The 72,089-nt window shown below is 35.7% G+C and overlaps 2 protein-coding genes and 1 pseudogene across 2 annotated transcripts; all 3 read right to left on the bottom strand.

Annotated features, from left to right (window-relative positions):
* Nucleotides 1–5,737: 5,737 nt before the first annotated feature.
* On the bottom strand, nucleotides 5,738–6,673 carry LOC101726035 (olfactory receptor 8G50). The gene has a single exon (XM_004870864.4). The coding sequence runs from the start codon at nucleotides 6,671–6,673 to the stop codon at nucleotides 5,738–5,740; it is 936 nt and encodes a 311-aa protein (XP_004870921.1).
* Nucleotides 6,674–23,528: 16,855 nt separating this feature from the next.
* LOC101726406 (olfactory receptor 8G50-like) lies at nucleotides 23,529–24,473 on the bottom strand. The gene has a single exon (XM_013067834.3). It carries the CDS (start codon nucleotides 24,471–24,473, stop codon nucleotides 23,529–23,531), a length of 945 nt encoding a protein of 314 aa, XP_012923288.2.
* Nucleotides 24,474–36,540: 12,067 nt separating this feature from the next.
* On the bottom strand, nucleotides 36,541–37,467 carry LOC101721958 (olfactory receptor 8G3-like; annotated as a pseudogene).
* Nucleotides 37,468–72,089: the final 34,622 nt, after the last annotated feature.

Below are 72,089 nucleotides of genomic sequence, written 5' to 3'. Positions count from 1 at the left end.
GTGAGTCTGTTATTTGTGTACAAGAAGGCTATTGTTTTTTGAGTGTTGACCTTGTATCCAGCTACTCTACTGAATCTGTCAATTAAGTCTAGAAATCTTTTGGTCAAGTTTTTTGGGTCTTCTATGTAAAGTATCATATCGTCAGCAAATAATGACAGTTTAACTTCTTCCTTTGCTATCTTTATTCCTTTTATTTCTTTCTCTTTTCTAATTACTGTGGCTAATGTTTCCAGAACTATATTGAATAGGAGTGGTGATAGTGGGCATCCTTGTCTTGTTCCTGGTTTTAGCATAAAAGTTTTCAGCTTTTGACCATTTAGTATGATATTGGCTGTTGGTTTTTCATAAATAGCCTTAATCGGATTGAGATAAAGACATTCTATTCCAATTTTCTGTAGCATTTTTATCATGAATGGGTGTTGGATTTTGTCGAATGTCTTTTCTGCATCTATTGAAATGATCATACGGTTTTTGTCATGACTCTGTTAATATAGTGTATTACATTTATTGATTTAGGAATGTTGAACCATCCTTGCATCCCTGGGATAAATCTGACTTGGTCAGGGAGTATGATCTTCTTGATGACCCTCTGTATTCCATTTGCCAGTATCTTGTTGAGAATTTTTGCATCTATGTTCATTAGGGAAATTGGCCCGTAGTTCTCCTTTTGGGTTGGGTCTTTCCCTGGTTTGGGGATCAAAGTAACACTTGCTTCCAGGAATGAATTTGGAAGCCTTGCTTTCAATTTCCTTGATGAGTTTAAAGAGTAATGGTGATAGTTCTTCTTTAAATGTCTTGTAGAATTCAGCAGTGAAGCCATCAGGACCTGGGCTTTTCTTTGTTTGTAAATATTTTATTACATTTTCAATTTCACTCATTGTAATTGGGGTGTTTAGAATTTCTATATCTTCTTCATTTAACTTTGGCAATTCATATGTATCTAGGAATCTGTCCATTTCTTCTGTGTTTTCCATTTTATTAAACTGCAGGTTCTAGAAGTAGGTATTGATGATCCTCTGGATTTCTGTTGGATCTGTTGTCACTTTACCTTTTTCATTCTTAATTACATGGATTTGTGCCTTTTCTTTCCTTTTTTTGATAAGGTTGGCTAAAGGTTTATTGATTTTATTTATTCTTTTGAAAAACCAACTCTTTAATTAATTAATTTTTTGTATCATTCACTTAGTCTCCATTGCATTGATTTCTGCTCTGATCTTTATAATTTCCTATCTTGTGTGAGCCTTGGATTTGTTATGCTCTTCTTTTTCTAGGAGCTGGAGTTTCTGCATTAGATTAGCTACTTGAGTTCTCTCTGTTTCCCTTATATGGGCATTCACTGCTACGAATTTCCCAAGTGGAACTGCTTTCATTGATCCCATAGATTCCTAAATGTTGTCCTGGCATTATCATTTACTTGTAGAAACTGTTTAATTTCTCCTTTAATTTCCTCTGTGACCCATAGGTTGTTCAGGAGGTTCTTATTCAATTTCCATGTATTTGTGGGGTTTTTGTGGTTTCTTATGTTATTGATCTCCAATTTTATTGCACTATGGTCTGATAATATACAGGGGGTAACTTCAACTTTTTTACATTTACTTAGACATATCCTATGAGCTAGCATGTGGTCTATTCTGGAGAATGACCCATGTGCAGCTGAAAAAATGTGTACTCTGTTTTTGTGAGGTGGAACACTCTGTAAATATCTAATAAGTCCATTTGTTCAGTAACTTGGTTCAGTTCTAGAACTTCCTTGTTAACTTTTTGTCTATATGATCTGTCTATTTGTGATAGTGGCATACTGAGGTCCCCCACTACAATTGTGTTAGTGCTTTTTTGGTTTCTTGTGTCCATTAATATTTGTTTTGTGTAGTTGCAGGCATCTGTATTTGGTGCATATATATATTTATGATTGTCATGTCTTACTCTTGGATTGTTCCCTTCACAAGGATGTAGTGACCATCATTGTCTCTCTTAATTAGTTTGGTTTGAAATCTACTTTGTCTGCAAATAATATTGCTACCCTTGCCTTTTTCTGGGTTCCTGTGGCATGGAGGACTGTTTTCCATCCTTTTACTTTCAGTCTATGAATTTCTTTTTGAGTTAGGTGTGTTTCCTGTATACAACATATTGTTGAATTTTGCTTCTTAATCCATTCATTCTGTCAGTCTATTTCTTTTCATTGGTGAATTGAGGCCATTATCATTGATAGTTATAATTGATATTGACTCATCCTTGTCATGATGTTTTACTGTTGCTGGCTCTTTTATTTATTTTTCCCCCTTTCCCTTTAGGTTTTCACCTTGCCTGGTAGCTTCCCTCTGTTGGTCCTCGTGGAGTTGTGACCTTCATTGTTTTTTTCTAGGATATTGTTTAGAATTGCTTGTAGTGATGGTTTAGTGTTCATGAAATTTCTCAGGTGTTCTTTGTCGTGGAATTATCTAATTTCCCCATCCATTTTGAAAGATAATTTTGTTGGCTTTCAACTTTCAAATCTTCCTTCTAAGAATGGAAAGCTTCAAATATTACCCTAAACTATAAAGAAAGTTTGGGGATGTAGCTTAGAAATAGAGGTATTTCTTGAGATATCTAAGGTCTTGGGCTCAATTCCCAGTACCATATAAAAAGAAAATGGTGAATAGGCAAATGCAATGTAGAGATTTCTTAAATCGGGCATGCTGTAACATCAAATCAGAAATCCTTAGTGTGCAGTCTTTGTAACCTGGCTTTTATATCATTACTCTGGAAAACCTAGGAGGAATATTACAGAATTTAGAAAATAGGATGAAGACAAGAAGGTATTTCAGATAAGGAAGCATGGAGAATGAGGACCACATAAATGAACCTAGAATTGAGGAGATGTTATAGGAATGGCTCCATCCAGTACAACACATAACTGTCTAGAAGCTCTTAATAGTTATTAAAATATCACATATTTCCTTTCTGCATCACACTCATTTTAATCACATGTAACACTATTATTATCCTTAAATACAATGCTATATCCAAATGTTAAATTCTAGAAGTAATAACATAGAGTCATCTATAACTTAATAGAATGTTTTAAAATGTGGAAGAAACTATTACTTATTTCTGGTATTCATTCATACTCCCTTCTTCCTCAGTCAAAGTTGTTCTGTGTCTCAGTTTGATACACTGCCATATAGGGTCACTATGTCATTTCTCAAATTATCATGTAGTTAGCCTTATCTATGTGGCAAAAGTCCTTCTAAAAGGGACACAAATAGAAGTGTCTCTCATCAAGGGACACTTTATTCTCCATCCTTATATTTTTGCCTGATATGCAGGTAGTGGAGATAAGGGATGAATCTGGAGCCATTTCTTGAGAATAAAGATGAAAGCTATATGTAGCCCCCTTCTAGACTGTAAAATCTAAGGAGTGGAGATTCTACATCATTTATTTCTTTATTTTGAACACTCATAGTAAACATTTTGCTTGTTGTCACTATTAAATTTGTTGCAATCATATGTTTATATATAATTTAACATATTTTATATATTTAAATATTATTTTCTTATCTAGGGCACTTGCACAGCTGAGAGTATGTCCTTGATGCAAGTATTTTCATTTCTTATTGATAATTTATGTATCTCAAACATGAGAATGTTTATTCAGATACTGGGCCATTTATAGACTGGGCTATTTATCCTTTAAATTATTAAGTTGTAAGAAATTTTAAAATGCATTCTGAATACAAGTTTTTCTTCAGTTAAATTATTTGAAAAAATTTTTTTTTTGCTTTGTATGTTTCTTTAAAAAAAGGATGTGAGCAATATCAGAACTCCAATGAGTTTTATGCCCAGATCTTAAAAATTCAAAATTTCAGAAAATTTTTAAGAATTTAAAGAAATTCTCTAAAGTAGTATCTCAAACGGGAAAACACTAAATCAGAGGAATGAACTGAGGTCATTAAAGTTTATGTTTTTATTCATTCTACTCATTTTTCTTAGATTAATAGGATATATTCTTAAAGCAGTACTTCTTGGAACATTTTGATTTATGCATTGAAAAAAAGCAGCTTTCATTAATCTCCCAAGTGAATCTCTTTTTTATATGACTGGAGACCTGTGGGGACTGCCAGAGAAGACTAAGGAGGAGAGATAAAAATTATTTCTCTTCTAAAAATAAATAAGATATTTTAAGGAATAGTGAAAACATGTGTGTCATTGAAATAATTTTTATACCAAACTGGTTGTGAGTAAAGTTTTTGATTGTTTTTATTTCATTAAATATTATAAAATTTTGAGACAATGTTACAAGAAATTTTCTTAAGTTTGCATTTCAATAGTTTAAATTTTTGTTAAATGTGGAGTTTTAATCTGTTTTGTAAAGTTATTTTTGCAATTAGCTAAAGACATCCCTTTAAGTTTTCTATGATCATACGTGTCAACACATATTAATTGTATTGTTTAAGAGGTTTCACTGTGGTATTTTATACTAGGACTTATGCAGCTTTGATCAACTTCCTCAACCCTTTTCTTATATTTTCCAGGTTTCCTTTCCCAAACGTCCCCCTTACTCCCTTTTTCAGACAATAAGAGTCCCTCTTCTACTTTCATCTTTTTTTCTATATGACAGAAAACATGTAACACTTGTCTTCCTTATGTCAGGAAAGAGATGGTGACCTAGTTTGAAGCTTCTGCATGTGAATCTCCAGTTTCCCCAGCACTGTTTCATCAAGCACCTGACCTTTCTCCATTTAGCAGCTTTGTTGAGATTCAGGTGGCTGAAAATGTGGAGATTTAGTACTAGGTCTTGTATTCTGCTCCATTTGTCTATAAGCCTAATTTTATGCTAATGCCTGAGGTTTTAGTTACTGTGGCTTTATAGTATGTGTTGGTATCACATATTGTGATGCTTCTACAATTGTTCTTTTTGGAAAATGTAGGTGATAGCATCATCACAAAACTGAAGAGCAAAGAAGGTTTCCTAGTTGTAATTAAAAATGCATCTAACATATCCATATGTGTTGATTATACTCAGTATCTTCCAATATACTGCTATTGCCTTGTGGCTGGGAACTGTTTTATCATGCATCATAGAACTTCATAATACCTAATACAGTTAGTTTCACACACTTAGTAATTTCAGGGGTTGTATTTTATGTATTCAAAAGGAGAATATTATTTGTTTTACAAATCACAATTTCAGATATGTTTGTAAATATACTTAGTATAAAAAGCTAGATATATAAAATATTGAGAAGGTAAGATGCTAAGCAAATATATTTATTTAGTGAATAAAGATAGAAAAGTATTGCATTAAAGGAGCCATGTTCAATAAATATAAAGCATAATCATATGGGGACATTTAAAAGGCTTGATTGTGTATTAATAAAAAATAAAAAGAAGAGATATATAATTAAAGAAGGGATTATAACCTGCTTTTAAATATGTGTGCAAAGTTGTGGATGATTATATGATAGGATTGCACTATGATTATTTTTAAAACACAGAAGAAATAAAAAATTATAGTGAAAAAAGCTGCATAAAGGTAATGGAAATAACTTTTGGATAGAAAGATTGTAGGCCATCTCACAACTGTCTTTTCTTTATGTGCTGGTTCTCTCAGGCCAGTCCTACGTTTGTACCTTCAGATCTTTTGTCCAAATGAGCACTAGCAGTAAAATCATGACTTGTGAACACACATTGCTGTTTCACATTGTTTTCATATCAAAACTACAGAAATTATAGATTATCACTAAAGGAAAAATTGTTTTCACAAGAATTTTCTTTTTTCAAAGAACTTCATTAAGGCAATTTTCACATCCTTATTCTTCAGACTGTAGATCAGGGGATTCAGCATTGGAACAACAGTGGTATAAAACACAGAGGACACTTTCCCTTGGTTCATGGAGCTGACTGCTGAAGGCTGCAGGTACATGAATGCAGCAGAACCAAAGAACACAGAAACAGCCAGGATATGGGAGCTACAAGTGCTGAAGGCTTTGTACCTGCCCTCAGTAGAGCGAATGTGGAGAATACTGGCTATGATGAAGGTATATGAGCTAAGAATAGCCAGGGCTGGGAGAAGAATATTAAATGCACTTAAACACAGAACTACTACCTCATTGATAAAAGTACCAGAGCAGGAGAGCTCTAGTAGTGGAAAAAGGTCACAGAAGTAATGGTTTACTATATCAGCCTTGCAGAAAAGCACTCTTAACATGCAGACTGTGTGAGACATGGCACCAAGCAAGCCCATGCTGTACACCCCACCAATCATCCAGCAACACACTTGAGAAGACATGGTAATATTGTAAAGCAAGGGGTTACAGATGGCAACGTAGCGGTCATAAGCCATTGCAGCCAACATATGACACTCTGCAATAGCAAAAACAAGGAAGAAGTAAAGTTGAGTCATGCATTCAGGGTAGGAGATGACATTCTTCTCCACCACAAAGTTCACCAGCATTTTGGGGGTAATGACAGTGGAATGGCATAGGTCAATGAAGGACAGACTGCTGAGGAGATAGTACATGGGGGTGTGCAGGTGACAACTTAGCCTGATCAGGGTGATCATGCCCAGGTTCCCCACCACTGTGAACACATAGATTCCCAGGAAGAGAAGGAAGAGGGGCAGCTGGAGCTCTGGTTTCTCTGTTAACCCAGCAAGGACAAACTCAGTCACTGTGGAATAATTTCCTTCTGTCATTTCCTTCTGGGATTTCTATATAGGAAAATAACAAAAATTTTGTTATGGGTATTTTTGCACCAACAATGAAGTATAAAACAGAATTTTAGCTTTTTCACACTTGTATCTCCAGTTTTATTCCAGCTTTTCATCTATGTTATATCAATGAACTTGAAATCCCAGATATATGGGAAATGCAAAAAAAAATCTTGGAGAAAATGTCTCTATTGTTTGTGGCATGCTATAAGTGTGGTAATTAGTAGTATTCAGTCCATGAGCATCCAAAGAAGAATTTTGATCATTTATTTTAGGTTTTAATGTGCCATATCCGATTAATTGTAATTCTTTTGTATTAAAGTTGTCTAAAATAAGAGAAATGATGTAAAATTACATGTGATTACACAAAGAGATTCATTAGGCTTACAATGTCAACCCCAGAAGAGCACAAATGATGATCTGCCTGAGGATCTGTTAGGATTTGAAGGCTGAAGTCTAGGAAGCTCACTGGATTCATCTGTGACAGCCCATGTTAGAAGGCTGAAGGGTCTACTGTAGAAGGTTGAAGAAACTGGAGGCAAATGTCCAGAGGCAGCAGCAAAGATTGGAGCTCTTCCAAAAGGAAACAAGCAGTTCTTTCCATTTTCATTCTGTCCAAGCTACGAAACTAATTATTGGTGCCACCAACATCCTGGTGGGTCTTCTCCCCTTGGTTTTCTGGCCTACATGTCAATGGTCCACAAACACACCAAGAACTTTATCTACTAGGTGGTTCTCAAGTCAAGTTGACATACCACAATTACAATCACCTTCCTCAACTTCTCTGCAAAGGAAATACTTTCTCATATTAAAATAACAAGAGAATCCAAAAAATCCCCATAGTCAATACCACACTTAATTATGGACTAAGCTTCTTCCCCTTTGATACTGAGCAACACAAGTTGTCCACTTCCTGACTTTCATTCAGCAATAACTAGAGGGTCTCACTAGGGCAATCAGACATCAAAATGAAATTAAAGGCATCCATATTGGAAAGCAAAAATTAATTATTCTTTCGTCTATTTGCACATAGCATGTTCTTATATAGACAAAATCTGAAAGAATCTATGAAGAAGACTAGTAGAACTAAAGTTAAGCAAGGTGATAGAATTGAAGATCAACATATGAACTCAGTTTTATTTCTACACACTTGTAATAAAAAATAAAAATAATTTAGTTAGAGCATGAATGGATGAAATGCTTAATAATAAATAAGACCCAATCAAAAGATAGGCATGTGAAATGAATAGATTCTTCACAGAAGAAGAACTAATGGCCCAAAAATTCAGAAAGATATGTTCCAGATCACAGTCCATTAGAGAACTGGAAATTAATTTAGCAAAGAGATTGCATCCTATTCCAGAAAACAATGTCTATCATGCAGAAATCAAATTATAACAAGTGCTGGTGATGCTGTGGGGGAAAAAAAAGGAAAGCTTGTACACTATAGAAGTCAGTATGGAGATTTCTCAAAAAACTAAAGTAGAAATTCCATTTGACTCAGCTAGTCCTCTTCTAAGTATCTTGCTCAAAGAATTAAAGACAACATATTACAGTGGTACATATATAGACATGTTTATAGCAGTATAATTTATAATACCTAAACCTTGGAAGCAGCTTGTATGTCCATCAACAGATGAAGAAAGAAAATGTAGTATTTATTCACAATGGTATACTGTTCTACAATAAAGAAAGAGTACTACTCTGGCAAACTTGAGTCATTTGTAGGAAAATGAATACACTTTGAGACTGTAATATTAAGTGAAGTAAATCATACATATAAGCTTAACTGCAGCATGATGTCTCTTATATACTACTCATACATAAAGAATGAGAAATTAGAGACATTTATAGCTAAATGGATACACATTGAGGCCATATTCTTAAGTGAAATAAATAGGACACATGTGTAAATACTGAATAGTTTCTCTGGTGTGAGAAACTGAAAGTGTAACTAAGGACTAAAAGGTATAATAGATAATGTGAAATAGGAAGAAGAGGGACAAAAGGGAAGGGGAAGTGGGAGGGGTAGGGGAAAGGAAAGAAAGGAATGGAATCAATATGAGAAAATGAAAAAATGGAAACAAAGTCTTTGTAAATAGGGAGGAATGGAGGGGTTGAAGGGAATGCAGGCGAATGGGGAAAAAATAAGAACCAAGATAGATTATATAAAGGTACAAATTTTCAATGAAGAATGTCATTATATTGTATACCTAAAATATACCAATAAAATTAATTTTAGAAAAGAAATCCAAAATATAAATAAAGAACAAAATTAAAGTTAGGTAATAAGAAGTATGGAGATGGTATTTCTCAGTGGAAGAGGGGAAGGAAAGGACATGAAAAAAGAAATTAAGATGTGTTATGTATATATATCAACTCCACAGAAGAAATATAAACATTAGGTACTGCAAATATGTGTTAATTTTTTAAAATGCATGATATCACACTTAAAATGAGAAAGAAGCATTGTTAAATGGTACTAAGATCCTTCATACATGGAAAGGCATCTCTTGTTGATAAATCACAAGAATCAGCATTGTGAAAGTGACAATACTTTCCAAATTGATCTATAAATTCAATGATATACCTATCAAAATCCCTACTCTATTATTTAGAGATATAGTCAAAATCCCATAGAAAGACTGGAAAGCTAGAATAATTAAAGCAAAGTTAAAAGATAAATATCAAGTTTGAGGTGTCATATTTCCTCATTTGAAAACTTACTACAAGAGTGATCAAGACAGTGCGGCAGTTTTAAATATAGACATACAGATTAATGAAATAGAGTGGACAGACCAGAAGTAAACTCACGCTTATGATAAATTGAGTTATAGAGTCTAATGACAATTCAAAGAGGAAATAATAAGTTTTTTAAACAGATGGTTCCGGGACCATTAGATAGGTACACGTAAAAGAATTAGCTTGGAACTCTTTCTCATACGACCTACAATAATTTCCTCAAAATTTGTCATAAGACTAAATGAAAGAGCCAGTGCTATTAAAAAATACCATGGGCCTAAGTGTTAGTGACCTTGGGCTTGATGATAGTTTCTTAGATAAGATACCAAAACCAGAGGCTGCTATAGAAAAAATATTAAATTGTGCATCATAATTATTTAAAATTAAACTTGAAAGAACACAATCCAAAAAGTTAAAAGACAACATATGCAATGGAAAAAATATTTTCAAGTGATATAGCTGTAGAAAAACTTATATTTACTAGCATTTTAAAAGCTTAAAGAATAAATATCCCTGTTTAAATATGGTCAGAGGATCTGAACAAACATTCCCATGATTGAGACACATAAATTACCAATAATGCCTGAAAATATATTCATCAAAAACACACTCTTGGGATATGCTTGTTCACTGGATAATAAAACAATATTTAAATTCAGAAAATATATTAAATTTTATATATATATGTGTGTCAAATATCTTAAAATAAATTTAACAGTGATAGCACTAGCAAACACATTTGCTATGAGCATTCAGAATACAGATGTAGTAATATAGAATCCCTACTCTTTAGACTGTTGCAGTCCAAATAGGACAAAGAGGTGGACAAAAAGATAAGGCAATAAATACCAAGTTGACCCAGGCCCTACAAAAACAAAGCTCTTACGGTGTTAGTGCAGAATGGGAATCAATGAAACATGTTGAAGAGTAACAAAATTTAATGCTTATTTTTTCTTTATTTTACAACACGTATTATACGACATGCTTGTTACACAAAAGCACATTTATTAGACAGTGACTTTTAACTCATAATATTCATTTAATTTTTCTTTCCTATTGGCTTATAGTATAAAAACCTATGCAATAAAGTCCCTTAAGGTCTTTAACAGTGAAAATTGTGTTAATTTTGTTTTCTATCTGCATATAAACATGTTCCTTAAGCTCACATGTGGCACATACTTAATCTTGTACCTTACAAGTCACTTACTAGCTTTTCTCCTACACTAAGTTATAAACTCAATGTAGTGCTGGGCACAGTACCTTGCATACAGCAAGTCTCCACAGTACATTTGATGACAATGTTGCAAGAAGTTTACAGATTCAAAACAATTGAATAAAGACTTCACACTTTCTGAGATAAAACAGGTAAACAAAAAAGTGTTTGCTATAATTTTGTACCATAGGAGACAAAGAGAGGAACCTGTACTCATCAGGGAGTGTGGGTCTTAGAAGGAGAAGCAGTAGAGAAAGATCAATTGTCATCTGTATCTCTCATAACACTGGGGAAGACACTGCAGGTAAAGAATCTAAAAATTTAAAAAGCAAGGACAGGGATGCAGACATACCCCTTCTGCTTCCCAGAGAGTTCGGTGCTCTGTATTTTTCTTCTTTACTCCTCTGAAAACAAAAAAGAAAAACAGAGATATGGATAACCTATGTTGTGATAGCCCCAAGGTATGTTTTGAGTCACTAATCCTAACATCTGATGAAGGTGATGCCCAAAGCCACTTGGCCTTCTGCAAAGGTTGGTTGAAATGACAATTTTATATACTGGGTACAAGAGTCTGATTAGGAGCAAACAATGAGAATGACCTCCCAATAGAATCTTATCCCATGAGTATCAACTCTGGGGAAAAGAAACAATTCAAATTTTCCTTTATCCCCATTGATTCTCAAGTGTTTAATGTTATCACATATGTGTAATTCTATGTCCTTGTGAGATTTGGGGTTAGGGCAAAGTTGTGAGAAGTATTGTTAGAGTCCTAATGAGTTTCATACCCAGAAATTGAAAAATTCAAAATTTCAGAAACTTTTTAAGACATGCACTAAAGGAATTACTTAAAGTGATTTCTCAAAAGAGAAAAAAACCAAACCAGGGGAAATAACCAAAATCTTTAAAATTTTAAAGGCTTGTATTTTCATTCATTCTACTAATTATATTTAGGTTAGTATGATATACTCATAAAGCAGTAATGCTTGGAGCATTTCAATTTGGGCACTGAATAAATGGGACATTCAAGTGCTCTTAAATGAATCTTTTTTAGATATTACCAAAGACCTGTGAACAGTCCCTAAGAAGACTAAGGAGGAAAGAAGTGATAGATATATTACTAGAAACAAAAGAGAAATGTTGAAGAAGAATGAAAACATATATGTCATAATAATTATTTTCATAACAAACTACTCATGAGTAAAAATTTTTATTCAATACACAAAAAGTATTGTATAATTTTTGAAGGAATAGTTCCAATGACTGTCATTGGTGTTTTGATAGTGATTGCATTGAATCTATATATTACTTTTTGTAGTGTGGTCATTTTAGCAATCTTAATTTTTCCAGTCTATGAAAATGGGAGGTCTTTCCACCTACTAGTGTTTTCTTCAGTTTCTTTTTGTAATTTTCATTGTATAGATTTTTATATGTATATTTACAATTATTCCGTGGTATTTTATTTCATTTTATGATTATAATCAATGCAGTTGCTTTCTTGATATCTTTATCAGTGAGCTCATTTTTGTTGTATAAAAAGTATTCCTTTTATGTTCATTTTATATTCTGCTACTTTATGGAAGATGTTTATCAGTTGTAACTATGTCTTGGTGGAGTGAATATTTCTTGGTGGATTTGCTAGGTCTAGGTCTATTATCTGCAAACAGGACAATATGACTTTCTCCATTGCTATTTTTTTCATTGCTAATTTTACGCATTTTATTTCTTTTTTTTTTTTTTTTTTTTTTGGTACTGGGGATTGAACTCAGGTCTTTGCGCTTGCGCAGCAGGCAATGAAACCACTGAGCTAAATCCCCAGCCCTGCATTTTATTTCTTTTTTTTCTCTGGTCACTCTGGCTAGGATATCCAGTATCATATTAATCATGCTTGGCAAGAGTGGAAACACTTGTCTTGTTCCTGAATTTAGAGGAAATGCTTTTAGTTTTTCTCCAATCAGTATATTGGCTACAGGTTTGTCATACATAGTATTTATTGTGGTGTAGGCTGATCTTTTCACACCTAATTTACTTAGGGATTTACCATAAGCAATGTTAAATTTTGTCAAAGCCTTTTTTTCTGCATCTATTGAGATGATCCTGGATTTTTATGTTGGATTCTATTTATGTGCTATATGATGTTTATTGATTTGTGTACATTGAGCATTCCTTGCAACACTGGAATGAAAGCAAATTGATCATAGTGTATGATCTTGCATTGTGTTGCTGAATTTGATCTGTGAGTATTTGGTGGTGGTATTGACATGACAGTAGCATCTATGGTCAGCAGTTGTATTGGTCTGTGTGTGTGTGTGTGTGTGTGTGTGTGTGTGTGTGTGTAGATTCCCTTATCAGGCTTCCATATCATGGTACTTCTGGCTTTATAGAATGAGTTTGGAAGGGAACTTTCTACTGATATTTTATGCAATAATTTGAGGAGCATTGATACTAATTCATCTTTAAAATCTGGTAACTCTCAGTTATGAATCCACTCCGTTGTACACTGTGCTTTGTGAAAATTTTTCATTATTTCTTTAAATTCATTACTTATTATTGATCTATTAAGTTTTCTTATATATTCCCCATTTAATTTCAGTATGTCCTATACGTCCATTTTATATAGATTTTCCATTTTACTGGCATACAGCTTTTCAAACCATTCCCTAAGGAGTATTTGAATTTAAATTGTATTTTTAGTATCTTTTATCACCTCTAATTTTATTTGAGTGTTGTCTATTTTTCTCTTGGTTAGTTTACTAAAGGATTGCTAATTTGACTGTTTTTTCAAAGAAAAAATTGTTTCACTTTCTGTGTCCCCATGAACATGATCAATATATTCACATCTGACACACCCTTAATTCCATATTAGTTATTAAGAGTAATTGACTAGCTTTTCTTCCAAAACAAATTGTAAACTCAATAAAGTGTGGGATATAGTAACTGGCATACACTAAATCTTGACAAAAATATGTCTGAAGAAGCTTAGACATAAGTTAACACATTCAAACTAATTGAATTAAGCTTTCACACTGCATGAGTTAAAATAAGTAAGCAAAGACATATTTGTCATAATTTTAGACTGCTATTTCAGAGAGGTAATAAGAGAACTTGTGCCCATAAGAGAGTGTGGTATTTATAAAGAGGATGAGAGAGAAACAAAAATAGCTGTGTACATTTCTATTAACTCTGGAAGGAGACTACATCCAATGATTTTAAGATTTTAAAACTCATGATCTATGACATGACCTCCTTATTCCAAGAGTTCAGTGTTGCATATTTTTCTTCTCTATTCCTCTGGAATAAGAAATGAAGATGTGAGTAAGTGATAGCCAGTAGGTATCCTTTGAGTAACTAATCCAGATCTCAGATGAAATTAATGTGCCCTGAAAAGGTTGGTTGAAAGTTGGAGTTAATGTGTGGGTGAGACAATAAGTGAATGAGTATGAGTAAACAGTTATTATGACCTTCAAGAAGTCTTACTCCACCAGTATCAATGCTTCTCAGCATTTTGACTAAGATCAAGTATTATCCCAAAAGTATCAGATCGAGAGAAAAATCAACAATTAAATATTTTACCTTTTACCCAGTGGTTATCCAGTGTTTGGTGTTGTGATTCAGTATTCTTGTTTGATTATGGATTATAAGAATGTAAGAAATGATGCTAGATCTCTAGTGAGTTTCATGTGAATGAAGAGACAACACATAATGTGGGAAAAAAATTTCACCAGCAGTCCCACAGACAAAGGTCTACTATCTAGAATCAATAAAGAACTTAAAAAAGTCAGACCCCTCAAATTTAAAGACCCAGTCCAAAAATCGGCATCTAAAATGAATAGACATTTCTCACACAAAGAAGTAGAAATGGCAAATAAGCATATGAAAAAATGTTCAACATCACTGGTCATTTGAGAGATGCAAATGAAAACAACATGAGATTCCACCTCATCCCAGAAAGAATGGCTGCTATCAAGAAGTCAACCAATAATAAATGCTGGCAGGGCTGTGGGGAAAGAGGAACACTGCTCCACTGCTGGTGGGAGTGTCAACTGGCACCACCACTGTGGAAATCAGTATGGAGATATCTCAAAGAACTAGAACTGGAAGTACCATTGGACCCAGCTATTCCCCTGTGTTTATCTTCCTCCAAGAATTGAAAGAATCATACCATAGTGATATATATGTACCCATGTTCATAGCAGCACAGTTTGTAAAAGCTAAAACTTAGAAACACCCCCAAATGCCCATCAACTGGAGACTGCATAAAGAAAATGTGGTTTTTTAATAAAATGGAGCACTACTCAGCCATAAAAAATGAGAAATTAGAAACATTTATAGCTAAATGGATGCACATTGAGGTGATACTCTTAAATGAAATGAATAGGACACATGTATAAATACTGAATAGTTTCTCTACCATGAGAAACTGAAAGTGTAAATAAGGACTAAAAGGTATAATAGATAATGTGAAATAGGAAGAAAAGGGGCAAAGGGGAAGGGGAAGTTAAAGGGGTAGGGGAAAGGAAAGAAGTGAATGGAATTATTATGAGAAAATGAAAAAATGGAAAGAAAGTCTTTGTAAATAGGGAGGGGTTGAGGGGGTGAAGGGAGGGCAGAGGAAGGGGGAAAAATAAGAATCAAAGGAGGTTATGTAAAGGTGCAAATTTCCAATGATGAATGTCATTATATTATATACCTGAAATGTACCAATAAAATTAAATTTAAAAAAAATTGAATAAGCTTTTAAGACATGCACTAAAGGAATTGTTTAAAGTGATTTATTGAAAGAGGAAAAATAGAAAAGCAAAAAAAAAAAAAATCAATGTCTATCATTATAGCAATATGTTGAATGAAGCAGTAGAGTACCTTATAAGAACCCAGAATGGGGATAAATGTGGAAGAATGAACATTTCTGTTAGTCATTAAAATTAGAAAGATAGAATGGAGGATATGGAGACAAAAGTCATTTAAGAATAAAGAACCATAAGGTCCGGGCACTTAGCTCAGTGGTTCTGCCACACATCTCACAAGCACAAGGTCCTGAGTTTGATCCCCAGTACCAACAAAATAAAGAATAAGGAAGAATCAAGAATGATAGCAAGATGACATTCACCTGCCTGGCACATCTTAACAGTTAATATTACACACTTTCTTTGTGCATTACACATTTTATTTTAAACATATTGAACAAAATCAAATTTCCTAGATGCAATGCTAAATTCAAATGTTAAACTCAATTAATATTAGAAAATATTTAAATTAGTCATTTAAATTTAAAACTGGAGACAGCTCCCAGTGCAGAGTAGGGTTCCAAGTCAACATGCCACAGCTCCCAGTGCAGAGTAGGAGGCTTCCAGGCTAACCTATCTCCACTCCCAGCCCAGAGGAGGTGAGCCACGTGGGTGCCAGAAGCACCCCCCCTCTGCGTCAAAATGAGAAGACAAGTAAATAGGCCTCAGAGCAGACTTCCACATCACCTACAGCATCCCCAAAGGGAAAGGAGATGGAACACACTGACACTCAACCACCTGGACTCCCTGAACTAGCAACAAAAGAGGATCTGGAAAAAATGAAATCAGAAATAATTTCTCACATAACAGCAGGGATTGTGCACATAGTGCAGGACAAGATTAATAAATCTAGAGATGACACAGATAAAAAAATAGAGGAGCTGAGGAACATGATGGAATCTCAGCATAGGAAACAAATGGAATCCATAAAACAGATTTCCAGGAGATGAAAATCACCATTGAAAGTCTACACAGCAGAATGAGCCAATGTCAGGACAGAATTTCAGATATAGAAGATAAGATTGCAATTAGTGAGCAGGAAAAGAAAAATTGCTTCAAAATCGTAAGGGACCATGAAAAATCAATCCAGTAGCTGCTAGAAGATGCAAAAAAGAATAAAATAAGACTGACTGGAGTCAGTGAAGAAACAGGAGAGAGTGCAGATGACATAAAAAACTATTCACAGAAGTAATGGCAGAAAACTTCCCAAGAAGGGGAGAAGAACTTGACATACAGATAAGTGAGGCACATATGACTCCAGCTGGCCTTGATTAAAAAAAACCCAAAATCTACACATAGGCATATAATTGTTAAGATTACAGAAACCCAACAGAAGAACAAAATTCTACAAGCAGTTAGAGAAATGAAACAGATCACATACAAAGGAAAGCCCATCAGAATCACAGCAGACTTCTCAACACAAACCATCAAGGCAAGAAGAGCTTGGAGTGATGTATTTCAAGCCCTAAAGGAAAACAACCTTCAACCCAGGTTGATGTACCCTGCAAAACTATCTTTCAAAATTGATGGTGAAATAAGATACTTTCATTACAAAGAGCACCTTAGGAACTTCATGAATACCAAACCTGCACTCTGAAAAATTTTAGACAAAATCCTAGGAAAAGGCAACAATGATCACAACCCCAGGAAGCAAAGCAGAATGAACCCACCTGGCATCACAAGAAAAGCAAAGGGGGATGAAAAAGTCATGACAATGATAACTCAATATTTATCAGTTATAACCATCAATGTTAGGTCTCAACTCACCAATCAAGAGAAATAGACTGGCAGAATGGGTCAAGAAGCAAAATCTAACAATATGCTGCATACAAGAAACACACTTAATTAAAAAAGAAACTCATAGACTGAAAGTTAAAGGCTGGAAAGCAATACTCCATGTGACAGGAACCCAGAAAAAATCAGGAGTAGCTATCCTTTTTGCAGAACAAGTGGATTTCAAACCCACACTGATTAAGAGAGACAAAGAAGGATACTACATCCTTGTAAAGGGAACAATCCAAGAGGAAGAGACTACAACCATAAATATCTATGCACCAAATACTAGTGCACCCAACTATATAAAACAAATATTAACAGATACCAAAAATCATATAAGCACTAAGACAATAATAGTGGGGGACCTCAATACCCCATTGTCACAAATAGAACAACTAGATAAAAAACAAGCAACGAAATACTAGAACTCAATCAAACTCTTCAACAAATGAACTTAACAGATGTTTACAGAGTGTTTTACCCCCACAAAGTAAGAATACACATTCTTTTCAGCTGCACATGGGTTGTTCTACAAAATACCACATACTTGTTCAAAGAACATATTTAGGTAAGTGCAACGGAATTGAAGTTATCCCTTATATATTATCAGACCATAGTGCAATGAAATTGGAGACCCATAGCAAAAGAAACTGCAAAAATTTCACAAACACATGGAAACTGAACAACACACTTCTGAATAACCAGTGGGTCACAGAGGAAATAAAAGAAGAACTCAGTTCCTTCAATTAAATGACAATGGCAAGAAAACATATTGCAATCTATGGGACACAATGAAAGCATTCTTACAAGGGAAATACATAGAGGTGAATACTCATGTTAGGAAAACAGAGTGAGCCCAATTAAATAACCTGATGCTGAATCTCAAGCTTCTAGAAAAAGAACAGCAGGGCAAAGCCAAAGCCCATAGAAAGGAGGAAATTATAAAGATTAGAGCAGAAATCAATGCAATGGAGACTAAGAGAACAATACAAAAAATCAATGAAGCCAAGAGTTGGTTCTTCAAAAGAATAAACAAAATTGACAAACCCTTAGCCAACCTTATTAGAAAAAGGAAAGAAAAGGCCCAAATCCATGCAATTAGGAATGAAATTACAACAGAACAAGGAGAAATCCAGAGGATCATCAATACCTACTTTGAGAACCTGTACACCAGTAAGATGGAAAACACAGAAGAAATGGACAGATTCCTAATTATGTATGAATTACAAAAGTTGAATGAAGAAGACTCAAAAATTATAAACAACCCAATATCAATCAATGAAATTGAAAACATAATTAAAAACTTACTAAGAAAAGCCCAGGTCCTGATGGCTTCACCGCTGAATTCTACACGACACTTAGAGAAGAATTACTGCCACTACTGTTTAAACTCTTCAACAAAATTGAAAAGGAAGCAATAATCCTGAATTGATTCCTGGAAGCAAGCATCACCTTGATGCCCAAAGCAGAGAAAGACCCAACTGAAAAAGAGAACTATAGGCCAATCTCACTAATGAACATAGATGCAAAAATCCTTGATAAGACACTTGCAAATAGAATGCAGAAGATCATCAAGAAGATCATACAGCCTGACCAACTGGGATTCATCTCAGGGATGCAGGGGTGGCTCAACATACACAAATCAATAAATGTAATATACTATATCAATAGAGCCAAGGACAAAAATCATTTGATCATCTCAATAGAGGCATAAAAATCATTTGACAAAATTCAACATGCATTTATGATAAAACCCTACAAAAAATTAGAGTAGATGGTCTACATCTCAATCTGATAAAAACCATCTATGAAAAACCAACAGCCAATATCATATTAAATTGTCAAAAACTGAAATCATTCACACTAAAATCAGGAACAAGACAAGGATGTCCACTATCACCAATCTTTTTCAATATAGTTTCAAAAACATTAGCCTCAGCAATTATATAAGAGAAAGAAATAAAAGGAATAAAAATAGGAAATGAAGAAGTCAAATTGTCATTATTTGCAGATAACATGATACTCTATACAGAAGACCCCAAGAACTCCACCAAAAGTTTTCTAGATTTAATAACCAAATTCAGTTAAGTAGCTGGATACCAAGTCAATATACAAAAATCCATAGCTTTCCTCTACACAGACTCACTGAGAGAGAAACAGGGCAAACAATTCCTTTCACAGTAGCAACCAGAAAACTGAAATACCTAGGAATCAACCTAACAAAAGAAATCAAAGACCTTTTCCCTGAATACTATAGCAGTCTGAAAAGAGAGATTGAAGATGATATCAGAAAATGGAAAGACATCCCTTGCTCCTGGGTAGGAAGGATCAACATAATGAAAATGGCCATACTTCCAAAACTGCTATATAGATTCAATGCAATTCCAATTGAAATCCCAGCAGCATACTTCCTAGACCTTGAGAAAACAATCCAAAAATTCATTTGGAACAACAAGAGACCCAGAATAGCAAAAACAATTCTATGTGATAGAGACGTGGCAGGGGGTATTACAATTCCCAACTTGAAACTATACTACAAAGCCTCTGTGATAAAAACAGCATGGTACTGGCAAAGAAACAGACCTGAGCACCAGTGGAACAGATTAGAAGATGCAGAAACAACTCCTGACACACTCAGCCACCTCATCTTTGACAACGGAGCCAAACACCCTTACTGTAGGAAAGACAGCCTCTTTAATAAATCATGCTGGAGAAATTGGGTTTCAAATTGCCAAGTACTAAAATTAGACCTATATCTCTCACCATGCACTAAACTAAAATTGAAATGGTTTAAAGATCTAAATATTAAAACAGAAACACTGACCCTACTGGAACAGAGGTTAGGTAGACCTCTTGAAGACATTGGTGTAGGAAAAGATTTAATGAAAAAAATGTCAGTTGCCTGTGAACTAGCACAAACAATCAACAAGTGGGATCTCTTCTTATTACAAAGGTGCACTGCTAGAGAAACCACCAACAGTGTAAAGAGATAACCCAGGATGTGGGAAAAAATTTTCACCAGGGGTCCCTCAGACAAAGGTCTGCTATCTAGAATCTATAAAGAACTTAAGAAAATCAGACTTCCCAAATTTAAAGACCCAATCCAAAAATCGACATCTGAAATGAACATACACTTCTCACACAAAGAAGTAGAAATGGCAAATAAGCATATGAAAAAATGTTCAACATCACTAGTCATTTGAGAGTTGCAAATGAAAACAACACTAGATTCCACCTCACCCCAGAAAGAATGGCTGCTATCAAGAACTCAACCAATAACAAATACTGGCAGGGCTGTGGGGAAAGAGGAACCCTTCTTCACTGCTGGTGGGAGTATAGACTGGTGCAACCACTGTGGAAATCAGTACAGAGATACCTCAAAGAACTAGGACTGGAAGTCCCATTTGACCCCGCTATTCCACTGCTGGGTATCTTCCCCAAAGAATTGAAAGAATCATAACATAGTGATATATGTGCACCCGTGTTCATAGCAGCACAGTTTGTAATAGCTAAAACTTGGAAACACACCAAATGGCCATCAACTGGAGACTGGATAAAGAAAATGTGGGTTTTTTATAAAATGGAGTACTATTCGGCCATGAAAAATGAGAAATTAGAGACATTTATTGCTAAATGGATGCACATTCAGGTGATACTCTTAAATGAAATAAATAGGACACACGTATAAATACTGCATAGTTTCTCTAGTGTGAGAAACTGAAAGTGTAAATAAAGACTAAAAGGTATAGTAGATGATGTGAAATAGCAAGAAAAGGGGCAAAGGGGAAGGGGAAGTTAAAGGGATAGGGGAAAGGAAAGAAGGGAATGGAATCAATATGAGAAAACAAAAAAAGTAAGCAAAGTCTTTGTAAATACAGAGGGATGAAGAGGTTGAAGCGAGGGAAGGAGAAGGGGGAAAAATAAGAACCAAGAGAGATTATGTAAAGGTGCAAATTTCCAATGATGAATGTCACTATATTGTATACATAAAATATACCAATAAAAGGGTATACAGTTAAAAAATAAGCAAATAAAAAATTCATTACCATTAAAAAAATTAAATTTAAAACTGGAAAATATTTAAACATATAAACATTGTAAAAATGCATAAGAAACTGTTAGTTATTCCCAGTATTCATTTTCTCTTTAATACTCAATGAAAAAAATGTCCTGAGTCTTAGTTTGACCCAAGATCACTGCAGAATTTGTCAACTCCTCTTGCCTCTGGGTTTGTCCATGTGGTGAGGTCCTTACGAGGGGATGGAGATAGAGGTGAGGTCAGTCACGGTCAGGCAATATTCTTCAAGTTAGCAGGCATTCCCTTTTCCTTCCTTATGCTTCCAACTCTTGGCGAAGTGAATGAGATGAAGGATGGATCCAGAGCCAGGTTTAATAACAAACATGTAAAGACTTAAAACAATAATGTAAAAGAAACGTATATATGATGAGTCAAGAACCACTTCCAAATCATCTTCTGGTTTAAGGCAATATGTGTGTGTGTGTGTGTGTGCATGTGTGTGTACTAACGAACCTAATTGTAACTAATACAGAAGGTAAAAAATGTTTCTTCCTGAAGTCTGCTCTTGTGAAATCCTAATTAAAATCCTAAAATTATATAAACATGAACTTTGTAAATCAAATACGAGCAATATAACTTCAATACCCACATATACAAATGTGTTATATATTAGAATATAAACATATTTCTAAAACACAAATATATGCTAATAAATGGACAAGCACACATAGAAATGAATAAATTTGCAGGATAATAAAGTGGATGTGAAGAGAAGAACAGGTTAGGACACAGAAAATCAAGATTTCTTCTAATTATCAAAGAAGGAAACAGGCTCTTCTCTGTACTAGTTTTGGTTGTATGTGGTGAGAGAAAAGGGACTATGCATGGAGGTGTTCATGTCACATATTTAAAGACCAGCTGTGGACAAAATAATCATTATTTTGTGCTTTTGGGGTGAGAAATATGATTTTAAATGCATCTAAAGGAAATTTAAATACTTATACTGAGTTAAAGAAGAAGAAATAGCTCTGTACTTTGCCTCTGGACCCAGTGTAACAGAAAGATGCAGGGAAGAACATGATGCCATTTGGAGATGCCCATGCTTGTCTTCTTAATGCAACTCTTTGTGAAAGTTTCAAAGCTTAGAGGCATTGGAAAAAACAAAATTATTTCCTACTATGTATAAATGACCTTAAAATAAAAATGGACATATCTGGATGCTGAGTCTAAAAGGCTGTTATAAGGAGAGATTAGAAAAATCCTCTAGGTGCTTCTCCCACTACAAAATGAAGGTTTGAGAGCTGAGCACATGACAGAGGGCACCAAAACCTTTGGAGATTTAGTACTGAGGAGGAATTGTGCCTCCTGGGAAGACTACCTCAAGCTTTCCAGCTGCAGTTTCCAACAATACCAATGGGATCTTAATTGGATAAAAGGTAGAGAAGGAAATTTACCATTAGAAATCTGCTTCTCAGGAAGGACAAGGAGTTTTGTATGGAAGAGGTGTTTGTCATTAGTTAGGTCACAGTTTGTTGACTTTAACTTTTCTGGCTGAACAAAGAACCCATAAGAATGCAATAGTAAAAGAACACCAGTTCTAAATCTGAGAGTCTATACTTGGGTGGAATAAAAGAAAGCATTATCTCATTAGGAATAGAGGAAGATTGTGGACACAAAGGTGGTGATATCATCCCAAAACTGTGGAGGAAAGAAAGTTGCATAGATGTATATGAAAATACATACCCATATATGTTTATTATTTTAAATATTTTCTGATACATTGCTATCACCTTGTGAGTAAAATCTCTCAAATCATTCACTATATGACCTAATGAAGCTTTACGCAAAATGAGGGATTATATTTTCTCTATTCCAAAAGGTAAAAATTATTTATTTTGCAAACCTCAATTTCAGATGTTTGTCAATATATTTAATTAAAAGGCCAGGGACACAAAATATCAACAAGATAAGATGCTAAACAAATATTTTTATTTCCTCAATTTTGATAGATAAGATATGGATTAAAACAGCCTGTTTAATATTTATAAATCATAATAAATCATGTAGAGGCATTTAAGGAGCTTACAAAATTGTGTAGAGATAAGCAGATGACACTTGGTAGACAGACTCTTGGTCACTCCAGAGGGGCGATGTCCTCTATCTGTCTAAATGCACTAAGTCAGCCCTATCTTGCTACTTTTTGTTCAAATAAGTACCCACAATGATCTCATGATTTTGGGGCAGTTTCTGTCTTGTTTCCTTACTAAAATGATAGAAATAGTAAATTTTTACTAAAGATAAAGCTTTTCTTTATAGGAACTTTCTTTTTTCAAAAAAATTCTTTAAGGCAACTTTTACATCCTTATTCTTCAGGCTGTAGATCAGAGGATTTAGCATAGGCACAACAGTTGTATAAAACACAGAGGCCACTTTCCCTTGGTCCATGGAGCTGACTGATGAGGGCTGCAGATACATGAATGATAGAGAACCAAAGAATATAGCAACAGCAGAGATGTGGGAGCTGCAAGTGTTGAAGGCTTTGTACCTGCCCTCAGTGGACCGAATGTGGAGGATGCTGGCTATGATGAAGACGTAGGAGCTAAGTATAGTTAGAGTTGGAAGAAAAATATTAAACACACTAAAACACAGAACCACTACCTCATTGATGAAAATATTAGAGCAGGAGAGTTCCAGTAGTGGGAAAAGGTCACAGAAGTAATGGTTTACTAGATCAGTCTTGCAAAAATCCACTGTTAGCATGCAGACTGTGTGAGCTGTGGCACCAACCAAGCCCATGCTGTACACCCCAGTGACCATCCAGCAACACACTTGAGAAGACATGGTAACATGGTAAAGCAAGGGGCTACAGATGGCAACATAGCGATCATAAGCCATTGCAGCCAACATATGACACTCTGAAATAGCAAAAACAACAAAGAAGTAAAGTTGAGTTATGCACTCAGGGTAGGAGATGGTGTTTTTTTCTGTCACAAAGTTCATCAGCATTTTGGGGGTAACAACAGTGGAATGGCAGAGATCAATGAAGGACAGACTGCTGAGGAGATAGTACATGGGGGTGTGCAGGTGGGAACTGAGTCCAATCAGAGTGATCATGCCCAGGTTCCCCACCACTGTGAATGTGTAGATTGCTAGAAAAAGGAGGAAGAGAGGAATCTGGAGCTCTGGTCTCTCTGTTAACCCAGCAAGAATAAATTCAGTCACTGTGGAATGATTTCCTTTTGTCATTTGCTTCATGGAATCTATGTAGGAATAGAAGAAAAAATTTTAGATAGGTATTTATTATTCAACAATTAAGTGGGAAATAATTTTAGCTTTTTCATCCATGTATCTCCACTTCTCTCTGAGATCTTCATTTATGTTATGTCACTGATCTTGAGATCCCAGAGATAAATAAATGTCATGTAGAACTATCTCTATCTTTTGTTCCATCCTGTAAGTGTCATTATTAGTAATACTCATTCTATGAACACTTAAAAGATAATTATAACTTATTTAAGTGTTTGATGAGTCATACAATACTAATTATAATCTTTTCATATTAGGGCTTTCCTGAAGGGACAGATTCAAATAAATATACATACATGTAATTATACAAAGGCATTTTTACAAACTTAGAATTACAAAATGCAAAGCAGAAGCATTGAAAATGATATTCTGAACATTGGAGAGCCAGAGGATCTGGTAGCAGCCCAAGGTTGAATCCTACATGTTTACTGTAGTCACATGTGTGAGTCTGTATAGGAAGGCTGAAGAGTCTCCACTAGGAGGCTGAAGAAAGTGGAGACAAGCATCCAAAGTTAACGGTAAAGACCAGAACTCCCCCAATATGGGGGCAGTATCTTCTTCTCCCTCTTTTATTCCTTCCACACTGCAAACCTAGTGGTTGGTTCCACCCGCATCCTGGGGGGGATCTTCCTCCCTCCTTATCTGGCCTACATGTGAATGAGCCAGACACAGCCTGAACTTAATCTGCTAGATGGCTCTTGCTCAAGTCAAGTTGACATATCACAATTAACTGTCACACTTCTCAATTTCTCTGCAGAGAAAATGCTTTTTTATGTTAAAACAACAACATCCAGAAGAATTCACAGTCAATACCACACTTAACTATGAAACACTAAATATTTTCCCCTACAAAACTAAAAAACACAAATCATCCACTTCTGGATTTTTACTCACATGGCAACTAGAGTGCCTAGCTACTGCATTCAGGCAACAAAATGAAATTAAAATGTACACAAATTTTAAATTGAGAATTAATTCTTCTTTGATTCTATGGGTAAATGGCATATTTTTACATAGAGAAAATGTGAAGGAATCTAAAAAAAGATTATTAGAAGAAAAGTCTGGCAAGGTGATAGAATTGAAGGTCTGCATATAAACTCAATTTTATTTCTACACACTTACATTGAATAAGAAAAATCCTTTAGCAATAGTCTGCAAAGATGAAATGCTGAAGAATAAATTAAAGAAATGTGTGAGATGACACTTAAAAAAATAAAGTGCTGTTGAATGGTACTAAAGTCCTTCAAACATGGAAACAAGCTGTTGTTGATGAATCAAGAGACTCTGCATTGTGAAAAGGCAATACTTTTCAAATTGACCTACCAACTCAGTGCAATCCTTATCAAAAATTTTGTAGATATTGACAGGTTGATCCCAAGACTCCTATAAAAATGCAAGAAATCCAGAATAATCAAAGCCAGCTTGAAAGTTATATATCAAGTTTGAAATGTCATTTTCTTATTTCAAAACCTACTACAAACTTACAGTGCACAGGTTGGTATGGTATTAATATAAATATAGACATACAGATCAATGAAATAGAGTTGAGAGAGCAGAAGTAAACTCAGATGTGCAATGGATTGAATTGTTTAATGGTTCTATGACAATTCAATGGGGAAACATTAATTTTAATAACTAATGGTCATTGAACCATTAGGTAACTACATGCAAAAGAGTTTATTTGAAATTCTTTCTCACACCATCCTCAAAATGGGTCATAGGGCTAAGTGAAAGACCTAACACTGTAAAGAAAAACAAAAACATTAAACAAATAACAATCCTAAGTATTGGTGAACTTGGGTGTGATGATCTTTCTTCGATAAGGTACCAAAACCAGAAGCTACCACAGAAAAAGTAGTCAACTGTGCAACATGAAAATTTTTAAAATTCTATTTTTAATTAACACCATCCAAAAAGTTAAAAGCCAACACATAGGAAACCAAAAGATAAAAACAATTTTAAAATTTCTTACATTTTAACAGTTTAAGGATGGATATCCTAATTTAAATTGTCAGAACATCTAAATAAGGATTCTCAAATTTGAGATACATAAATTAGCAATAATTCCTGAAATATGTTAATCAAGAACAGACTCTCAGGCTGTGTGTGTGCACTGAATAAGAAAACAATATTTCAATGTATAAAATATATCAAATTATGCATATAAATGTTATTAAAGCAAACATAATAGTGACAACATAAGCAAACTATTTGTTATGCACATTCAGGATAGAAGAGGGAATAATGTAAAATGATTACTCTTTAGAATCTTATAGTCTAGAAGGGGACAGAGAAGCAGACTGGACAGTGAGATAAATACCATGGTGAGGCAGGTCCTACATGAACAAAGCTATTATGGTATTGTGCAGAACAGGGGTCAATGAAGCCTGCTGAAAACAAATAAAATGATATTTTCTTTATGTTGCAACTTGTATCACATGATGTGGCTGTTGCACAATAGCACATTTGTTGGACAGAGAGTTTTAACTCAACATTCCTGTAGTTTCTATAATTTTCTATTAGCTTATTATGTAGGGTCCTAAGTAATAAAAGTCCCTCCATTAAGATCATTAATAGTGAAATTCTAGTTAATAGAACTACTTTTTGTCTGTACATGAACATATTCTTTATGTGGGACATACTCAATTTTGTATTTATGAGTGTCTTACCAGCTTTTTTTCTACACTAATTTGTAAACTCAATGAAGTGCTGGGCACAGTGCCTTGTATAAAACAATTATCAAAAATATACTTGGCAACATTTTTACAAGAAGTTTACAGATGAGTTAATACAGGTTTGAAGTAACTGGATAAAGACTTCACACTCTAAGATGATAAACAAAGAAGTGTTTTCTATAATTTTATACTATATGGGACATAGAGATTAGGGAGCATCTCCTCATCAGAGAATTTGCCTCATAGAAGGAGAACCAGTAGAGATAGACCAATTGTCCTCTGCATCTCTATTAACACTGGGGAAGACACTGCAGATAAAGACTCTAGAAATATAAAAGTCAAGGACAGGTCACAGACACACCCCTTCTTCCTAGAGAGTTCAGTGTTGTGTATTTTTCTCTACTACTCCTGTGAAAGGAAGAAAGACTGATAATGTGAGGTAGTGTTTGCCTCAAATTACCTTTAAAGTCACAAATCCTGATGTCTGATGAAGCTGATGCCCAGATATTTGGCCTTCTGCAATGGTAGCCTGATGTGATAATTTCATATGCTGAGTGTAACAGCCTGATTAGGAACAAACAATGATAATGACCTCCCACCAGAATCTTATCCCACAAGTAGCAACTCTAGGGAAAAGAAATAATTAGAATTTCCTTTTATCTACATTGGTTCCCAAGTGTTTAATATCTTCACATATTAATATGTAATTAAGATTAATATTTAATTATCAATATTAATGTTCTCACATAAAAAGTGTTCTGTGAAAATATGAATTAAACAAACATTATAAGAGTTATTGTCAGAGCTGCACTGAGTTTCAATCTCAGGCATTTAAAAATTCAAAATTTTAGGAAAATTTTAAAACATGAACTAAAGAATTACCTAAAGTTATTTCTTAATCAGAAAAATACCAAATCAGGGACAAAAGCAAACATCATTGATTCTCTTAATTTTACTTAGATTAATATGATATACTGTACTCATAACAACAGTTCTTCTTGGAACACTGTAATTTGGCCACTGAATTAAACCAACTTTTATTGAGCTTCATAATGAAGACCTGTGAGAAGTGGCTAAGAAGACTGAGGAGGAGAGATGAGGATTGTTTTCCTTCTAGAAATAAAAAAAAATGTTGAGGAACATTGAAAACTCACCTGTCATAGAAATTATTTTCATACTAAAAAGGTGTACATAAATTTTTAATGATTTTATTCAGTATTCATTAAGTGCTGTATAAATTTTGAGACAATACTTGCAATAAATTATCTTAAATTTGCTGTGGAATAGTTTACATTTTTGTTAGATGTGTGGAGCTTTCATCTGTTTTATAAAGTTATTTTTGTAATTTGCTAAAGTATTTTTTAAGTTTCATTACTGTCATTAATATCAACACTTAGTATAGCAATTGTACACATTAATGAGTTTGCCTGCAGTATTTCATAACAGCATATATGCAGTCTTGATCACTTTCCTCTCCATTTCTCCACTCTTCCGACCATCCCCCCCAACCCTTCCCCTTACTGCTTTTCCAGTCACAATACTCTCTATTGCATTTTCAGCTTTTTGTTGTTGCTGTTTTAAGTTTCCATATATGACAGAATATTTGTAAATTTTGTTTTCCATATACAAGGAGAGAGATGGTGATCTAGTTTCAATCTTCTACATGTGAAAATCCAGTTTTCTCAGCATAGTTGTTCAGGGGACTGCCCTTTCTCCTGTTGGCACCTGGGCTGAGAAACAGTTGGGTTAAAATGTAGGGATTTATTTTTAGGTCTTGCATTTTGCTCTATTGGTCTTCAGGTCTAATTTTAGGATAATACCATAATACTTTGCTGTTTTAATTGCTATGGCTTTGTAGTATGTTTTGAAATTACATATTGTGATGCTTCCAGCATTATTCATTTTGCTGGGAATTGCTTTGGTTATTCAAGTTGTTTTGTGTTTCTACAAGATTTTAGGAATTTATTTCTAGTTCTGTCATTAGTATTTGTGCCATGGTTACTTTTAAACTGTAGATTGTTGTGTATTATGTGCATTTTAACAATCTTACTTCTTTCAATCTGTGAAAATAGGAGAAGATTGGTACTCTTAAATCTGTTGATGCTCGGCTGGGAATCTACTCAGTCCTGTGCTTTGTTTTGTTGAAAGTCTTTTTATTAGTTCTTCAACCTCATTACTTAATATTTATCTATTTAAGTTTCTGAAAACTTCTTGGTTTAGTTTCAGTACATCATATATGGCCAAAAAGTTGTCTATTTCTTCTACATTTTTCATGTTACTGGCATAGTTTTTCAAAGTATCTCATGATGATTCTTTGAAATTAAGCAGTAGTGTTTCCTTTTTCAACTTGAATTTTACTTGAGTGTTGTCTTTTTCTCTTGAATAGTAAGCTAGTTTTGTCAATATTGCTATTGTTTTCAAAGAACCAACTCAATTTCCTTGACTATTTACAGGGGAATCTTAGTCTCCATTTAATATGTCTGTTCTGATATTCATTATTTATTTTCTTGTAGTGATTTTGGCATGGAGGTTGTTCTTGTTCTTCTAAGACATGAGATGCATTTTTAGGATATTTATGTGAAATCAATTTGTATTTTAGGCACTCATCGATATAAATTTTCCTTTTAATACCCTTTTGGGTGTATCCCAAGGACTTTGGTATGTGTGTTATGGTGTGTTTCTTCAACTTAATTAATTTTTTTCAATTTCCCTTCTGATTTCTTTAAGGACCCATTATTTGTTCAAAAGTGTGTTGTCCATTTTTCATGTATTTATGTATGTTCTACTACTTCCCTTGCTGTTGATTTCTAATTTCATTATGTTGTGGTCTGATAAGATGCAAGAAATTATTTCAATATTTTTAATTTACTAAGATTGCTTCGTAGCCTATGATATAGTCTATTTTGGAAAATATTCCAAGTACTGATGAAAAGAGAATTTATACTCTGCAGCTGTTGAATAGGATATTCTGTAGATGTCTGTTAAGTCCATTTTTCCCTCTGTAACTTAAGTGTGATTTCTCTTTGTTGATTCTGTCTGGATGGTCTATCTATTGGTGAGAGTGGATTATCCATTATCCTATTGGTACACATATACATGAAATTTTTATGATTTCTTCATGTGTTGTTCTTTTGATCAATCTATAGTGGCTTTTTTGTCTCTATTAATTTTGTGTTAAAGTTAGTTTTGTTCTATATGAATTTAGCTACTCTTGCTTGATTTTAGATTCCATTTGCTTGAGACATCATTTGCTGTATTTTCAGTTTCATGTTGTTTATGTCTTTGCAGTTGAGGTAAATTTCTTGTATGCAGGATAGGCTTACTGGGTATAGTATACTTTACTAGTAAATATTTTCTTTCACAACTATATCATTTTAGCCATGTGAGTTCCTGATGAGAAATCTTCTGTTAGTCTAATTTGTTTTCATTTACAGGTCAATTAGTGCAACTTTCTTGCAACTTCCAAATTTTTTCTTTGTTCTGTACTTTTGTAAATTTAAGTATCGTATGTCTTGGAGAGGCTCTTTTCTAGTCATGTCAATTTTGAATTCTAAATGCCTCTTGTACATGGATGTTCATATATTTCCCAAGATTTAGGAGATTCTGCTCTTATTTCACTGAGTATAGTTTCTATGCTCTTAGCGTGTAGCTCTTTTCCCTCCATTGTGTTTCTTATATGGATCATTGATCTTTTAATGGTGTCCCAGAGATCTTGTGCACTCACTTCAGTCTTTCTTATTATTCTCATTATTGCTGTCTGAGTGTAATATTTTGCCAGAGTTATCCTCACACCCCAAAGTTCTTTATTCTGCTGGAAGTAGTCTGTTGTTGGAATTTTCAATTGAGATTTTTATCTAATTTATTGAAATTTACATTTTTAAAATATATGTTTGGGTTCTTTTCAGAAACTATCAAATTTCTCATTCACATTCTGCGTTTTATTCTTTAATTCATTTAATATTTATTTGTATTCTCCTAGATTTCATTGAGATTTTAAAAATCATTCTTTTGAATTCTTTATCTGGTACTCCATTCATTTTTATATCTTTGAAATCTCTTACTATGGAATTAGCTTAGGGTGATTACAGATCACCTTGTTTTACATTTATCTCCCATTGCTATGTTGAGATTTTTCACATCTGTTGGTATAGATATCTTGTTGCTTCATTTTCATATAGTTGTCTTTCCTTTGTGTAGATTTATTTATTTTTTTCTTTTTTCCATTAAGTTTATTGGTACATTTTAGTTGTACATTATGATCATATTCATCATTTGGAATTTGTACCTATACCTTATATATCTATGTTCTTATTTTTCCCCCATTCCCCTTCCTTCCATTAAACCCCTCCACACCCCCTTATTTACAAAAACTTTGTTTCCATTTTTTCCTTCTCTTCTCATATTTTTTTCCTTTCCTTCTTTCCTTTCTCCCATCTCCCTCCCTAGATCCCCTTTCCTTTTGGACTTTTTTTTCTGATTTTTCATTGTCTATTATAAATTTTGGTACTCATTTACTCTTGCAGTTTCTCACAGCAGAGAAACTATTTAGTATTTACATGTGTGTGTCCTATTTATTTCACTTAAGAGTATGGTCTCAAGGTGCATCCATTTATCTATAAATGCCTCTAGTTTCTCATTCTTTATGGCTGAGTAGTACTCCATTTTATATTTTTAAAAAAGCTACACCTTCTTTATCCAGTCACCAGTTGATGGGGATTTCTTGATTTTTTCCCCTCCTTTTCAACCCTCCCTCTTTCACAGTTTCCTTTTCCTTTTGAACAGCTTCTTCTTATTTCATATCATCTATTATACATGTTGGTCTTTTATTGCCCTTGCAGTTTCTCACACTAGAGAAACAGTGCAATATTTACACATGTCCAATTTAAAAGTATAGTCTTAAGTTGCATTTAGCTATAAATGTATTGTTTATCATTCTTTATGACTGAGTAGTACTTCATTGTATAAAAAAAACACATCTTTTTTATCTATGCACCAATTGATAGGCCTTTGGGTTGTTTCTGAGATTTAGCTATTAGAAACTGTGGTGCTATAAACATGAGTACTGTATCACTGTGGTATGATGCTTTAAAATCTTTGGGGAAGATACACAGCAGAAGAATAACTGGGTCAAATGGGACCTCTAATCCTAGTTGAAGAATCTCCACCCTGATTTCCACAGTGGTTGCACCAGTCTACATTCCCACCAATTGTGGAGAAGGTTTCCTTTATCCCCACAGCCCCAGTAGCATTTGTTGTTGGTTGACTTCTTGATAGTAGCCATTCTTTCCAGGCTGAGGTGGAATCTCAGTGTTGTTTTCACCTGCATTTCTCAACTGACCCATGATCTTGAACATTTTTTCATATGTTTATTTGCTGTTTCTACTTCTTCATCTGAGAAATGTCTATTTATTTCAGAAGCCCATCTTTGGATTGGGCCTTTAAATTTGGGGTCTATTTTTTTAAAGTTCTTTATATAATCTAGGTAGTAGTCCTTTGTCTGAAGAATAGCAGGTGAAAATTTTTTCCCTTTGATCCAACCAATGTGCCAGGCATCACATGCTGGGATATTCTGCTTCTTTTTTGTTGTTGTTGTTATCCTTCCTGATCTCTAATATTCACTAAGTTTTTTGTTTTCTGTTCTGTCAATTTCCAGTGCTCAGCCACAGCCAGTTACATCCAATAGCAGTTACACACCTGTTGCTTGGTTTCCATTCTCAGGAGGAACAAATCCATGCTGTGTATCTCTAACCCATCATCTTGAGCCTGTGTCCCTTTCTGCCATTTAAGTTTTAAGGGGTGAACACAAGTAACACAATAACTCATAAACCCCATGAAAACTTTAATTCATATCTAGTGATTAAAGCACAGAACTAGAAATACGTTACAAGGAAAAATACAATATTTGTTCTCTATTATTCAATTGTTTTTGTAAGTGTAGAATCCCCAAACATTCATTATTAATAAACAATATCAAAGAAGACATCATTATTATATTTGTGATGAATGAGAGGTGAGCCTGATTAGAACCTGGGCTGATAAAAATTCATGAGAATGAAACACTTCTTTCTGTTATTGAACATTATATAGAATTTAGAAAAATAGAATGAAGACTAGAAGACATTTCAGATAAGGAAGCATGGAAAATATGGACCACAAAAATGAACCCAGAATTGTGGAGCTGTTACAGGGATGGTTCCATCTAGTATGATACACACCTTTTTTAGTAGCTCTTCACAGTTATTAAATTATCACATTTCCTTTAAGCATTACACAGTTTATTTTACTCACATGTAACTTATTATTATTCTTAGGTACAATGCTAAATTCTTCCAGTTTTCAACAAACAGAAAGCTTCCTCTCTCTGCCTTTTAGTACATGTTCTAGACTTATAGGGTAAGAAAGGCAACATATTTGATGAAAAATGTAAGGCAAAGCAAGAGCTGTTGTATTCCTATTAGATGATAAAGAAGGAATCTGGAAGAGAAAGGGGGAGAAGGAGAAGGAGAGGAGCAGGAGGAGAAGGAGTGCCAGGGTCCAGCTCCAGCAGGTTCAGGTCCTGAGAGGAGGTGTGGAGTCGGCGATGAGAGAATGAGACAGACACTGAGTGGAGGGTCGGCAGCTCAGCTTGCCCATCTGAGTTATACTGAAATCGCTTTACTTATATATGTTTCGATTACACAAGGCTTTGGTAAGCACATGGGTCCATACACAGTGTGTTTTCATACAGAGTTAAAGAAAAGCTGGTATCATCTAAGAAACTTATTTTTTAGACCACCCAGTTCTAAATACTCTTCCTGGTGCTCCATGAACTCTTGCTAATTTATCAGATTTGCATTTGAGGAACAGGAAGCATTTTTAAAAGGTCAGGCTACTTCATTAGGCCAAGTTTCATGGGATCTCATTGTTATGTGCCCTGCACGTGTTGGCCAAGGGTGACCAGGTGCCAGACAATGGGGCGCCTGCATCATGAATTTGTTGATGTCCCAATCTCCCTTTGTATAGTCAGGATATATGGATGTCACGTCCCCAATACTCATGGAAGTATGAGTGAGGGCCTTTTCTGTAAATGGATTTACAATTTCTCCCTATAATCCCGGCCTAGTAACCATTTCTGAAGTACTGACTTTTATCCTTTCAGTGATTTCCCAGGGAGTACTGCACCGAGGTAATCACTACCGCGGAAAGCAAAAGCAAAAGACAGAGTCGTGGTTTCAGCCATAGTCTCAGTTTCACTGGAACTGTGTCAAGCAGTGAGATTGTGACCATGGCCTGTGCCAAAGGAGGAGGAGAAGGAAGAGGAGGAGGAGGAGGAGGAGGAGGAGGAGGAGGAGGAGGAGGAGGAGGAGGAGGAGGAGGAGGAGGAGGAGGGAGAGGGAGAGGGAGAGGGAGGAGAAGGAGAAGGAAAAGGAGAAGAAAAAGAAGAAGAAAAAGAAAGAGAAGGAGGAAGAGGGAGGGAGAAGGAGAAGGAGGAGAAGGAGATGGAGAAGGAGATGAATAAAAGCAAAACCAGGAGGAGGAGAAAGAGGAGGAGGAGGGAAAGAAGGGTAAGAAGAAGATGGAGATAAAGAAGGATGGGGAGGAGGAAGAGAAGGAGAAGAAGAGAGGTGGAGGAGGAAGAAGAGGGGGAGAGAAAACTGAATGGAGTGGCACAAACCTGTATTCTCAGCTAATTGGTAGTCCAAGATAGGAGAATTGCAAGTTCAAGGCAAGCATGGACAACTTAGCAAGACGCTGCATCAACAGTAAAATAAATAAAAAAAGGACTGGAGAAGTAGCTCAGTGGTAGAGCATTTGCCCAGCACTGGAAACATGTTCAGTTCAATCCTCAATATTAAAAATAGCAAAAAGAAAAACAATGACAAAAAAATAGTAGGATAGAAACAAAAAGAGGGGAAGGGAGGAAGAAATAAGGGAAGGAGTGAGGAATGGAAGACAAAGGAAAGAAGGAAGGAGACATGGGAGGGAGAGAGAGGGGGAGGCAGAGGAGGGAGTTAAGACCTGTGTTGTACACTAGGTGACAACACACAACGTAATAGAGAAAAGCAGAGAATGGGCAATACGATTTGTATGTCCTTAATTCAATTCCCTGTGAATGTTTTAATGTATAGAGGCATCTGAAAGAGAACAAACACAGTTTATCATCTAGAATTGGCTCTAAAATAAAGCAGAAAAATTTCATGTCCAAGCATCTGAGAGGCTAGTCTAGTGAGTGATAAGAAAAATCTTTCTGATTCAGCTCTACAGAAAGAGAAGGCAGGTGGAGGAGCTGAGCAACTAGCAGATGCCACCCAGGGATACTGAGACTCACTGATGGAGACCATGTCCTCTCAGGAGGAAATGTTTTCAAGAGTGCTAATGGAATCTAATTTGGGCATGAGAAAGTAAAATACATTTATGGATTGGAAGTCTCCTTTGCCCCACCAAAAAAGATATCAATTTTTATCAAAAATTTATACTGAATATTGGGGTAAAATGATGTTTCTCATTAGCCATAAAAGTATTTGTAGCTTTACTATGAAATAAATAACTTCAACATAAAAATGCCACTTCTAAATCTGAAGTACTATAATGTGGATAGGATAAAGCATGATATCTGTGGAATAAAGGAAAATATTCACGTCATTATTAGAAAATAGAGGTGGTAGCTTATTCCCAAAAATGTGGAGGAAAGATTGTTACACATTATATGTCAATATACAACTAATATATCAAATATACTTATTATTGTAGTTATCATCTACTCTATTATTAACTCTGTGGGTAGGGACTATCTTATCAACCATTATGTGCCTCTTAATATAGTTCTATACACATAGTAAGACTTAGGGGTCATATTTTATGTATTACAAATAGTTAGATTTATTGATTTTAGAGACTATGCTTTCAGAAATGTTTTATAATTGATTTATTTTAATAATCTCATTGTATAAAATGTTGAGAATATGAATACATGCTACCAAAAATATTTATTCCAAGAATTAAGAGAAATGAATCTTGCCTAAAAAAATCTGTGTCATCAACATAAAAACTGTAAACAACCATATGGAGAATTTTTTAAATGTTTAGAGGAGATATGTCACATATACCTAATCATGTGACTCCAGCCTTACCCTCTATTCCTTTCTTCTAAATAACTACACTGGGCATGGGATTTAGCTCATTGGCACTACACCTGCCTTGCAGGCACAAGGTCCTGAATTGGATCCCAGGTACTGAAAATAAAAAATTAACTACACAATAGCAATAATCTCATGACTTTTGTACACAAATTGATAACCTTAGAGTGTTCTCTTATAAAATTACAGAAATTATAAACTTTTGCTGAAGCAAAATATTCTATTTCATAAAATAAAATGTTTTTCAAGGATCTTATTTAGGGCAATTTTCACATCCTTATTCCTCAGGCAGTAGATCAGGGGGTTTAGCATAGGCACAACAGTAGTATAAAGCACAGAGGACACTTTCCCTTGGTCCATAGAGTTGAAGGTTGTATGTACATGAATACTATAGAACCAAAAAAGATAGTAACAGCTGAGATCTGGGAGCTGCAAGGGCTGAAGTCTTTGGACCTGCCCTCAGTGGAGTGAATGTGGAGGATGCTGGCTTTGATGAAGACCTAGGAGCTAAGAATGGTCAGTGTGGGTATCAGGACATTAAAAGTACTGAAGCTAAGACCTACCACTTCATTGACAAAAGTACTGGAGTAGAAGAGCTCAGGTAGTGGGAATAAATCACAAAAATAATGATTTATTACATAAGCTCTACAGAAAAGCACCCTCAGCATGCAGACTTGTGAGCTGTGGCACCAACCAAGCCCATGCGGTACACCCCAGCGACCATCCAGCAACACACTTGAGAAGACATGGTAACATGGCAAAGCAAGGGGCTATAGATGGCAATGTAGTGGTCATAAGCCACTGCAGTCAGCATGTGACACTCTGCAATAGCAAATGCACTGAATAAGTAGAACTGAGCCATACATTCAGGATAGGAGATGATGTTCTTCTCCGCCACAAAGTTCATCAACATTTTGGGGGTAATGTCGGTGGAACAGCAGAGGTCGATGAAGGACAGACTGCTGAGGAGATAGTACATGGGGGTGTGCAGGTGAGAACTGAGCCCAATTAGGGTGATCATGCCCAGGCTCCTCACCACTGTGAGTACATAGATTCCCAGGAAGAGGAGGAAGAGAGGAATCTGGAGCTCTGGTTTCTCTGCTGACCCAGCGAGGATGAAGTCTGTCCTGTGGAATGATTTCCTTCTTCCATTTTCCTTTAGGAATTCTATTTAGGATGAATAACAAATTTTTGATGAAGGTATTTATTATCCTATGAAACAATGAAGTGTGAAACTCTAGTCTTTCAACCAGGTATTTCCAGTTCTCTGCCAGCTCCTTCCTGTGTTGGATATCAAAGAGTTTGGGATTACAGACATATGAGACACATCAATAAACATCAGAGAGAATTTAGCCCTACTAGTGCTCATTCTATTTTCATGGTTATTAGTTGTACCCAGTCCAGGAACATTCAAGGAACTGTTCAGATAACTTTGATTGAATGCTCCTGGAATGTCCTTTCCCTTAGTTGTAATCCTCTCTGCTCTGCAGACAAAAAACAATTTATTGTAAAAATAGTGTTAGCATTCAAAATAAAAAACACACAATGCTGTAATAGTTAATGGTGACCAGCTTAAAAGTTGGGTTTTTTGTTTTGTTTTGTTTTGTTTTTGGTACCAGGGAACGAACTCGGGACCTTGTGCTTGTGGGGCAAGCAGAGGCAACACTGAGCTAAATCCCCAGCCCACTTAAAGATTTTTTTAAAGCTAATTAACAAGACAAGATGTTGACTCCCTACCTTTCATTCAACATTAAACTTGTAGTCCTAGCTTTTGAAATTGGACAAGAAATCATCTTCAAGAAAAACGAAGTGTAAACAAATTGCTTCTTGAGATTAACTACTACAGATATCTCATGGAAGTACAGTACTGCAGCATTTGTCCTTCTGTGATGGCTCATTGCATTTAGTGCACTGTCCTCCACATCCATCTATGTGATTTCCAAACTCTATATTTCCTTTGAGGAAGAAACATAGTTTTGAAAGGAAGCAGTGAAGACTCAGAACCATTGTTAGATTATTATACTATGCTCAGAATTTTTGTAGGTTTTTTCCTAGATTAGCAGAATAGAAGAAAGAAATAGTCCTTGCTTACCCTGATTTTAGTGAAGTATTTGTCCAATGTCTTGTACTCCCCTAATGACATGGTACAGCTACATGTTGTAGGTGAATGTGCAACTCAGGAACTGTCTAAAGACTAATCGTGTAGCTAGAAATTCTGAGTTATTTTTCTGTAGTAGTGTATATTTAGTTTTGTCTTTATTTTTTTTTAAAAGCACCAAGGTCATTTTTAATCTTTTTATTTTTTTATTATTTATATATTTAGTACATTTTAAGTAAACAATACATTTACATTTATCATTGTGTGTTTGTACCTGAACATGATATATCTTAGTTCTTATTTTTCCCCCATTACCTATGCACCCTTCACCCCCACCACCCTTCCCTATTTACATAGACTTTGTTTCCATTTTTTAATTGTTTTTTTCTTTCTTATAATTTTTCCTTTCCCTTCTTCCCATTCCCCTTCCCCTCCTGCCACCCTTACCCCTTTGGACTTTTTCCTATTTCAAATTATCAGTTATTTGTTTTAATCATTTTCATCCTTATTTATGCTTTTAGTTTCTCACACTAGAGATACTATTCGGTATTTACACGTGTGTGTCTTATTTATTTCACTTAAGAATATGGCATCAATATGCATCCATTTATCTATAAATGACTCTAGTTTCTCATTCTTTATGGCTGAGTAGTACTCCATTTTATTAAAAAACCACATCTTCTTTATCCAATTTCCAGTTGATGGGCACTTGGGCTGTTTCCAAACCTTAGCTATTACAAACTGTGCCACTATAAACATAGGTACACATATATTGCTGTGGTATGATTCTTTTAATTCTTTGGGGAAGATACCCAGTAGGGGAATAGATGGGTCAAATCGGACCTAGTCCTAGTTCTTTGAGATATCTCCATAATGATTTCCACAGTGGTTGCACCAGTCTGCACTCCCACCAACAATGGAGAAGGGTTCCTTTCTCTCTACACCCCTGCCAGCATTTCCTTATTGGTTGATTTCTTGATAGTAGCCATTCTTTGTGGGGTGAGGTGGAATCTCAGTGTTGTTTTCATCTGCATCTCTCAAATGACCAGTGGTGTTGAATATTTTCTCATATATTTATTTGCTGCTTTTACTTCTTTGTCTGAGAAATGTCTGTTCATTTCAGATTCCCATTTTTGAATTGGGTCTTTGAATTTGGGGGTCTGATTTTTTTCAATTCTTTATATATTCTAGATAGTAGACCTTTGTCTGAGGTACAGCTGCTAAAAATTTCTTCCCATACTGTAGGTTGTCTCTTAGCTCTATTGGTAGTCTCTCCTGCAGTGCAGAAGCTTTTTAATATGATGAGATCCCAGTTGTTGATTCTCTGTGTTAGCTCCTGTGCTACTGAAGTTTTGTTCCTAAAGTCTTTTCCTATGTCAATGTCATTGAGAGTTCTACCTAACTTACCTTCCAGCAAGTTTACTGTTTCTGTCTTGATATTTAGCTCTTTAATCCACTTCAATCTTAGTTTAGTGCATGGTGATAGGTATGGGTCTAGTTTTAATCTTTGGCAGGCTGAAATCCAGTTTTTCCAACACCATTTATTGAACAGGCTATCTTTTCTCCAATGAGGGTGATTGGCTCTTTTGTCAAAGATGGGGTGGCTGAGTATGTCTGGAGTTGTTTCTGCATCTTCTAATCTATTCCACTAATCTTCAGGTCTGTTTCTTTGCCAGTAACATGCTGTTTTTATCACAGTAGCTTTGTAGTATAGTTTCAAGTTGGGGATTGTGATACCCCCAGCCATGTCTCTGTTGGCTAGAATTGCTTTTGCTATTCTAGGTTTCTTCTGCTTCCAAATGAATTTTTATATTGTTTTCTCTAGTTCTGTAAAGTATATTGTTGGAATTTCAATTGGTATTGCCTTGAATCTATATAGTAGTTTGGGAAGTATGGCCATTTTCACTATATTGATTCTTCCTACCCAGGAACAAGGGATGTCTTTCCATTTTCTTATATCCTCTACGATCTCCTTCATCAGAGTGCTGTAGTTTTCAGTGTAGAGGTCTTTTGCTTCCTTTGTTAAGTTGAACCCTAGATATTTCATTTTTTAGTTGCTATTGTAAAAGGAATTATTTCCTGAATTTCTCTCTCAATGGGTCTGCTATTTGCGTATAAGAAGGCTATTGTTTTTTGAGTGTTGACCTTATATTCAGCTACTCTACTGAATCTGTCAATTAGGTCTAGAAGACTTTTGACAGTTTTTTGGGTCTTCTGTGTAAAGCATCATATCAGAAAATAATGACAGTTTAACTTCTTTGTTTTCTATCTTTATTCCTTTTCTTTCTTTCTCTTGCCTAATTACTATGACTAATGTTTCCAGAACAATATTGAACAGGAGTGACGATAGTGGGAATCCTTGCCTTGTTCCTGATTTTAGCGTGAATGTTTTCAGTTTTTGACCATTTAGTATGATGTTGGCTGTTGGTTTTCATAGATAGCCTTAATCAGGTTGAGATAAAGACCTTCCATTCCAATTTTCTGTAGCGTTTTTATCATGAATGGGGGCTGGATTTTGTCAAATGTCTTTTCTGCATCTATTGAAATGATCATATGATTTTTTGTCCTTGACTCTGTTAATATAGTATATGACATTTATTGATTTATGAATGTTGAACCATCCTTGCATCTCTGGGATAAATCCGACTTGGTCAGGGTGTATGATCTTCTTTTTTTTTTTTTTTTTTTTTTTTTTTTTGGTATCGGGGATCGAACTTGGGTCCTTGCGCTTGCGAGGCAGGCAGCAAAACCACTGAGCTAAATCCCCGGCCCAAGTATGACCTTCTTGATGACACTCTGTATTCTTTCTGCTAGTATCTTGTTGAGGATCTTTGCATCTATGTTCATTAGGGAGATTGCTCTGTAGTTCTCTTTTTGTGTTGGATCTTTCCCTGGTTTTGGAATCAAAGTAACACTTGCTTCCAGGAAAGAATTTGGAAGCCTTGCTTCCCTTTCAATTTCCTTAATGAGTTTAAAGAATAATGGTGATAGTTTCTCTTTAAACATCTTGTAGAATTCAGCAGTGAAGCCATCAGGACCTGGGCTTTTCTTTGTTGGTAAATTTTTTATTACATTTTCAATTTCACTCATTGTTATTTGGGTGTTTAGAATTTCTATATCTTCTTCATTTAACTTTGGCCATTTGTATGTATCTAGGAATCTGTCCATTTCTTCTGTGTTTTCCATTTTATCAGAATACAGGTTCTCAAAGTAGGTATTGATGATCCTCTGAATTTCTGCTGGATCTGTTGTGGCTTCACCTTTTTCATCTTAATTGCATGGATTTGAGCCTTTTCTTTACTTTTTTTGATAAGTTTGGCTAAAGGTTTATCAATTTTATTTATTCTTTCAAAAAACCAGCTCTTCGATTCATTGATTTTTTGTATCATTCTTAGTCTCCATTGCATTGATTTCTGCTTGGATCTTTATAATTTCCTTTCTTGTATGAGCTTTGGGTTTGTTATGCTCTTCTTTTTCTAGGAGCTTGAGGTTCTGCATTAGTTTATTTAACTGAGTTTTCTCTGTTGTCCTAATATAGGTATTCATTGCTATGATTTTCCCTCATACAACTGCTTTCATTGTGTCCCACAGATTCCTGTATATTTACTGGCATTATCATTTACTTGTAGAAACTGTCTAATTTCTTCTTTAATTTCCTCTGTGACCCATTGGTTATTCAGGAGAGTGTTATTCAATTTCCATGTGTTTGTGGGTGTTTTGTGATTTATGTTATTGATCTCCAATTGTATTGAACTATGGTCTGATAATATACAGCGGATAACTTGTATTCTTTTACATTTACTTAGATTTGCCCTATGAGCTAGCATGTGATCTATTTTAGAGAATGACCCGTGTGCAGCTGAAAAGAATGTGTATTGTGATTTTGTGGGGTGGAACACTCTATAAACATCTATTAAGTTCATTTGTTTAATAGCTTTGTTCAGTTCTAGAATTTCATTGTTAATTTTTTTCTAGATGATCTGTCTATTTGTGATAGAGGGGTGTTGAGGTCCCCCACTACAATTATGTTATTGTTTATTTGGTTTTTCATGTCCATTAATATTTGTTTTGTATAGTTGGGGGCATTCATATTTGGTGCATAAATATTTAGGATTGTCATCTCTTTCTCTTGGAGTGTTCCCTTCACAAGGATGTAGTGACCATCTTTGTTTCTCTTAATTAGTTTTGGATGAAATCTACTTTCTCTGCAAGTAAGATTGCTACCCTTGCTTTTTTCTGGGTTCCTGTCATGTGGAGAACTGTTTTCCATCCTTTTACTTTCAGTCTATGAATTTCCTTTTGAGTTAGGTGTGTTTCTTATATACAGCATATTGCTGGGTTTTGCTTCCTAATCCATTCTGTCAGTCTGTTTCTTTTGATTGGTGAATTGAGGCCATTAACATTGATAGTTATAATTGAGAGATATTGACTCATTCTTGCCATGGTGTTTTATTGTTGTTGGCTCTTTTGTTATTTTTCCCCCTTTCCCTTTAGTTTCTTACCTTGTGTGGTGTCTTCTCTCTGTTGGCCCTCATGGAGCTGTGACCTTCATTGTCTTTTTCTAGGATATTGCATAAAATTGTTTAGAGTGCTGGTTTGGTGTTCATGAAATTTCTCAGGTATTCTTTGTTGTGAAAGTATCTAATTTCCCCATCAATTTTAAAAGATAATTTTGCCAGATACAACAGTCTATGTTGGAAGTTATTTTCTTTTAGGGCTTGAAATACTTCACTCCACGCTCTCCTTGATTTGAGGGTTTGTGTTGAGAAATCTGCCATGATTCTGATGGGCTTTCCTTTGTAGGTGATTTGTTTCTTTTCTCTAACTGCATGTAGAATTTTGTTCTTCTGTTGGGTTTCTGGGATCTTAACTATTATATGTCTAGGCGTAGATTCTTTTTGATCGTGGCTAGGTGGAATTGTATATGCCTCACTTATCTGTATGTCCAATTCTCCACCTGTCTGGGAAGTTTTCTACTATTACTTCTGTGAACAATTTTTTTGTCATTTGTACTTTCTCCTGTTTTTTCATGGACTCCTATGAGTCTTATGTTATTCTTCTTTGCATCATCTAGCAGCTGTTGGATTGATTTCTCATGGTCCCTTACTATCTTTAAGAAATCTCTGTTTTCATGGTCCTTAACTGCGATCCTGTGTTCTATATCTGATATCCTGTCTTCAGATTTTCTTAGTCTGCTCTGCATGCTTTCAATGGAGTTTTTAATCTCCTGAATATCTATTAAATCTGTTTCATGGATTCCATTTCTTTCTTATGTTGGGTGATCATGGTTTCCATTTCTTCTTTATGCTGGGTATTCATGGCTTCCAGCATGTTTCTGAGCTCATCTATTTTCTTATCTGTTTCTGCTCTAGAGCCTCTAATCATGTCTTTCACTCTACTCACCATCTCTGTATTTATTTCGGAGATTATTTCTGCTTTAAATTTTTCTAGAGCCTCATGTATCTGCTTTGTTACTTCCTGTGCTATCAGTTCAGGGTGTCCAGGTTGTTTATTATAAGATTTTTCCACCTCATTTCCCCCAGAATCTCCTTTTTGTGGAGTGGAAGTCTGCGTTTGTGCCTTGCTTAAATGTCTTCTCATTTTTGTTTTTGGTACTGTCCTTGGTTTAGTTCATAGGTTGATATTTCAAAATTGCTTAATATCAGGTATCTTTGTTGCTTGTGTTTAAAACCCTTGTGGAATGATTGCTTTTCAGAGGTGTCTTCCAGGTACGGCTTGTGTTTAGGTTTTGAGGCTCTAATGACTCTGAGGCTATTTTATTTTCCTTATACCAGGAAGGAAAACTGATTAGGTCAATCACAACATGTTACTCCAAATGTTACAATCAGCAATACCATAGCATCAAGCGCAGCTTAGAAAATGACAATTTGTGGTAGTTATTAATCTATCACATTTAACTATGTGAAGTATAATCCCCTGTGCCTCTGTAGTGTGGGACCAGGTAGCAGAAGAGCCGGAAGCGGGGGGGGGGGGGGGGGGCTGGGCCTTGCAGGCACCCGGGAGGCTAAGCAGAACGCTGGATGGAGGCGGGGCTCCAAGCTGCTCCTGGGACCTCACAGTGCCGTGGGCAGGAAGAGGACCGCAACTGAGGAGCTTCAAGCCGCTTGGCTGACCAGCGGAGAAGAGTCCCGGATGAAGGCAAGGCTCCAAGCTCCTCCCGGGACCTCACTGTGCCGTGGGCAGGAACAGGAACACAGCAGAGGAGCTTCACGCCGCTTGCTAGTTTTGTCTTTAAAAATGGCCTACTATCAAGAACTTGGATTGTGCCCCCAAAACAGAAATTTTGAAATTTATAAATAATAATACTGAAGGTGTATACAATGATACTTATCTAAGAAAGAAATATTTGTGCGTGTGGACTGATATTAAAATCCCTTCAACAGTGGTAAGCAAATAGTATGTTGTGGGTGTTCAGTATGGAGAGAGAAGTAATATGGAATCCCTGCTTTTCAAGAATACTACAGTCTAGAAAGGGACAGAGAGGCAGACTGGAAAATGTGGTCGACACCGTGCTTGAGAAGGGTGCACAAGAAGACAGTTGTTATGGTTCTGGCTTAGAGAAACCTGAGTCTGAAAGAATTAGTAGGAATAAGCTAAGTCTGCACAATATTCAAATTACAAAGCACTGCCTTAACAGTTTTACATGTTCACAAAATATGGATCCAGAGAAAAACACCAAAATATACAAATAATTTCAAAGCATTCATTAAAAGAGTGTCCAAACTGAGGGAAGGTATAGACCCACAAAATACACTGCATCTGATGAATTGTGCTTAATTCTGATACTGGGAGGAGGTTGGGTTATTATATTTCATCATGGGGAGTTATAAATTATAATTACTTTGGAAGACCAAGATTTAGAACAAAATAATTTACACCTACTTTCAATATGACTAGTAACACAAATTACAATGGAATTGGTTGTATGCTACCTACGAGGGCCAACTTACAGTCCAAGAGGTACAGTTTGACTTACTGTCACAATCCCCTTGACCATTAAAAATTCCTGGAAGTTACATGTATTAAAATTATGAAGAAGGAAATATTATTTCTTCAGACATGTTACAGCAAAATATGAGTAATACTTTTCAGGTAGCTTTAGGAAATCCTGCAGTTTTTGTGAGGAGGGTAGACTTCCTGAAAGTCCTTCAGTACTCTGAGATTTAAAGACTGTCGAAGAATGCCCTTCTGATATTCACACTTTCTTTGCTTGGCATCCTCAGTCCAGGTCATACATAAACTTTAGAATAACTGCCCTCTCAGGGAGAGAGCTTTCAATGATGTTGCTGGTGTAAATTGAAATAGAGATTGCAGAGCCCTCTTTTTCTTAGGAGATCAAAGGCAGATCTCCTAGTCTTAGTAACTGACATTTGTATTATGGGCGAAAGGCCACAGTGCCTCTCACAGTTTCCTTATAAGGCATTTGGTGACAAGATCATGTCATTTTTACCCAGAGTTTTCAAATAAAAGAGTAGCCATAAAAATATGTAGAAGGATCCTCCCTCAAGATTTCCTTTCACTGAGGATGAGCTGTTGGAATATAAAAGCAATTAAAATTTTCTTTTCTCATCCTTCATGTGACACTCTCATTAGCTCCCTCTTGTATAATTTCTATCTTTTTTGAAGTAGTAGGCTAAGAGCTAGAAATTAAAGACTGGCAGACATGATTCTAGCAGGGATTTATGACAACTTCTTCTTATATGAAAATTATTTCTGAAATATTTAAATGAATTTTTATGTAAGCTTTGGAGAACTAGTTGAATATTTGAATATAATTGAATATAATTTTCAGGATGCTTTATAGCATAACCTCACTGAAGGGGCTAAGGGTGAAAGGTGGTGACCTAAGAAAGTTTGGAAATGAGTAGAATTTGTAGGATTAAAGCCAAAAAATGAACTGTACAATCACTGTACTCAGTGGATAAAGTTGTTGTTAGTCATTTCCCATATAGGTATAGGTTGACAGTTCTGAAACCACTGTACCCATATTTTATGAATGAACAAAAACCAATAAATGGGAAATGGATAATGGCAGCCAAGTTTCTTGAATTGGCAGATTTCAGGTCAGCAATGAGAGATCTTAAAGTTAGCCATATGATACTGAATGCATGTAAGAATGGGAACTGATGTTTAACACAATACTGAAGTCAGCAGTGGGAGATCTTAAAGTGACCCATATAATACCGAATGCATGTAGGAAACATCAATAGGAACTGATGTTAAGCACAATACACAAACAAACATAAAGGCATAAATGTTCAAATGGCAAGATTGTATCAAAAGGGCACAATAATTAAACAGCAAGACGTCCATTGGCCAAGACTGGAACAATGGAAAACTTGTAAAAGTTATAGTTGAATGTTGATTTTCAATTCCTCCTTGAAACAATGGGCTAACCCAGGGCTCCTCATGTTTGTGATTTGAAGGGTTTTTTTCTACGTTATTATATGTGAAACTTCCCACCATCCACCCTCCATAGTGTGTCACATCCAGTCCCTGCTCTGTCATTTCCTTGGACTCAAAATGATCCAGATTCTGAGACTCAGGATTCATCTGCAAGGCCTGTAGTACAAAAAGGAAACCTCCCTGCTCTGCTTAAGCTCTCAGGAGGCCAGGAACTGTGAGATCATTAGAAACTCCCGTTGTCTCTCTCACATTCTTAGAAAATGCTGACTTCATCATTAAGGAAAAATAACTGGGTCTTAATTAGTCGTAAACACAATAAACTTTAATTGTCTCATGGTACATGTCTTATCAAGACTTTAATTTTCAATGGGAATATTCAAATCAGTATAAGCTTCCTTACATTGAATCTAAATTATTCTTAGTATCTATCATTATACATAAATGATGTCTTTAACTCCTTTTCTGTTATTCAATCAAAATCAATTCCATTTGGAGCTATACACAACAAACATTGGCACATCTATTCACAGTGGTGTCAGATTTGTTCTCTCTTGCTGTTGAGGCACTTGCTTCCTGCTTATGGCTGGAAAGCAAGGTTCATTCTGTTATTCCTTGTTTTAATTCAGTGTTCACCCAGCTGAAGTAGGCATGAGTTTGTCTTTCATGTGAACTTTAGGGGACAGGGTGACCTCTAACACCTTCTACATACTGAGGAGTTGAGTATAGAAATAAGCTCTTCTTTCAAGGAAAGAAGAAAAATAGTTCTGTTATGTCATAAATAGTACATGAGCTAGGCACTGCATACTGACATTTTGGTCAATGATGGGCCATATAGCCAAAACTGGACCCATAAGATTATATGCCCAGCTGATGTTGTAGCCATCTTAGTTAATATAAGTGCACTGTCTGATGTTCACACAATGAATAAATCAAGTAACAATGCTTGTGTGACTCTACTTCAGGCTTTTTGTTTCACTTGGGCCAAAAGGCTGTGTAGATTGGAAAGTTGTTCAGCTGCTAATTTCCTCTCACTTATGCAGAGCTGATATTTCTATAAACACATTATCATGGTCTATCTAATTTCACTAAATTTCTGTGAGAATGAGATATAAATTTTAAATCCTCTTTCATAGATAAAGATAAAATTTAGTGAATGTTAGATTTTTTTCTCTGTCACTGGGTTTGGACTTACGATCTGTGGAAAGATTTTTGTACTGTACTTTCAATTTCTTAAATAGCTATGGGTTTCTTCACATTACCTATATCTTCTTGGATAAATTTTAGTAATTTGTGACTTGAAAAACTTAGTATTCTGTCATCTATGCTATCCCAAGTGTAGGCCTGCCTTCTACGGTTATCGTCCTAATGTCATTTTTGCTTTAGAAGGATTTGCAGTGCTGTTTCGATCTGTCCTGGATGTGGAGCAAGTTGGAGACCTGAGCAGTTGACTTCATAGTTTAGCTCTCTAAACCTCGATATGCTGTTTCAATCCATGTCAGATCCATGCATGTGAAACATGAGGACAAACCCAGAGATCCATATACAAACTTTATGAGATTGCTTTAATTCTGAATACTCTTAGAGAAATATGCTGTTATTTGTCAATCATACTTTAACAAAGGTGAGAGAAGAAAGAAAAAAAGAACCAGACACACACAAAAAAATGAACACATAGCATGATCTCACTTAGATGTCAAATTTAAAAATTAAATACATAGACCCAGAGTAAGAAAGGTATGTATCAAGAATAAAGAAATGGGCTAATGTAGGTCAAAGGCTAGATCTTGCAGTTATTAAGAATAAAGAATTCTATAAAGAATAAAGAGGCTTATTGTACATGATAGCTATAATTAATAATACTTTATTATATATAGGAAATATGCCAAGAGAATGGGTTTTGATTATATACATTCAAATAAGACATAGATATATTAGTTTGACTGGAGGAACTGATTCACTGAGTATATCAGAAAACCATGTTTTGTACGACATTTATATATAATTAAGAAATATGTGGTTTCAAAAATAAAATACTTTTACAAGGAAAAAATTCTCTGTAAAGCCATCATGACCAAAGCAGTGTGAAATTCACAGGAGGACAGAACAAAGAAATAAAAGAGAAAGTCCAAAATAGATCACTTGCATTTTTAATATTTTGAAATTTACTAAATTATTTCTTCTCCCTTATTTGATAATGTGTATATAATTTATGTTCCTTCAGTTACAGATTCTGTCAGCAACTGAGAAGTATAACATGTGGAAGTTGGCAAGGCAGTCTCTGCTAGGGGATTGAGAAGAATCTAGAACCTTCACACTGGGCTTTTGTCAAAGGCCTTTTGTTCATTTTAAAGTAATAATAACTTATTTATTTATTATTATTATTTTTCTTTTTTGGGGGGTACCGGGGATTGAACTCAGGAACTTGCACTTGCGAGGCAGGAGCCAGAACCACTGAGCTAAATCCCCGGCCCAATAACTATTATTTAATTACTTATTTATTCACTTATTTGTTTTGCGACAAGTTCTCACTAAGTAGCCCAGACTGGGCTCAAATTTTTCAATTCTCCTGCCTCAGCTTCCCACAGTGCTGGGATTATACAGCTGCCAAGCCCGGTTTTTGTGGGTAAATATTTATGAAGAGATTATCATCTCTTCCAAGTCAGTAAAAAGAATTGTAAAACAAATTTCCTCCCCATTCTTACTCCCACTGAGCACACACATCCCATCATGGTGACCCCTAAAGACAGCCAAGATAGATCATTTGCCTTGTTTAAGGTTGGAGACTTGTCTGTGTCCACTAGGGAGCGATAGAACACAGTTTGACGGGCATAGATGCCGGTGGGCGTGCCCTGCAGGAGCCGTTTTTGAGGAGAGTTACCGATTTATCAGTCGCTTCAGTGCCCTAAGGCATTGTTAGAATCCCACTGTCTGTACAACTGGTATTGGCTAAAAAAGTGAAAGCTGCCTCAGCTGCCGTCTTAGTACAGGGATAGATGCCAGAAAATCGGAAGATCCAGGGATGATTTGAAGAGGTAGAGGAGAGCCTGTGTGCGCCTTTCTTCTGAATCACAGCCAAAACTGCAAGAGGCCAGGGTCAGGGATTTAGCTCAGTGGTTCCGCCACCTTGCTCCCAAGCTCAAGGTCCCGAGTTCGATTCCGGATACCAAAGAAAAAAGAAGACGGCAAGAGCTAGATCTTCATTCTTGATCTGACCTCCTTCCCAATCCCCGGACTTGCCTTGCCGACTGCACCCTCTGATTTGGTCTCAATTTAGTAGGGTAGGTCACCCGTAACATATACAAACACACACACCACAAGGGGAGACTGTGGCCATTGGCCATCCATCCTTTAGCATTTTCATCCCCTTGTTGTGATAAAGAAGGCTGAGAAAGGTCTCCTCTCACATTACTGGAACAGGACAGTCCAAAAAGGGAAGGTTCAATTCCTATTACTGGCATATCTGTCAAAGGGAGATTCCAAATTCTCCAGTTCCTAGATTAGGAAGAATCAAAATAAAAGAAAATATTTCTATGACTGTGGCTTGCAACTGTAGGGATAGTGACCCGTAGGCAGGGAAAAATGAGGGACCCCCACCCCGAAGGAGTTTAGACACATGGTTAAACAGGCTTAGCCACCTGCAAAGAGCTGACAGTGTGAGGTTGCGCTTCCTCTGTATGCTGTACCCTGCAAGGTTTGGTTTGCAGAAGTTAAAGAAAAAAAAAAGGAAACCTGACCCTAAAGTGTGAAAAGTCCCCAAAGGCCCTTCCCCATCCTCCTTAGTAACGAGCCAATCGACCAATCAATCCAGAGAAAGGATAGGCCCCCGACTACTATAAAGTTAACACCTCAGCCCCACTCAGTGGTGGCTCCTTTACTGGCACCCTGCCTGTCCCTCTGAGAGAAGGCAGCTGTCCTCTTGCATGCTTGCTGAATTAAAGTACAAACTTTGCTACGATCTATGCTTTCCATCTCTGACTGACTCTTCCACAACCTTCCCCACTGTTGAGAGGGTCAGGACCCTGGGAGGACTCTCCACCCATCTCCTCCTGCTACACAATTTAGTATCAATCTCAGATTAATTACAGATTTAAAATGTAACTATCTAAAATTCAAACACACCTCTATCTTTGTTACTTCTCCTTCACCTAGGTATACCATAGTAAGGAGGACTTCATGCAAAAATACAGAGCATTACTGTTGTCTGAACCGAGGCATCCAGTTTAACCTATTGACTACAGCTGCCTGCCAGAGGCAACCACTGGTTTCACAGCTGTTAAGACCAATAACATCTTTAGTTTTCATGGCATCATATAACTGCTGAGCAGAGGCTTTGAGAGGGATCTTAACATCAGCTAGTCATCCTATGAAATCTATTCCAGTTTATTATTTTATATAAATTTGTAGGTCTTCATAGGGTTTGATGTTGATGCATCAGTCATTTGGATTAGTTAGAAACCTATTTCCTTGCAAGTGTGTTTTCTTACTTGGGTTAGTTCTTAAGAATGCTATCAGTTCTTCCAAAGAAAGGAGAATACAGAGAGAAGTAACTCATAGCTGAGGTCATCAGGGAAGGCTTTACCAAGGAAACTGTGCTTGGATGGTGTCCCTAAGATCAGTGTTTTTTTGGAATGAAATTGGTAAACATGGAGAGTAGAAGTAGCAACAAGACCAGAACCCAGAGAAGCCCAAGGCAGGACCTATGTGAGAAACATACCACAATTCAGGTTCTGTGACCCGGAGAAATGTGTGAAACACCACTCAGATGACAACAACAACAAAAATAGTGCCAGGTGGATTGAAGTGAAGAATCATGGCTACTTTGTTACATTGCTTGGAGTAATTACAGAGTTTGAGTTGGCCTGTGGGAAAGTAATTGGAATAAAATTGCTGACATTGATTAGAAAAAGGTCTCCCAAAATTGTATCAAACTCAACAAAAACTTAGAAAGTGGAAATCCATTTTAAAAAATTTTAATAAAGGAACAAAATGCTTTTGTCAGTGTGTTACAAGGAAAACTGGCAGCAGTTAAAAATGAGGTGGGGGCCAAGGATTTAGCTCAGTGGTTTCACTGCCTGCTGCGCAAGCGCAAAGACCCAAGTTCCATCCCCTGTACCAAAAAAAAAAATGAGGTGAAAGTAGACAAATGAAAGCATGCTTTCAAAGTGTAAACAGTTTTATTCCAAAAATTTATGTGAGTTGGATAACAGCAATTTAAATTTTTTTTTTAATATCTGAAATCCATTGTTCTGGAACAAGACTTTCTACTCTTAATCTTGGTTAATTATTTAAGAGATGAAAACTCGAGAATCAAAGTTTAGTAAGGTCTTGTCTACCTTGATCTATGCCGAAAAGAGAGCTGAATTTCATTGAACAAGTATGTGTAAGGTATACTTCCTTAGAGAATCAATCTCTCTCTCTGTCTCTCTCATCTTTCTTTCTCAATACAAATATAGAGAATAGATAATTATATATGTATGTAATTCAATTAGTCAACACATATCAATATTCAAAAGAGTTTTGCTTTAAAATATGTTATCTAGGGACCAGAGATATAGCTCAGCAGCACTGCACCTGTCTGGCAAGCACAAGATACTGAGTTCAATTCCCAGTACCAAAAAAATAATAAATAAAAATGAGATAAAATATGTTATCTCCTAAAATCATATTATCGAAATATGGATTTAGGGGATATCATATTGTCCTAAAATATGTTATCTTTTAAGGCATTGTATGACATTCAACATATCATAAAGTCACATATTTTAGTAACCCATCATATGAAAAATGCATATCTCGGGGGAGAAGAAGGTCAGCATCAACAGCAGCACTGTGTCTCTGGGAAAGGCATTTCAGTTTTCTTCTTTTGGGATTTTCTGTGATCATAATCCTTTAAAAAATGTTGAGTTTAGTTTTATACCCGAGTTCTTTAAGGGTAGAGTATAGGCTACTCCTGCCTGAATTCCACCTCTGTTCTCTTTACAAGGAGAATCATTCTCAGGATGATTTCTTTGGTCAATACTAAGTGCCTAGAATCACATTATATGTACTTATATCTTTGAATTAATAATGACATTCTTTGCAAAATCAGAGAGGTTAGCATGTGAATTAAAGAAAGGAGTAAAGCCTACCTAGTGCTGTGAATCCCTAGACATCCATTTATCTTTATTTTACATACTGTAGCAAACTTAATTTGGGCTAATATAGGTATTAATGAGTTTAATGACATGCATTTATTTCAATTACATATTATTTGGGGAGTCATTCTGAATTTAATAAATAAACTGTGGGGCATTTAATAATCTCAACTTTTCCACAGGTATTTGTCCTAATTCTGCTTCCCCCAAATAGGAGTAAATATAATGTTGAAATTGTTTTGTATAATTATGGATTGGATCTTTCCTCAAAGCAGCACAAAGGAAGGTCTCATCAGAAAAGCTTTCAGAATAGCATGAGTGTGAACATAGCTATGATCTGCTGTCGTCATTAGCAACAATAAATAAAGGTTAAAGGGATTGCAGGCAGAGAGGCTTTGGGTTTCTCGTTATTAGAAGAAATGTGGAACCAAACCTGAAGTATTCAGAACTTTCCAGATACCAAAATTACCCTATTTCCCCAAAACAAAGGCAATCTAAATGTTATTCTGTGTTATGTGCTGTAAAATGTGTCAACATTACAGGTGGGGCAAGTCTCTCAATCAGAAGTTCTCCCACAAAGAAGTTTGGGGTAATCATTTATTGAGTATGTTGATAATTTGGTTACATTTGGTAATGCACTGTTTCTACTTCCTCCTACCCTCCTCCTACTCCTGAAAGGCACCCAAAATTACCCAAAGGTCTATTTTCCAAGCATTAGATGTTTTCCTTTTCCTCTTTCTGACTTTCCATCCTTCCTTTTCCTTTTTCTGCTTCGTGTGATGAGAGTGTTTGTATATGTGTATGTGTGTGGTACTGAGGATTGAACCTGGAGTCTTTGTATGAGCTACATCCTCAGTCCTTTCATTTGTTATTTTAAGACAGGATCTTACTAAGTTACTAAATTGCCCAGGCTGGGCTGAAATTTATAATCCTCCTGCCTCAGCCTCCCAGAGTACTAGGATTAAAGCCATTCAGATTGTTTTTTGTATTGGTTTGTGAGGCTTACTTATTTAAATAGTTAAGTTTACAATTGCTTTTTATTTGTCATTACTATAAATCCTTTTTAAGTGATTGGTGTGATGGTTTTCAATCAATAAATGACTTTCGCTCATTTTGACAAATAATACTGGGGATTTTCTTGAGCATGTCACGGGTGTAATATTTCTTATTAAAGTGTTTTCTTCTTATGCTCAGAGAGGTTGGAGCTCTGAGGCTGAATGATTACTGTATTAGGAAGGCAGGGAACACCTGTTCAAGACAAAAGTACAGCTGTGCCCCTGGATCAGGTGAGAGCACAGCACTTACTCCAACATCCTTCCAGCGCCTAGGTGCACTGAGGGATCTCTCCTCCTGCATGCGTCCAGTTGGGCATGCTGGTCTGCTCACTGAGGCTCAAAAGATCACTGGAATATGGTTCATCCTGTAAAGCCCCAGCTCTCAGACCTCTTTTGAGTCCCAGGACAGCTTAGAATCAGAGATAAAGCTTAGAAATCCAGTAGCATTTGATTTTATTTCTACTGTATCACATTACCTCAGATACAGTGCCTCAAAGAAAAGCCGCTTTATTATCTTACAGTCCTGGAGGTCAAGATTCCAAAGTGAGTCTTTTGGCACTAAAAGTTAGCATTGGTAGGATTCTGTTTCTTCTTAGTCAGTTTCGCTGTATTTTTCTTCTGCCTCCCTACTCCATTTGCTAAGATTGTTGTTCTTAGGATGAGCTAACCCAAATCTCTTAGGATAATCTCCTCATCAGGTTAGCTGGCTGGCAATCTTGATTCCATGTGCATTCTTAATTCCTTTTTATTGCATAACCTAATGTATTCACAGATTCTCCTGATGAGGACATGGACATTTATTTTAAGGAGTGTTCAGGGTACCACCCCAACTGACTGGATTCCCCACCAAGGAGCAGTCAGATTTCAGCATTAGTCAATTTTTCCTGGCCAGAAATGTTAAGTGTGGTATTAGAGGTCATGGCAGACAAGCAGGGTTTCTGTATTTCACAAGCAAATCTACCTAACTATACTCCCACCAAGAGTGAATTATGCCAAATGTCACCTTTGATGCTCATTCACTAATTGAAAGATCCAGAAGCTAATAAATTCTTTCACCTGCTCAAAAATATTAGACAAGTCTTTGATATCCGTCCACTCTACTTCAGACACTGACAGTTAAGTTGTTGCTAGAGATGAAATACAAGTGTGAGGACACAGAGCATGAGAGCCCAAGTCTGACTGTCTTGCTTGACAAGTGTTTCTGCTTTATGAATACAGGAGAGCTATGCTTGAGCCATTGCCGTGGCAATTTATGCATATTGCCATAATAACAGATCTTTCAAGGAAATGGATTTTGTAAAACAAAATGAAACCAAAATGAGCATGCAAGTAACACAAATCAACAATATTTTTTTTCAAGCATGTAGTCTGAAACTGGCCTTGAACCAGACCCTGGGAGGAGACTACTTTTTTAAAAGATAGCTAAATGGCTTCTTTCTTATACAGCATTGACAAGCAGAGGTGTTGCTGCAGTTTTGTGCAGGTCTATTGCTCAAGCAAGCTCAAAGCAATAACAGCCAACAAGACAAGGATAAGGCAAGATGTTAAAGTGAATCTAAGTTATTAGGCACAGAATAAATGGACAAAATAATTCCAAGAGAATGAAAGTATTCCTAAACAGAAAAGGAGTTGAAAGTTTCAAAAACTGCAATGGTAATAATGGAATGAATGCAGTCAGTGAAATTGACCCAGGTAAAACAGAATTTAAAAGAAAATCAGTTCTCCTAGCTGAAAGCAGTCTAGCAGCTCCCACTTAGGTCCCTCCCTTCCCATAATTACTGACCTCCCCCTGGTACTGATAAGGGAGACAGTCACATTCCTGTAAATAAAGTTTTGTAATCCCTAAGGAACTATATGCTCTGTAAACAACTATGTTCTATAAACAAAATCTGTGACTCTCTATTGCCATATGATTCATAAGATGCTGTCTTGCCCTTTTCCAGTTCCAGTAAACTCACTTACTATGTCACTAGAAAGACCATCTGCCTTCCACTAAATGTGTAAAAAGTTGAACTTTTCTTTGTTCAATTGCTCAACCTCGGGACACAAGTTCCTTGAGCCAGTATTCACCTTAATAAATCCTCCTGATTTCCATGTCTCTTGTCCTTTGGAATTCTGCAGCACAGGAATGGCACACAGCTGCTTGCTTGCCAAGTCTTTTGGTAGGCAATTCATACTTACTGAGTAAAGGATAGTATACTCAGGCTGATTTGTTCTATAGAAATAGGTATAAATATGTAACTAAAAATGTTAATAAGTAAGAAATTTGGAGACTGTGTCAAAATATATAAAGTATAGATACTGTTGTTGTATTTAGGGTAAAATGAGATTCACAGCTTACTGAGTTCATTTTGAAAAGATCTACATTATATTAAAAGGATATACTGAATTTTTCCATGGTGATGGAAAAAGGACTTTTTATCCTATTCCTCCAACAATAAAATATAATGATTTCTATTTTCTGTGAAATTGATGTTGTGTTTAAATAGCAACTTTTATTGTGTGTGTGTGTGTGTGTGTGAAGTTTTTGTAAGGAATTACATTACTGAAGGGTAAAATTTGCAATGATAATATAGAAAAATGAAACAAGAAAACATCCTAGCAAATTCATAGTTGATATCAGTAAGAACACTCATTAGTCGGCCTCACTGATTATTATTTTCATGACTCCTATCAGCAAAATTCAGTTAGAAGAATTTCACAAGTATACTATGGACTTGGATGTACCTTACATATTGCTAGTCATTGACAGATTCCACAGATCCTCGCACTTAGAAAGCTCAGGTATTAATCTGCTTCAAACCTTTAAGAAATGAATTTTTTAAAAGTCTTAATTAAAAGGCTCTTAGTCAACCAAATGATTTGATCAACTACTCATAACTTATGAAATGTTATTTACTAGTATTGTTATTTATTTTCTCAGAACATCTCTTTTCTTTGCCTCATTCTATTGAATGTTTTTGTTTAAATATGAAAATGTACTATTTAATTTTTAAAATTTAGACATAAAGATGATGAATATGTTCATCCTACAGAAATGATAAATATTTGAGGAGACAGAATTATAACTGCAATGCACTGTTTATTTTTTCAGGCTACAAAATGGATTTTGAATGTTTTCACCATACAGAAATGTTAAAAATCTGAGACGACTGACCGGTTTTTGAGTATAACTTTTTATATTAATATTTTTTGTCTTTGTTATTAGCAATGCTTGCAGTATATAATGTCTACATTCCATGTGTGGAGCTGGTCCTACGCAGCATGCATCATTGCTTTTTTATTCCCTTTCCCTCCTCTACCTTCACCTCCCTCCCTGCATCTCTCGATCTCCTCATTGAAAAAAAATGTGTCTCCCTACTTCCTATTACCTTTTCTTTTGCTCTTTATTTATAATTTTGGAGGAACCATGTGATAATTATGGTTGTATGTCTGACTTATTTCACTTAATATTATGGTGTCAAGGTGAAAGCTATTCCCCTTCTAGGTTTCTTCCTGAAAGAGCTAAAGTCATCATATTAATGTGATACATGCATACACAAGTTTATAGCAACATAATCATACCTGAATCTTGAAAGCAGCTTATATATTCACCAACAGATGAATGGGTAGAGAAAATATGTTATTTACACAAAATGGAATACTATTCGGCCATATCAACTTTTTAGAATTTCCAAATAAATAATTCAAAATTAAAACACAAATATCTTCTGAAGTAGTGAATCCAATGTGTTGTGATATGGAGAACTTTAAAGGTCTCAGAGAAAGGACAGAACTCCAGTTGAAAACATTAAGACTTACACATTGTTTTACCTTAAAAGACGAATGGAGTTGCAGATGGACAAATAGAAATGCAGAGACTGAAGATCAGCATTCTCATCAAAGGGAATTACACAAACGGGAGTACAGAGGTAGACACGAATGAGGTACACTGAGCATATCTTAATGAACTCATTTTTGCTGGGTTCAGAAACAGCAATTAATGTTAAGGCCAGACAGGTCACCAGGCAATTATATTGTGATTGCTCCATCTAGTGCACTAGGGAGAAAGGACAGATTAACTGTACATTAGTCATACAGATTTCATGATTTAGAGTCGAGTTTAAGTGAGAATGCCTCAGCAAATACCTAACTGTTACAGTATTCAAGGAGGGAGGGACAATGGAATTACAGTAGTGGCCCAGGACACTTGTGCAGCAGCAGTTGTGGAATAGATGCGCCATCAAGAAGAGCATAAGTGACTCATGGAAAACCAACTGAACCTGGGCACACTACCCGGACTTAGGCCTAGCATGGGATTTCTGCTCCAAAGGGAAAAAGAAATGGAAGTAAACAGTAACGACCAAACCAGCAAATGATAAATCTGTGGTTGACTCTGCCCTACTCCATGGAGCTTTTAAAAGCTTAGGAATTGGGTGGGCAGAGATAAACTTCACTCCCAGAACCTGAATGAAGCTACTCACTGGCACTGTTGCTTGTGACTTCCAAATACTCAATGTTACTTTGGGGAAGAGATCTCCAACTCTTACTTTCAGATAAGATTATAAACTAGGCAAAGACTGAGGAAATAGGTAGGAGTTTTCATGGAAAAAGAAAGATAGGGAAAGAGAGAGAAAACCAAATGCCTTTTAAAATGACTGAGTCAAGAGGAAACAACACAGTGTGAGCCCTTTTCAAACTATGGCAGTGACTATTCCAAGGAGGACCTGTGATTGTTGATGGAACTGAATAAATAGGGTTTATCTCTAAAGTCAGAAGTAACTCAAAGTTCTGAGGATGAAAATTATTTTAATGCATTATAATTGATTTGTGGTGGAATAAAATACAAGAAATGTATAACTCAATTTTTCAACTAGCCTTTAAAATACAAAAGAAGCTTCAAATGTTTCTAACACTGCTGAAGGTAATTTCAAGTTCACTAACCTCCCTCCATCCTTTGTGCCTTCCAACTTCATCCTATTCTATAGCATTTCCTCCTGTCTGCAGAGCCAATTCAGTGGACCATTTTCAGAAACAGTGGCTAACAGGATATGTGCAGGTCCAAAAATCAGAAGATATGGGTATAGCCACCCAGAGTATTTTATCTCCCTAGGAACCTGTTTTAATTTTAATATCCTTGAGCTGTTTTTCTTTATCAGAATGATCATAGGATAGTGTAGAATTCAGCAATATATATTGTGCATTGTTATGAAAATCCTACCAGCTGTTCCAGGAGATGACAGACTGAGATTAATGACCTTACTGAATGCACTGCAGCCTGGACATCAGTCCTTCAGCTCTGCAGTCTTGGAAACTTAGTTTTTTCTACTCTTAGAAAGAAAATTGATCTGCTATGGGAAAATTTTACATCGATCAAGCACACATAATAGAAGCATAAAAGTAGAACCCTCATTTATTAATATATATGAATCCAGACTATGTATGCTTATTAGAAAAGTACTCTTCTACACATGAGAATCCAGAAATTTCAATCACAAAAGCTAGCAACATCAGCAGTCTCCACTTTTCTTGCAGAAAAGCCTTAGAAGCCAAATAGAAGAAAACTTTTTGAATTCTGTCAAATTGAGCAGAAACAGCTTTTCTAGTTAGCGATTTTATTAGTAAATTAAAAGAAGAATATTAAATCAGAGCTAGAAACGGAGTTAATTATTTTCATTTTTTGAATTACAGCACTAAAATATAATTAAGACTAGAACTATAAGAAGCAAAAATACACAGACATATAATTTGATGGGAAAATATACCTTCCTTCTAAAGAAAGGGAAATATTATCATTAATATTTCATGTTACCATCAGCTGGTGAAAATTGTGTCACACATTCCCCAAGGCCACACTTAGGACATTACTAATGCAGTATTTTAAATAGCTTTTGAATTCATCTCTCAATATAAGTAATTTTATAATAATCTGATAATGCTTGGTATAAAATGCCTATGTATCTTTATCCCTCTCTACATGAAGGTGGGATTGACTTTGAGACGATAGTGTTTAAGTTGGTCAGTTTATTTGTTTAGGTTTATTATTTTCTGAATTATGCTCTGCTGTAAATACTTGTCTTATGTATTGCTCATTTTGTATGGCTCTAAAGGTGAACAATATTTGCCTACCTTCCATATAATTTCTGGCTAGTATATTTTGAATAAATGAATACATATACTGCTCAAGTCCTGTTGTCTCTTATTTCATTTCCCTAAATATTGTAGATATATAGTAAAATATTAGTCTCAGAGAGCAATCTGTGTGCCTCCCCAGTTTGTTGTGCACATCTCACTTAAGCACCTGGGCTAAGGGGCAGGCAATATACATCATACTTTACCAGTCTCACGGGTTTATTTGAGCATTAAAACAAATGGTCTGCACATGTGTGAAACTGTTAGCATCATTTATAATCGGAGCAGGAGATACGAGTAACTGATATCTCTACTTGGAGACCCAAGTAGACTAAATCAAATTGTTGTTCTCTGATAGTCTGATTTGTACATTTTCTAGTAGTCATTCTAGTTCTACCTTCTACTTCCTCTGTGCTTGCTCATGTGCCCCTTTTTAATGGTTCCAAACCCACAAATAACCTGAAGGTCTGGACTTAGATACTCCTGTCTCTATTGCTCCACTGCAGAGGTCACTTCTCACAATGCAGTGAAATAGGCTGAGGCCAGGCTACGGCCAATCAGAGATATCATTATTGCCTTGTCTGTGACAAAATGAGGGAATGGCAATAAGGAAAACTCTAGGGAATGTGAGGTAACACAGGCAGAGTAACCTAATACAGCTGTGGTGGTAAAGAGAACAAAGCATGTCGAGCATAGAAATTAATGGAAGAAATTGTTCCCTTTGCTCAGGTTTCTGCAATCCGATAAATGTCATTCTTCACCCATTTATCAGAATAAGAGGCTTCAATATCAGTTCCTTAAAACTTAAAACACACTGTCATTCAACCAATGAGCTTAATATATAGATTCTTGCTCCATAGTTGGAAGAATATCAACAAGTTGGAGGTGGTAATGATGTAATGCAGCCTAGCCTGAAGAGAAGTCACAATGTATATATAAAAGTTGAAAAAATGGTCTATAGCATTAAAGAAAATGTTCAAAAATAAATAAAATTTGAAATATTTCTTAACTACAGAAATATTCCCTTTAATAGTATCTTGTGTAACTTAAGCCAATCTAATGTTACTGCATCTATTTAAAGTCAACTCATTAAATGAAGTTTTGAGTGAAACAATCAAGTACTAAAGTATAAAGCAAACTTCCTACAGCATTAGTCAGGGGCACATAAAATTTCTGATGAGAGATGCAGAGGACAACTGATATAAGACCCTGTAAGAAATATATGACTATAAAGAGTCTTCATAATTACTCATTTGAGGATTCTGTAAGAACAAATTTAGTAGAGTGGACAAAAGAGAAGAATTAGACTGAGGATTCAGACCACTGACTGGAGTGGTTGAGCAGTATAGAGAAGGTCGGCGATAGTAATCACTGGGCTGTGGGCAGATGGCTTGAGGAAATGCAGCAACTTTATGGTCTTGTGCCTTATCATCAACAATGTCCACTGCATCCTGCTGACCATGAGACTTCCTGCTCAGTGAAGCAAAACATCCCTTTATCTGATTCTCTGTGATGGGGAGTATCCTGAGTTGAGAGCATATGTTAAGGTGGACACTCAGTCACTCAGTTTCCCTGTGGTTTATCCTTCAGCCTCTAGTCCTTATCACTAACCCCTAAGAAGATCAGCATAAACAGGGACCTAATCATGATTAGTTTATATCTAGAAATTTAACACATGATATGTATGACTGTACATAATATCATGCAGCAAAAAAGAACATCATTTACTCACATTTGCAAAAAAAAAAAAAAAAAAAACCCAAAAATTAAAGTTATACATTTGTTAGAAATTAGGACAGAGAGACAAGAGTCCTGATACAGTCCCAGTCCTGCCATGAGGTCCTGCCTGACCTCAGATAAAGTAGGAGAAAGTGTCTCCAGAGATAAGTGGCCAGGCTGGTAAAGATTATGCAGTGGACCTTCAAGTTACAACCAGCCTGACATACAGGCAACTTGGGCTAATTAGTTTAAGGGAAGATTCATCTGCCTCTTGTTTTCTATAGCATGTACCCAGATCTCAGCCTTATCACCGTAGTTAAAATCAGCCCCTGGGAACTGATCAAGCTTGTAAGTCAAGAGTCCACTGTATGTGGTGACATAAAGACTGGTGGTCTTTATGGTAGTAAAGGACTTGCCCCAGGAGGACTAGAGAGCAGAGGCCTCTCTATTCATTAATGAAGTTCCCTTCTCCCTGCATTCTTGACTCAGGCTGGACTGGAAAACTTCTCAGCTCGCCTCAGTCACACTCACCCCTCAGAGTGTTATTGAGCTTCCACTACCAAATTCCCCTTGGTTTCATAGAAGGTGGGATGCCCACATAATTTATCTTATACAAAGGACACATTTGTTTTGTTTCATAGTTATTCATAACAACTTTGCCTGATTCATCTTTTTATTTTTCATATCTCCTAACCACCCTACTTATCACAGTGCATTCTCAATGAATGTTTGTTACTTTAAAACATCAGCTGCAACAGGTGGAAATTTAGTGAGGCCTTGTGTTTCTTGACGGGATGCGGAACTCCCAGTTTAGTGCACTCATTTCTCTGCACTCACTTCAGTGTGTAGGAGTTTTTCCTCATTTCTAGGAACTGTGTTTACATTAGGCACCTCTCCAGTTTCTTCTATTTCAAAGCTTCTGTTTAATAATCATGAATCAGAAGCCAGGTACAATCACTTTGCTTTTATGACAGCTTTTGTTGTGTAACAGATTCTCTTTGGCTCTGCTCAATACTGGCTTCCAACTGGTTAGGAATAGTTCTACAAATAACGGAACTGTCAAAGGACCAAAGGCCACTACATAAGAGCATCATTTCCAAGGAGATGTCCAACTCCATACTCCAAATAGTTTTAGACTTTGAGCTATTCTCAGGCTCTTGTACTGAATGACTGTGGATGAGATTAGTGAAGATGAAGATGAGATTAGTGGCAGAAGATATATGCAGACACCTGGTGCCTGTTCTCGGGGAGTTTTAAATCTCAGCAGTAAGAAGAGAAGCACAAAGATGGTAACCAAATCTTATTCTAAAGCAGACAAGCTCGAAGACAGGTTTATGTCCTGAATTAGATTCTAATCGTGTTTTTTTGAATAGCAAAGTGCCTCATGTTTTATCCCTTGCTCTATCTTATTTTGTTTGTTGTTAGATCCTGTTGTTTCATCACATATAAAATAATTGATTTACATGGCTTTTAAGATCCCTCTCACCTCCATCCACTCACATCTCAAAGGATATAAGGTATAAGGTGTTTATCTGTTTTGGAATAGATGATCTATTCATTCTGGATACTAAAGGATTCTTAAACTTTATTTAAAACAATACAACCCATTCTACTTTTTTATTACTAAAAATAGTGTTATTCCCCAATTATATAGTATATGTACATGTTTTTACATGTGTGAAGGATTGTACATATTTAATATAAATATTCTTTATCTCTTACATGAAAGATTGAACATACTAGTAATCATAAAGCTATGGAGTAATTTTTTTAAGAATATCATACACCTTGGTACAGTATACCTTTGATAGTTATTAGCAGTGTTTAGAACATGTTTGGGATGAGAAATAGGGAAAGAGGAATAACATTTCTCTTCCACATTAGTTGCCACCATCTTGTGATACCAATTTCACCTCTCATTAGAAATTTCTCTGGTCATTACATGAATACATTATCATTTCAAGAGATTATATATATAGCAAAATATATCTCATTTGTATTTCTCCTCTTATTCCTACTTTTTTCTTACAGTATATATAATTGATTTTCTTCACAATATTATGTAACTCATAATGGATTTATTGTTATACTTAATTGAATTATCATTTTTAAGCTTAAAAAATAAATATTTCTTAAGCCAAGAAAATAACTAAGAATGTAAAGTACAGATAACTCTTAGAATGTGGGAGGATTGATGTGAGGGGAGGTAAACCTTAACAGCATGCAGTTATGGAAAGAAACAGTGAATATATGGTTAATTTAAACCATGAAGTCTGTCAGGGTTGATGAATTGAGCCTTCTGCAATGCCCTTTGAAATTCATGCCGAGTCTCAATTGCTACCCTTGGCCTGGCTGCTCAATTTAATTGTCTGGGCTTAATTCTGCTTTCTACCATGTGCTGGACAAGGTAGAACTGAGCATTAAAATATGATTCACAAATTCCACTGATATTCTTAGAAGTAGAAGGAACATGTAGCCATTTGGAGCCTTGACAATAGTAATCCCATACATTTAGTGTTCCAACAATTCCAGTCAAAGATTTTTAATTGTATTATAACTGGCCAGTGGCATTTTTATTACTAACTTCTATAACATGGATCATGTGATAATAATGTAGTTTAATTTCATGGTTTAGGAAGAATCACCCTTGTCGTGGAAATACTGGAAAAACTGATGTGAATGAAATTATCCATAAGCATGTGTGTGTAGCAACGAAGCTGTATATTAATGTGTGTGTTTCACACTCTTGATTGTTTTCTTCAGAAGAACAATTTCAGGTGCAATCCAAGACACAAACACTTTAATAAACCCTTCATGAATTGTTTAAACCAATCCCTAGTGCAATTAACCCACTTTGCCCCATGATATAGCTCACAAAAGGGGGACAAAAACTATAGGGAAAAATTTTGACATCTTAATGAGCATGAGAAGCATCTCTTAGGAATGTTACCTTGAGATTGATTAATTTAAAAGTTTTCTTCTGATTACCAATAATGGTACTGATAGCTTGATATAAGTGGTAGGAGAAGTTTTTGTAATGATATTTCTTACTTTTCCTCACCTAATAAGAAATCGGGACTTTTTTGAGTTTCAAAAAATGATGTAAACAGCAATGACTGTGGGAAGAACTTGCTGTCAATAATATCATACTTCATATATTGCATATGAGAGCCATTGTGGGTTTGGAGTAAAACAAAATTTGGCCTGATTCCTAGCAGAACTATAAGCATGACCTTGAGCAAGGTGCCCAAGTTCTCAATCTCATGTTTTAAAACTATAAAACAGGGATAATCACAGTAAGCACTTACCTCAGATAATTACTAAGAGAATTAAATGAGATAAGAATGTAGAAGACTAAGCACAGTGCTCAGCTCATGTTAAAGTATCTATAAATCTTAATCACAACAAAATTTTATATTTTATATTTTTCTTGGTATCTCAGCCATTTCCTGATGTTAGCTGTACTTTATCCTTTCCCATTTACTTTTTAAAATTTAGTAAGTCTGTCAGCTTCATCATCTCTTCTGAATCTTATCCAATCTAATATGATGATTGACCTTCCTTCCTTCCTTCCTTCTTTCTTTCTCTTTTCTTTTTTTGTAGCACTGGGATTGAACCAAGAACCTTAGTACTGAGTGATAACCACAGATCTTCTCATTTTTGTATTCTTATTCTGAGACAGTCTCATTAAGTCACTAAGTTGCCCATGCAGGATGTAAACTAGTGATCCTCTGGCCTCAACCTCCTAGAATGTTAGAATTAAAAACCTGTGCTACCATTCCCATACCAAATTCCTTCCTTTATCTGCAGTAACTCGGTAGAGATAAACTGGACTGTAATCCAAAATATATTAGAATGATAGCTATTTATTGGGTGACAAATTTCTTGTTTTTAATCTCTCTTCCTTCCCCTCTTTCTTTTGGCCTTTCTTTCTTCTTAGTGAAAGACAGTACCTGACTTTCTGAAAATTTAGTGGTTTCTATCAAAAAGATGTGATCCACCTAGAAGTAGAATTAAAGTAAACAATACATGACTGAAGCCTATAAAAATTTTTCTACATTCCTCAGCAATCTCTCATGCTTCTATCGGATCTGCTGTCTGCTGTCAAAACCTACAACCTGCTGGGACATCAATCAGATATCTACAGCAGCCTGAACACTACAGCAGCCCCCAGATGGAATGGAACAGATGAGGTACTAGTAGAGAGATCACCATCTCTCTCCAGGAATAGAGATATACATCCATCCATCTGTCATGTACATCTGTCTTGAATTAGTCTTTCCTTTTGTAGGGATATTTCACCAATCTTTTATATCTGTTGCTTTCTAAAAGTTTTAATTTCCTGCACATTGATCTGCTAGTGCTGTGGAAATTGCATATTGTAATCCCATTTGCAGAGTGGGACAAATCTAATACCCTACTATGGAAGATTACATCAGTGTGATGGTTTCAATCTGAAGTGTTCCTCTAAAGTCACATATGTTCAAAAGTGAGGTTTTCAAAAGGTAATTGGGTTATGGGGGTTCTATACTACTTAGTAGTGGATTCATCCATTGATGAGGTTGTAGCTGAATGTGCTGTTAGGACTGGGACCTGGGTATGTTCTTATTCTTGGCTCCTCCCTTTCTCTCTGCTTGCTGCCTGCCATAGATTGGGCAGCTTTTCTTTTATAGGCCCTTCCACTCTGCTGTTTCTGCCACAGAGACAGCTGAACATGGACCCAACCCTCTGAAATAAATTTCTCCTTTTTTAACTTGCATGTATCAGGTACGGGAAAGCTGACTGATACAGTGAGCAAGTTTACAAAGTAAAGGACTTACTATGGGATGTTAAATGATGGAAATGAGCTGGCCAGCTACAGACACTGACTCTAAATTAACTCAAGGGGTGACACACAAATCCATTTCATGTACTTGAGCCCTAAAAGAGCTGTTACAGGATCAGAAAGCTGCTTCAACTGTGCAGTCATTGCCAGGGTGGCAGCTCCAGAACCATACATACAACTCATGGCACAGCCTACATTAGCACTCAGGCATATCCACTGTCCTTCCTATTGGTGCACATGAATTATTTCCCACATCAAAATCTCAAGGAAATGTGTCTAATTAGCAGAACTTCAATTATATCAAAACTCCAATGGCAAGGCAGTCTGAGAAATAAAGGATTACATTTCCAATCTCTAAATTCTCAGACTTGATGCCCTGATCCACCATATTGACTACAGTGATTAATTTTTTTCTTTGAGGTGAAGATCATTTATATGTATTTATTTAAACCATTTTGTTGAGATATCAATATACAAAAATTTCTATATATATATTTAGTATATACTTGAGTTTGTAGGTGTGAAACCATCACCATAATCTATGCCATAAACTTATGCATTATGTTGAAATGTTTCTCTCATGTTCTGTATTTATTGTTTTTTATTACAAGATCTACTCTTTTAGCAAATATTTAGTACACAACACAATATTATTAGCTGTGGATACTATACTGTGTAATAAAGTGCTAAGACTTACTCATTTTGTGCAACTGAAATTCTGTGCTCTTTAATAATTTTCTGCTTTCTTCTTCTCCAAGTGGAATGGCAATCCCATTCCAGTCTCTGCTTTTATGAGTTTTGACTGTTTTAGGTTCATTCTACATGTAGCATGTGCACTTACATATCTGACTTATTTCACATAGCAAAATACTATTCAATTTTATCTAAAATTGTTTTGTAAATGATAAGATTTCCTTCATTTTTAGGCTAAGTCCCTTCTTGCCATAATATTAAAAATTTTAAAAACACCTCAACACACAGAAACCCAGAGTCAAGTTTAAACAATTAACTACAGCAGTGGAAGAAGTGTCATCTATTTGATGAACACTTTGCTTTTTATAATTAGTGGGATTTTAAAAAATTATGCGTTACAATTCCCAATCTATGGAACTAGCATTTTTTCTAGTAAGATCATGATCTCCAACTTGTTGAGCAATTAGTATTGAGAACTTTTCTGATTTAAGAGAATACTGAAGCTAAATTTCTCACTTGAGATTGTAGTTATTAGGGAGAATTTAAGGAATTATTCCTTGAATAATAAGTCTAAAGATTTGGAATGAGATATGGTCTTATTTCTTGAGGCTGGAGGACAAATAGTCAAGAATATTTCTAGACTATACTTTAAAGCATTTTTATATGTTAGAATGATGATGGCAGGTCCACTCTGATTTTTTAAGCTTAAAATTTGAATATCTTTATTATGTCATCAGGTATTCTGGAATACTTTGAGTGATCCACTCACAACAGTAAACATGAATGTTGTCCATATATAGGTTGTGAATTTTCTGAAGTTGATATCAAGTTGGGTAGTTTCAGATGGTGGGAATAAGAAAAAGGGCAGTTTCAGTCTTTAGTGAAAGTAGAAGAATTCAGTACCTAATCTAAGTTATAAGTATGTATCTTTCCTATATGAGGAATCATCAAAAACAATAAATCAAACTCCACATTGGTTAACAGATGTGCTTTTGTTTTTAATTAAAATATCGTCATTTTATAGTTATTTTAATTTTCTCAAAAATAATCACAATCAAGCTTAGCATTTTTGGAAAGTAAGTCTAGTGTCACTAAAATTCATTTACATATATCAATGAGAAGGGTAATTCTATGGATAGTTTATTTATTTATTTATTTATTTATTTATTTATTTATTTTGGTACCAAGGATCGAACTCCGGTCCTTGTGCTTGCACAGCAGGCAGCGGAACCACTGAGATAAATCCTCAGCCCTGGATAGTTTTAAATTAGACACTAGCCAAAGAATTAGTAATACTAAAAGGTTTTTATTTTTTTAAAACCATGCTGTGACTCTTATAAGAAACCTCAGATTAGACCTTTCAAAATCTCTCCACATTAAGAAGCCAAACCAAGGATTTCCTAAATGTGTTCTATTATAAGAACAAATTCTTAATAAATAATGTGAATATGCATTTTCCCCTAAAAATAAGAATATTTAGTAAGAGCTTCAAAATTCTAAAATAATCAGATAAGGAGAAAAGATAAATATTTTTGTTTATAAATGTATACTTTATGAAATTGTTTTAATTAAAACTTGCCAAAAATATTACCCAAAAGACTCATATGTTCAGAGGTTAAGCTTTTAGAAGGCATTACTTTATAGGGTTGCAAACCACATCAGTGGCTTAATCCATTAATCAGTTCACAGGCAAATGGGCTATTAGGACATAAGGTGCAACTGGAGAAAGTAGGTGCCTGGGGACCTGGCTTTGAATAGTACAGCATATCTTTTTTTCTGGCTCTTTCTGTTTTCTCTTCTTCCCAAATGCCAGGAGGCAAGCAGCTGTCTTCCATGATGACCTTCCACCACTAAGTATCTGCCTTAATGCCAAGCAACCATGGACTGTAGTCTCTGATATCTTGAGCAAAAATAAATATTTTATCTTTTATGCTGTGCTTGTCAGGTTCTTTGTCCCAGGGACAGAAAGCACATACATAAAATTGGTACTAGGAGTAGAGCCATTGCTTTTTCCTCTCCCTAAGTTTATTACAAGTGACTTATATATTTGACCTCTGTACTTAGTTTTCCTTGCAGGCCCACAGTTTTGCTTGCAGCTCCACATCATTCATAATGATGTGAATGTTATAATATGATCTGGAAAGGCTCTGATGACTCACATATGTGTTCAGAAGTGAGGTTTTTGGAAAATGACTGGATCACACAGGTGCTATACTCATCAGTGGATTCATTGATGAGTTCATAGCTGAATGTGCTGCTAGGAGGTGGACCACCATTGGAGGAGGCAGGTTACTGGGAATGTGGGCTGGAAGGATGTTATTTATCCCATACCTCTTCTCCTCTCTCTCTGATCTCTGATTCCCAAATGCCTTGAATTGAGTAGCCTTCCTCCTCCATGTCTTTCTGCCATGATGTTTTTGCATGATCCGCTGACTGTGGATTGAAACATCTAAAACTGTAAGCCAAAATAAACTTTTTCTCCTTTAAGTTGTGGGTGTCAGGTATTTTAGCCCATGGAAAGTTCACCAGTATACAAAGTTGATACTGGAGAACTGAGGTCATTGTTGTTATCATACCTTACTATGTGATTCAGAGCCACTGTGATTAGTTTGTGAGAAGAGTTGGGAAAAGTCTGTAGAATCAGGCTTTAAAAACTGGATTACTGTAAGTAGATCTTCATGAGAAATTTTAGTATAAGTTCAAAAGATCAGAATGCTGAGAGGGGAATATCAACAGTAAAGATTGTGTTCATGAGGTATCAGATTATGAACAAGGACTCTACTGGGAACTATACTTGAGCCATGCATATTGTATTCTAGCAAAGAACTTGTCAACATTTTGTCAATGCCCTAAAACTTCATGTGTGGCTGAAATTAAATGTAGCAGACTAATTAATCTTATAGGAAAAATTTCAGGGCAACATATTCAGGGAGTCACATGGGTATTAGGAGAAAAAATCAGACCAGAAAGATATGAAAATCTTGTAATTTAGACAGAAAGGGAGCACTTGTAAGTTTGGGGCCAAAGAAGGTGCATTATTGAACAAGTTCATGTCATTAACAGGAAGCCAAGCATTTTGGACTAGAACAATAGGAAAGATGATTGGAGGGCATCCCAGGAATTGTCCAGACCTCACTCATTACAGGCTCACTGACATAAAAATATGAAGTTGTTAGAATAATTCCTCTTTAAGAGGAGAGACGCAGTGTGCTCTGCTTACTCATGGCCACCTATGGGAGAGTTTCCCCATATTTAGCATACCAAGTTCTGAGAGTCCATTCAAGCCATGGTCCAAAAGGGATCAGCTATTTCTCATGTTGGTGTCAGAACTTGGCATTATCACATAATACAGAATGCAATAACTGTGGGCTCTTGGAGGCTTCCACTCAAATTTCAAAGAAAAATCTAGGAGGCCAGTAAATGCATGACAGGATTCATTTCCCTGCAAAGAGTCTCTAAGAGGGCTATGCATGAAGTTCTAGGGGTAAGGGCAAAGCTGAAATGCAGATCTAAGGTATTTAGAAATCCCAGTAATGTGGAATGTCACAGGCAACAAGCAGAGCCAGCCCAAGAAAGAGGACATGTGGGTTACAACAGGCAAGGTCATAGGGTTGCGGCACCCCAAGCATTTTGGAGCTCAACATTATGGAACCATATGCTCTGGTTACTGGATATGGACTTAAAGGATTTAATTTTTCCCTACTGGGTTTTGTTCCGTCTTTGTTTTAATTTCTTTCTATTCTCTTATTTCTTTCTATTCTTTTGGAATGGGAATGTTTACCATGTGCCATTATATTTTCAAAGTATGTAATTACCTTTCTTGATTTTTACAGTTGCTCATAGCTAAGAGTTTGCCTTGATTCTCAGAAGAAACTTTGACCTGAACTTTTGAGAAATGCTGGAATTGTTCAAACAACAGCAATTCTTAGACACAAACTACATTTTGTCTTATGAGATAGACTTGAGGCTTTGAAAACAGAGACAAAATGTTATGGTTTTGATCAAAAATTACCCCAAAAGGCTTGTGTATGGTGAGGCTATTGAAAGGTAATTAGATCGCTCTAAATTCACTGAGGGATTATTCCACTGATGAATTCATAACTGAATGTACTGTTAGGAGGTGAGGCCTAGTTGAAGGATATGGATCATTTGGGTGTGACCTGGAAAGATGTATTCTTGTCCCCCCAAACCTTTTCTCTCTGTCTGACTCTTCCTTGTTCTCTCTGTTTTCCAGATGCCATGAGGTGAGCAGCTTTCTTCCACATTTCCTTCAATATGGTGTATCTGCAACAGAACTAGACAACCATGGACTGAAACATCTGAAAATATGAGCCAAAATAAAACTTTGCTCTCTCAAGCTGTGTCTAAGAGGAATTTCTTCCACTAATAAAAAGCCAATAAAATGATCTATTTATAAAATGAATTGCTACTGAAGTTACTTGCTATTATGTCTTTGTTCCTATCTTAACCTTTTATGCCTAATAGTACTTGCTTTATGAAGATGAGTGCTCTGATGTTCAGACCATATAGGTCTATAATTGCTATATCTTCCTCATTTATTATTCTCTTGATCAATATGTAGTGAATTTCTTTAACTCTTCTCACTGATTTTGTTTTAAATTCAAGTATGTTGGAAATGAGTATAACTGCTTCTGTTTGCTTTGGGATAGATCTACTTGAAATATTTTTCTATCCATTTTTCAGTCTGTGTA

The sequence above is a fragment of the Heterocephalus glaber genome, unplaced genomic scaffold (genome assembly GCF_053883595.1).
Source record: "Heterocephalus glaber isolate CG9 unplaced genomic scaffold, H.glaber_assembly_v1.0 deba00001431, whole genome shotgun sequence".
Lineage (NCBI taxonomy): Eukaryota > Metazoa > Chordata > Mammalia > Rodentia > Bathyergidae > Heterocephalus > Heterocephalus glaber.
This window is presented reverse-complemented; position numbering and strand designations above follow the sequence as displayed.

Bases quoted from the DNA above. Each gene is read 5' to 3' on its own strand.
- LOC101726035 (XM_004870864.4), bottom strand. From the start codon at position 6,673: ATGACAGAAGGAAATTATTCCACAGTGACTGAGTTTGTCCTTGCTGGG.
- LOC101726406 (XM_013067834.3), bottom strand. From the start codon at position 24,473: ATGAAGCAAATGACAAAAGGAAATCATTCCACAGTGACTGAATTTATT.